This window comes from Zalophus californianus, chromosome 10 (genome assembly GCF_009762305.2).
Source record: "Zalophus californianus isolate mZalCal1 chromosome 10, mZalCal1.pri.v2, whole genome shotgun sequence".
In the NCBI taxonomy this organism is placed as follows: Eukaryota; Metazoa; Chordata; class Mammalia; order Carnivora; family Otariidae; genus Zalophus; species Zalophus californianus.
Window position 1 is genome coordinate 3,220,506 of NC_045604.1, and position 72,089 is coordinate 3,292,594.

The 72,089-nt window shown below is 41.6% G+C and overlaps 1 protein-coding gene and 2 pseudogenes across 2 annotated transcripts; all 3 read left to right on the forward strand.

Annotated features, from left to right (window-relative positions):
- Positions 1-28,061: 28,061 nt before the first annotated feature.
- On the forward strand, positions 28,062-31,572 carry LOC113932426 (T-cell surface glycoprotein CD1a-like). Its single transcript, XM_027611577.2, has 6 exons — positions 28,062-28,225; positions 28,816-29,082; positions 29,778-30,056; positions 30,246-30,524; positions 30,855-30,945; positions 31,090-31,572. The coding sequence occupies exons 1-6, from the start codon at positions 28,165-28,167 to the stop codon at positions 31,133-31,135; spliced, it is 1,023 nt and encodes a 340-aa protein (XP_027467378.1). The 5' UTR covers positions 28,062-28,164; the 3' UTR covers positions 31,136-31,572.
- Positions 31,573-40,609: 9,037 nt separating this feature from the next.
- LOC113932674 lies at positions 40,610-46,698 on the forward strand (annotated as a pseudogene). Its single transcript, XR_003523104.1, has 5 exons — positions 40,610-40,884; positions 42,045-42,323; positions 42,661-42,751; positions 42,897-42,984; positions 46,618-46,698. The product of XR_003523104.1 is annotated as a T-cell surface glycoprotein CD1a-like (transcript).
- A 24,294-nt stretch (positions 46,699-70,992) lies between these two features.
- LOC113932427 overlaps positions 70,993-72,089 on the forward strand; it is a 3,186-nt pseudogene continuing 2,089 nt past the window's right edge.

The following is a 72,089-nucleotide window of genomic DNA, read 5'->3' on the forward strand; positions in this document are numbered from 1 at the left end:
GGGAGGGGTTTCTCCACAGACACCATGTAAGCATGGGAACTTGGGCTTGTGGATGTCCGTATTCCCCTAGGCGTCACTGGGAGCGAGTTACTGAACAGTTACTGGCATCTTGAAGTGTCCCTATGAAAGAAATAGGTGATTTTGTGTATAGGATTATATTTTTTGTTTGTTTGCTCATAAAACCCTGATGGGTTCAGGCCCCTCCTGTGTCCTGCCTCACACTTTCTTAGCCCAGCTGTTGCGAACAAACTGCAGCTGCCCTACTTATCTCCTGCATTTTGGCGCTAAGACTTTTTCTCACGATGTGGTTGGGACACCTGTGAGAAGTGGCTTATCACTTGTGGATGTTCAGAACTGCAAACGTGGGGGAATTAACACCCCACAGGGTAATCCTGGACTGTTAGGGGGAGGGGGTCTGGCTATGTGCTGCCCTCACATCCCTCAAGTGCACCATCGAGGATCAGGGCTTCAGGTGACCACTGTGAAAACACGCCATTGTACTGGCTTTCTCTCATTTCCCGGTCTATCTTCCCAGGGTCCTGCTGCTAATGCCTGGTTTTGTGTCTTAACCTATAAAGCTCCCCACATCAGTACGCTTTACTTTGACTTTCTCTCCTTCCCTGTTGTAGAGTCTGCTTTCTGGAAGGACTGTAGTACCTTGATGAAGAATATACTCCGCACCTAGTAGTCTCCCTCATGGTTCTTTTAAAGACAGCAAACATTCCCATCCCCATTACCACAGATTAGTTTTGATTTTGTCTTTGAATTTCTTGTCGCTAGAACCATGCAGTACGTCCTCCTCTGTGTCTGTCTTCTTCCATGCAGGATTAGTTCTCTGAGGCTTATCCATGTTATGCCATGGAGTGGTGGCTCATTATTTTTCATTGCTGTGTAGTATGCCATCATGTAAATATACCACAATTTATCCATTCTACTGTGCACGGACATTTGAATTGTTTCCAGATTTTAGCTATTTTGAATAAAGCTGCTTTGAACATTTTTGTATATGTCTTTTTGTGAACATGAACACTCATTTCTCTTGGGACTGTATGTGGAAATGGAATGGCTGGGTCACAGGTCACACATAGTTTTTGCATTTGATAGATACCAGTAAACAGGTTTCCATGGTGATCCACCTTCCACCTTCCCCACATCCTCACTTATAATTGGTATTACCCTTTTAATTTTAGCCATTCTGGTGGGGATGTAGTGTATCCAACTGTTGTTTTTGTTCATATTTCCCTGTCGACTAATGGTACTTAACCAATTTTCATATGCTTATTAGCCATTTAGATACTGTCTTTGGTGAAGTACCAGTTTATGTTTTTAGCTATTTGTGTGTGTATTGAGGGGAGGGGTCAGTCTTTTTGTTATTGATTTGAAGTTCTTTATAATTTCTGTATACAAGTCCTTTGTTGGATATATGATTTTGAATATTTCCTACCAGGTTCTGGATTACTTTCCACCCTTATAAAGTCATATTTGGATGAGGAGGATTTCTTTTTAACAGGATAGAGTTTGTGGATGTTTTTCTTTATGACTATAGTTATCTAATCCTGTAAATTATCACTCCAGTCCTGAGGTCACAAGATATTCTCCTTAATCTGTAATTCTCAAATTTAAGTGGAATCATCTGGAAGGCATTTTAAAGCACAAATTGTTGGGGAATGCCTCCAGAGTTTCTAATTCTTTAGGTTGGGAAAGAGGTCTAAGAATTTTCATTTCTTACAGTTTCCAGATGATGCTGATTCTGCTGGTCTGGGAATCATCTTTGAAAACCACTGTAGTATTTCACCTTTGAGAAGCTTAACTATTTTACTTTTTACATTTAAATCTGCAATATACCTGGACCTGATTTTTGTGTCTGGTGTGAAATATGGATAACATTTTATTTTTAGCAATGTTAGTCACTTGACTAATACCACTGATAATGTAGCACCAATTACATTGGGTCTGTATATATGGATCTGTTTCTGAACTCTTGTTCCATTCCCGTGTTCTATAAATCTATCCTTATGCCAATGAAATATAATAAAGTAATCTTAATTATTTTAGATTCATAAGAAATCTTAATACAAGAGTAGCTCTTCCTTTTTCCTCTTTTTTCAAGTGCATCTAGTGGAAGAAGAGGAAAAATGTGTTTCTTTTTGTATTTGATAAAAAAACAGAATAATTTATACACTTTAGAGCATAGATGTTCATTTAAACATAAATACCAGGGCAACAATTATTACTAAGAAGACAATACAGAGTTACAGGCTTTGGGGAGTTTAGATGTTACTTTCAGAGCCAGAGCAATAGTCTCTGAGGTCTAAAAATCAATAACACCCCTATTAAAAACACACACACACACACACATTTAATGGGATGCTTGGGTGGCTCGGTTTAGTGTGGAGTCTTGGTTTTGGCTCAAGTTGTGATCTTGTGGTCATGGGTTCAAGCCCCACATCAGGCTCTGCACTGAGCATGAAGTCTGCTCTGGATTCTCTCTCCCTCTACTTCCTGCTCTTTCTCTATCTCAAATAAATAAATAAAATCTTAAAAAAAAACACATTTGAAAGTGAAGATTTTTTTATTGTTATGTTAATCACCATACATCATTAGTTTTTGATGTAGTGTTCCACGATTCATTGTTTGTGCATAACACCCAGTGCTCCACGCAGTACGTGCCCTATTTAATACCCATCACCAGGCTAAGCCATCCCCCCACCCCCCTCCCCTCTAGAACCCTCAGTTTGTTTTTCAGAGTCCATCGTCTCTCATGGTTCGTCTCCCCCTCCAGTTTCCCCACCTTCATTCTTCCCCTCCTGCTATCTTCTTTTCTTTTTTTAAAACATATATTGCATTATTTCTTTCAGAGGTACACATCTGTGATTCAACAGTCTTTCACAATTCACAGTGCTCACCATAGCACATACCCTCCCCAATGTCTATCACCCAGCCACCCCATCCCTCCCACCCCCCACCACTCCAGCAACCCTCAGTTTGTTTCCTGAGATTAAAAATTCCTCATATCAGTGAGGTCATATGATACATGTCTTTCTCTGATTGACTTATTTCACTCAGCATAACACCCTCCAGTTCCATCCACGTCGTTGCAAATGGCAAGATCTCATTCCTTTTGATGGCTGCTGCATAATATTCCATCGTATCTATATACCACCTTTTCGTTATCCATTCATCTGTCAATGGACATCTGGGATCTTTCCACAGTTTGGCTATTGTGGACATTGTTGCTATAAACATCGGGTGCACGTACCCCTTCGGATCCCTACATTTCTATCTTTGGGGTAAATACCCAGTAGTGCAATTCCTGGATTGTATGGTAGCTCTATTTTCAACTGTTTGAAGAACCTCCATACTGTTTTCCAGAGTGGTTGCACCAGCCTGCATTCCCACCAACAGTGTAGGAGGGTTCCCCTTTCTCCGCATCCCCGCCAACAACTGTCGTTTCCTGACTTGTTGATTTTAGCCATTCTGACTGGTGTGAGGTGGTATCTCATGGAGGTTTTGATTTGGATTTCCCTGATGCCGAGCGATGTTGAGCATTTTTTCATGTGTCTGTTGGCAATTTGGATGTCTTCTTTGGAAAAATGTCTGTTCATGTCTTCTGCCCATTACTTGATTGGATTATTTGTTCTTTGGGTGTTGAGTTTGATAAGTTCTTTATAGATTTTGGATACTAGCCCTTTATCTGATATGTCATTTGAAAATATCTTCCATTCTGTCGGTTGTCCTTTGGTTTTGTGGACTGTTTCTTTTGCTGTGCAAAAGCTTTTTATCTTGATGAAATACCAATAGTTCATTTTTGCCCTTGCTTCTCTTGCCTTTGGCGATGTTTCTAGGAAGCTGTTGCGACTGAGGTTGAAGAGGTTGCCACCTGTGTTCTCCTTTAGGATTTTGATGGACTCCTGTCGCACGTTTAGGTCTTTCAACGATTTGGAGTCTGTTTTTGTGTGTGTTGTAAGGAAATGGTCCACTTTCATTCTTCTGCATGTGGCTGTCCAATTTTCCCAACACCATTTGTTGAAGAGACTTTTTTCCATTGGACGTTCTTTCCTGCTTTGTCAAAGATGAGTTGACCATAGAGTTGAGGGTCCATTTCAGGGCTCTCGATTCTGTTCCATTGATCTATGTGTCTGTTTTTGTGCCAGTACCATACTATCTTGATGATGACAGCTCTGTAATAGAGCTGGAAGTCCGGAATTGTGATGCCACCAGCTCTGCTTTTCTGTGTCAACATTCCTCTGGCTATTCGGGGTCTCTTCTGGCTCCATACAAATTTTAGGATTATTTGTTCCATTTCTTTGAAAAAAGTGGATGGTATTTTGATGGGGATTGCATTGAATGTGTCGATTGCTCTAGGTAGCATTGACATCTTCACAATGTTTGTTCTTCCAATCCATGAGCATGGAACGTTTTTCCATTTCTTTGTGTCTTCTTCAATTTCTTTCATGAGTATTTTATAGTTTTCTGAGTACAGATCCTTTGCCTCTTTGGTTAGATTTATTCCTAGGTATCTTATGGTTTTGGGTGCAATTGAAAATGGGATTGACTCCTTCATTTGTCTCTCTTCTGTCTTATTGTTGGTGTATAGGAATGCCACTGATTTCTGTGCATTGATTTTATATCCTGCTACTTTACTGAATTCCTGTACGAGTTCTAGCAGTTTTGGGGTGGAGTCTTTTGGGTTTTCCCCATAAAGTATCATATCATCTGCAAACAGTAAGAGTTTGACTTCTTCTTGGCCAATTTGGATGACTTTGATTTCTTTTTGTTCTCTGATTGCTGTGGCTAGGACTTCTAATACTATGTTGAATAGCAGTGGTGAGAGTGGACATCCCTGCCCCATTCCTGACCTTAGGGGGAATGCTCTCAGCTTTTCGCATTGAGAATAATATTCGCTGTAGATTTTTCATAGATGGCTTTTATGATATTGAGGTATGTACCCTATCGCTATACTCTGAAGAGTTTTGATCAAGAAAGGATGCTGTACTTTGTCAAATGCTTTTTCTGCATCTATTGAGAGGATCATATGATTCTTGTTCTTTCTTTTGTTAATGTATGGTATCACGTTGATTGATTTGCGGATGTTGAACCAAACTTGCAGCCCAGGGATAAATCCCACTTGGTCCTGGTGAATAATCCTTTTAATGTACTGTTGGATCCTATTGGCTAGTATTTTGGTGAGAATTTTTGCATCCATGTTCATCAAGGATATTGGTCTGTAATTCTCCTTTTTGATGAGGTCTTTGCCTGGTTTCGGGATCAAGGTAATGGTGGCCTCATAAAATGAATTTGGAAGTTTTCCTTCCATTTCTATTTTTTGGAACAGTTTGAGGAGAATAGGTATAAATTCTTCTTTAAATGTCTGATAGAATTCCCCTGGGAAGCCATCTGGCCCTGGGCTTTTGTTTGTTGGGAGATTTTTGATGACTGCTTCAATTTCCTTAGTGGTAATAGGTCTGCTCAGGTTTTCTGTTTCTTCCTGGTTCAGTTTTGGTGGTTGATACATCTCTAGGAATGCACCCATTTCTTCCAGGTTATCTAATTTGCTGGCATAGAGTTGCTCATAATATGTTCTTATATTTGTTTGTATTTCTTTGGTGTTGGTTGTGATCTCTCCTCTTTCATTCATGATTTTGTTGATTTGGGTCATTTCTCTTTTCTTTTGGATAAGTCTGGCCAGGAGTTTATCAATCTTGTTAATTCTTTCAAAGAACCAGCTCCTAGTTTTGTTGATCTGTTCTACTGTTCTTTTGGTTTCTATTTCATTGATTTCTGCTCTGATCTTTATTATTTCTCTTCTCCTGTTGGGTTTAGGCTTTATTTGCTGTTTTTTCTCCAGCTCCTTTAGGTGTAGGGTTAGGTTGTGTATTTGAGACCTTTCTTGTTTCTTGAGAAAGGCTTGTATTGCTATATACTTTCCTCTCAGGACTGCCTTTGCTGTATCCCAAAGATTTTGAACACTTGTGTTTTCATTTTCATTGGTTTCCATGAATTTTTTTAAATTCTTCTTTAATTTCCTGGTTGACTCATGCATTCTTTTGTAGGATGTTCTTTAGCCTCCATGTATTTGAGTTCTTTCCGACATTCCTCTTGTGATTGAGTTCTAGTTTCCAAGCATTGTGGTCTGAAAATATGCAGGGAATAATCCCAATCTTTTGGTATTGGTTGAGACCTGATTTGTGACCTAGGATGTGATCAATTCTGGAGAATGTTCCATGGGCACTAGAGAAGAATGTGTATTCTGTTGCTTTGGGATGAAATGTTCTGACTATGTCTGTGAAGTCCATTTGGTCCAATATCTCATTTAAAGTCTTTATTTCCTTGTTGATCTTTTGCTTAGATGATCTGTCCATTTCAGTCAGGGCGGGGTGTTAAAGTCCCCCACTATTATTATATTGTTGTCAATGTGTTTCTTTGCTTTTGTTATTAATTGCCGGTATAATTGGCTGCTCCCATGTTAGGGGCCTAGATATTTACAATTGTTAGATCTTCTTGTTGGATAGACCCTTTAAGTAGGATATAGTGTCCTTCCTCATCTCTTATTACAGTCTTTGCTTTAAAATCTAATTTGTCTGATATAAGGATTGTCACCCCAGCTTTCTTTTGGTGTCCATTAGCATGGTAAATAGTTTTCCACCCCTCACTTTCAATCTGGGGGTGTCTTTCGGTCTAAAATGAGTCTCTTACAGACAGCATATGGATGGGTCTTGTTTTTTAATCCAATCTGATAGCCTGTGTCTTTTGATTCGGGCATTTAGCCCATTTACATTCAGGGTAACTATTGAAAGATAGGAATTTAGTGGCATTGTATTGCCTGTAAGGTGACCGTTACTGTATATTGTCTGTGTTCCTTTCGTCTATGTTGCTTTTAGGGTCTCTCTTTGCCTAGAGGATCCCTTTCAATATTTCTTGTAGAGCTGGTTTTGTGTTTGCAAATTCCTTTAGTTTTTGTTTGTTCTGGAAGCTTTTTATCTCTCCTTCTATTTTCAATGACAGTCTAGCTGGATATAGTATTCTTGGCTGCATATTTTTTCTCATTTAATGCTCTGAATATATCATGCCAGTTTCCTAGCCTGCCAGGTCTCTGTGGATAGGTCTGTTGCCAATCTAATGTTTCTACCATTGTAGGTTACATATCTCTTCTCCCGAGCTGCTTTCAGGATTTTCTCTTTGTCTCTGAAACTCGTAAGTTTTACTATTAGATGTCTGGGTGTTGACCTATTTTTATTGATTTTGAGAGGGGTTCTCTGTGTCTCCTGGATTTTAATGCGTGTTTCCTTCCCCAAATTAGAGAAGTTCTCTGCTATAATTTGGTCCAATATACCTTCTGCTCCCTCTCTCTTTCTTCTTCTTCTGGGATCCCAATTATTCTAATGTTTTGTCTTATCATATCGCTTATCTCTCGAATTCTGCCCTCGTGATCCTGTAGTTGTTTCTCTCTCTTTTTCTCAGCCTCTGTATTTTCCATCATTTGGTCTTCTATATATCACTGATTCTCTCTTCTGCCTCATTTATCCTAGCAGTTAGTGCCCCCATTTTTGATTGCACCTCATTAACAGCCTTTTTGATTTCAATTTGGTTAGATTTTAGTTCTTTTATTTCTACAGAAAGGGTTTCTCTAATAACTTCCATGCTTTTTCAAACCCAGCTAGTATCTTTAAAATCATGATTTTGAACTCTAGGTCTGTCATCGTAGTAATGTCCGTATTGAGTAGGTCCCTGGCAGATGGTACTACCTCTTGTTCTTTTTGTTGAGGTGATTTTTCCATCTTGTCATTTTGTCCAGTGGGGAATAGTTGAATGAGAGAACAAAATGCTAACAGGTTAATATCGTCCCCAGAGAATATACTCTAAACAAATCATAAAAGACCTTCCAGAAAGTGGTCGCTTTTCTGTTCAGAGAGTTGTTGCTACTCTTTTCTTTGATCTCCTGTTGAGTTCTTAGGTGTTCAGAATGGTTTGATCCCTATCCAGCTGAATTCCTGAGACCAGACGACATCCAGGTCTCCTAGTCTTCCGCCATCTTGCTCTGCCCCCTTTTTTGAAGATTTTATTTATTTCTTTTGACAGAGAGAGACACACACAGAGAGGGAACACAAGCAGTGGGAGTGGGAGAGGGAGAAGCAGGCTCTCTGCTGAGCAGGGAGTCCAATGTGGGGCTCAATCCCAGGACCCTGGGAACATGACCTGATCCAAAGGCAGATGCTTAACTACTGAGCCACCCAGGCACCCTGATCTCTCCTCTTTCATTTCTGATTTTATTTACTTGGATCCTTTCTCTTTTCTTTTTGGTAAATCTGGCTAGGGGTTTATCAATGTTATTAATTTTTTTGAAGAACCAGTTCTTAGTTTCATGATATGTTCTACTATTTTGTTTTTGTTTCTATATCATTTATTTCTGCTCTAATCATTATTATTTTCATTCCTCTGCTGACATTAGGCTTTCATTGTTGTTCCTTTTGTAGCTCCTTTAGGTGTAAGTTTAGGTTGTATCTTTGAGACTTTTCTTGCTTTTTGAGGTAGGCTTGTAGTGCAATGCACTTCCCTCTTAGGACTGCCTTCACTGCATCCCAAAGGTTTTGCTTGTCATTTTTCATTTTCACTTGCTTCCACGAAATTTTTTATTTGTTCTTTAATTTCCTGGTTAACCCATTCATTCCTTAGTAGGATGTTCTTTAGCCTCCATGTTTTTGTGGTCTTTCCCAATTTTTTCTTGTGGTGGACTTGAAGCTTCATAATGTTGTGGTCTGAAATGGATGGTATGATCTTGATCTTTTTCTACTTGTTGATGCCTGATTTGTGACCCAGTATGTGATCTATTCTGGAGAATGCCCCATGTGTATTTGAAAATAATGTGTATTCTGCTGCTTCAATATGAAATATTCTGAATATATCTGTTAAGTTCATCTGATCCAGTGTGCCAATCAAACCCATTGTTTCCTTGTTGATTTTCTCCTTAGATAATCTGTTTATTGCTCTAAGTGGGTGTTAACGTCCCCTACTAGTACTGTATTATTATCAGTGAGTTTCCTTATGTTTATTATTAATTGATTTATATATTTGATTGCTCCCAATTTGGGGGCATATATATGCCAATGTTTGATCTTCTTTTATTATTTTTTTATTTATTTATCTTAGAGCTAGGGAGAGAGAGAGAGAGAGAGAGAGAATGGAGGAGGGAGGTGCAGAGGGAGAGGTAAACAGAGAATTTCAAACAGACTCCCTGCTGATCCTGGAGCCAGATGCAAGGCCCTGAGATCATGACCTGAACCATAATCAGGAGTCAGATGCTCAACTGACTGAGCCACGCCAGTGTCCCTACTATTCTTAGATCTTCCTGATGGATAGATCCCTGAATTGTAATATAATCTCCTTCATCTCTTGTCACTGTCTTTTTTTTTAATCTAGTTTCTCTAAATAAGTATGGCTACTCCATGATAGATCGTTCTTCATCCCCTCACGTTCAATCTGCAAGTGTCTTTAGGTCTAAAATGAATTTGTTGCAGGTAGCACATAGATGTGCCTTGTTTTTTAAATCCATTCTGATACCCTCTATCTTTTGATTGGTGCATTTTGTCCATTTACATTCAGAGTGATTATCGATAGATATGAATTTAGTGCAATTGTGTTACTTGAGGAGTTGTTGTTTCTGTTGATGTTCTGTTGTCCTTTCTAGTCTGATGTTTTTGGTCTTTCTTTTTTTTTCTCATTCCAAGAGTTTCCCTTAATACTTCTTGCAGGGCTGGTTTAGTGGTCATGAGCTCCTTTAATTTTTGTTTGTCTGGGAAACTCTTTATCTCTCTTATTCTGAGTGACAGCCTCATAAGATAAAATATTCTTGGCTGCATATGTTCCCTGTTCAGCATGCTGAATATATCCTGCCACTTCTTTCTGGACAGCCAAGTTTCTGAGGACAGATTTGCTGCTCTGTTTTCCCTCGTAGTTTAAGGTCTTTGTCTCCCCCCTTGCTGCTTTCAGGTTTCTTTCCTTGTCCTTGTATTTTGTGAATTTGACTATGATATGCTTTGGTGATGGTTGGCTTTTGTTTTAATGGGAGTTCTCTGTGCTTCCTAGATTTTGATATCTGTGTCCCTCCCCAGATTAAGGAAGTGTTCAGCTATAATTTGCTTGAATAAACCTTCTGCTCCCTTTTCTCTTTCTGCATCTTCTGGGACTCCAATGACATGGATGTTAGTTATTACATTTTAATAAATTGTTGAGTTCCCTAAGTCTACCTTCATGGTCCATTACCTTTCTTTCCCTCTTCTTTCAGCTTCATTATTTCCCATAATTTTATCTTCTATATCACTGGTTCATGCTTCTGCTTCACCCGTCCTTGTTTTTATGGCATCTATTGGATTTGCATCTCAGATATAGTATTTTTAATATCAGCCTGATTAGATTTTAGTTCATTTATCTTTGCAGTAAGGGATTCTCTGTGTCTTCTATGCTTTCTTCAAGCCCAGCTAGGATCCTTATAATTGTTGTTTTAAATTCTAGTTCAGACATATTACTTATATCTGTATTGATTAAATTCCTGGCCATGAGTTCTACTTCCAGTTCTTTCCATTGATGTGAATTTCTCCATCTTGTCATTTTGTCCAGAAAAGAAGAGAAAAGAAGAGAAAGAAAAAGAAAAAAAAGAAAAGAAAACTAGATCCTGGTGTGTTTTAGTCTGCTTGTTAAAAGAAAAGAGATCCAAAAATTAAAAAAAAAAGAAATGAGAGTGAAAAAATAATATATATAAATAAAATTTAAAAACATTAAAAAAGAATTTAAAAAATAAGAAAAAATTAAAAAATATGATGAAAAAATAAAAAAAATAAAAGTTAAAAGGAAATTATTTTCCCTAGAACTAAAGGTTGCATTACTCCATGATTGGTAAGTAGACTTGGTGTAAAGAAGTTGTTTGTGCTCGTCTTCTGGGGAAAGGGGCCTGTTATGCTGATTCTCAGGTGGATTTACCCCAGTGGAGATTTGCCACCAGGGTGCCAGGGGATGGGGCTTGGTGTAATTGGCCTCAGCCTCCACGAGGTGGCGTTGTTTTGCTCCCTGATCATAATCAGCTCTGATGGGTGGGATGAAAATGGCTGCACCCCACTCTCTAGCCCTGGAGCTGACAGTTTGTAGCCCCACTCTTCAGTGAGTCCTCCCAGAAGGGCATTCCATAACACCTCTTTTGCCCCCAGTTTCCATCAGAACTCTGATTCATCCTGCCTGTGTCCAAGCTGTTTTATCTCAGGCACTCAACTGGGTTCCAAAACTTTTAATTTTAGGGACTCCTGCCACATGGAATTGCACTATTCCTCTGGGTGAGGGTTTCCTGTGCTTTTGCCATTTGCTGGCCTGTGCCAGGAATGCAGTCCCATGACCATGCCGTGGTTTAGAGTTCATGGCAAGGTGGAGCAGAGAGCCAGCACCCAGGCTTGCTGCTTTCAGCTGGAGTCCCTGCTCTTATTTCTGGAAACAGTGCAGCTCATTGGTGCCACCTGTTCTTGCAACCCAGGGCATCCTCAGACCATGTTGTCCACTCCTAGGTCTCTATTCCACTTCCCCAGCTGAGCACCTTTAAGCCGGGCATGCCTCTGAGGGTGGTGGACTTCTAAAAATTCAGATTTTGAGCTCTAGTGCTTATGATTCTTTGCTGTCATATCTGTAAGCAAGGCTCCCTCCCCACCACAGCACCCATAGTTATATCTCCTCCAAATCATCTCTCCACACCTCCTACCTTCCAGAAGGTGGTCACTTTTCCACTTACAGAATTACAGTTTTGTACTCTCAGAACTCAGATTGATTTCTTGGGTGATCAAAATGATTTGATAATTATGCAGCTGTGTTCAGGGGATGAGACAAGCTTAGGGTTCCCCTATTCTTCTGCCATCTTAAATGCCCTACCAAACATTTAAAGAAGAGTTAGTGATATACTTCTCAAACTGATCCAAAAAATAGAAATGGAAGGAAAACTTCCAAACTCCTTCTAAAAGCCAGCATTACCTTCATTCCAAAACCAGAGGAAAAACCTCATAAAAAGGAGAATTACAGGCCAACATGCCTGATGAACATGGGTGCAAAAATTCTCAACAAAATAATTGCGAATTGAATATAACAGTACATTAAAAGAATCATTCACCACGATCAAGTGGGATTTATTCCTGGGCAGCAAGCGTGGCTCAATTTCACAAATCAATCAACATGTTACACCACATTAATAAAAGAAAGGATGAAAACCACATGGTTCTCTCAATAGATGCAGAAAAAGCATTTGACAAAGTACAATATCCATTCATGATACCAATCTTCAACAAAGTAGTGATAGAGAGAACAAACCCAACATATTAAAGAACATATATGAAATAACCCACAGCTATTATAATCCTCAGTGGTGAAAAACTGAGAGCTTTTCCTCTATGGTCAGGAACAAGACAGAAAAAAAGAATGAGAGCAAGGAAAGAAAAAAAAGAAAGGAAAGAAAAGAAAGAAAGAAAGAAAGAAAGAAAGAAAGAAAGAAAGAAAGAAAGAAAGAAAGAAAAAGAAAGAAAGAAAGAAAGAAAGAAGAAAAGAAAGAAAGAAAGAAAGAAAGAAAGAAAGAAAAGAAAGAAAGAAAGAAAGAAAGAAAGAAAGAAAGAAAGAAAAAGAAAGAAAAAGAAAGAAAGAAAGAAAGAAAGAAAGAAAGAAAGAAAGAAAGAAAGAAAGAAAGAAAGAAAGAAATGAAGAAAACAAACAAAGGGCATCCAAATTGGCCAGGAAGAAGTCAAACTTTTACTACTTGCAGATGACATGATACCTTATGTAGAAAACCTGCAAGACTCCACCAAAAAATCGCTAGAACTGATAACACAAATTCTGTAAATTCACAGGGTGTAAAATCAATGTACACAAATCTGTTGCATATCTATACACCAATACTGAAGCAGCAAAAAGGGAAATCAAGGAATTGATCTCAATTACAATTGCACCAAAAACCTTAAATACCCAGGAATAAAGCTAACTGAAGAGGTAAAACATCTGTACTCTGAAAACTATAGAACACCTATGAAAAAAATTGAAGAGGACACAAAGAAATGGAAAAACATTGTATGCTCATGGATTAGAAGAAAAAACATTGTTAAAATGTCTATAGTGCTCAAAGCAATCTACACATTTAATGCAATCCTTACCAAAATACCACCAATATTTTTCACAGAGCTAGAACAAACAATCCTAAAATTTATATGGGACCACAAAAGACCCTAAATAGCCAAAGCAATCCTGAAGTAGAAAAGAGAAGCTGGAAGAATCACAATTCCAGACTTCAAGCTATATTACAAGGAAAGTTGTAGTCATTAAGACAGTGTGGTACTGGCACAAAACCAGACAAATAAATCAATGGAACAGGACAGAAAATCCAGAAATGAACCTACAACTATATGGTTAACTAATCTTTGATAAAGGAGGAAAGAATATCCAAAGGATAAAAAAAAAGCAAAACACTGTCTTCAACCCATGGCGTAGGGAAAATTGGACAACAACATGCCAAATAATGAAATTGGACCACTTTCTTGCACCACAAACAAGAATAAATTCAAAATGGGTAAAAGACCAAAAAATGAGGGGGGCGGAGCAAGATGGCGGAGGAGTAGGAGACCTGGATTTTGTCTGGTCTCAGGAATTCAGCTGAATAGGGATCAAACCATTCTGAACACCTACGAACTCCACAGAGATCAGAGAAGAAGAGAGTAGCAACAACTCTCTGAACAGAGAAGCGACCACTTACTGGAAGGTAGGACGGGCGGAGAGGTGAATCCGAGGCGATATTTGGGAGGATAGACGGCGGGGGAGGGGGCCTCCGTCGGCCGCTTCTGGCAAGTGCTAGAGCCGCGGAGCACAAAATCGGAACTTTTAGAAGTCGGCTCCGCGGAGGGACGTCGCTCCAGTGGCTAAGCGGGGGGTGGAACCCTCGCGGGACAGTGTGGTCTCAGGACCCTCAGGGTCACAGAAAGACCGGGGGTGCCTGAGTGCAGCAGAGCTCCCAGGTATCGGAGCGGGGAAGCCGGCTGCAGAGACGGAGCCGAGGCGCGGGCTCTCAGCTCGGGGTGGCCATAAACTGTGATCCACGGCCAGTTGGGCCCCTGCTCCTCCAGCAGGGACCCAACAAGCAGCGGAGCCGGGGAGACTCCCCTTCCTCCCCGGGGAGGAGTGACACGGGAGAGCACCGCAGGGATCTGCTGGGTTTGGAGACTCCACACGGGGTCGGGTGCCAGAGATAGCAACGCTCGGTCACAGGCCGGGTGAGCGCGGAGTGTGGCCGGAGACGGGGGACACAGGAGTGACTGCTGTTCTCTGGGGGTGCACTGAGGAGCGGGTCCCGAGTTCTCAGCTCTTCCGGGCAGAGAGTGGGAGGCCACCATTTTCACCCTGGTCCTCCAAAGCTGTACCGAGTGCTTGCAGGGAACAAAAGCTCCTGAGAGCAAACCCAAGCAGCTTGCTTAGCCCGGACTCACAAGGGTGGGGCAATTCAGCCTCCGGCAAAGACATTTGGGAACCAAGGCAACAGACCCCTCTCCCAGAAGATCAGCACGAACAGCCAGCAAGCCAAGACCAAGTTTACCGATCAAGGAGAACGGGAGAACTCCATCGCTAGGGGAATACTGCACATAGAATTCATGGCTTTTTTACCATGATTCATTAGTTTTTCAAAGTTAATTCTTTTAACTGTTTTTTGTTTCTTCTTTTGAATTTTTCTTTTTCCCTTTTTCAACCTACAGCTTATCAATCCCCTTTTTAAAAAAAACATTTTTTATTTTTCATTTTTAGAGTCATATTTTATCCCTTCATAGCAGTTACCCTTATTTTTGGCATATATATATAAGTTGTTCTCTCTTTAAAATTTTGAGATACAGTTACTTCTAACAGATCAAAATATACCCTAAATCACTAGTGTATGGTTTTGTTCTAGTCTCCTGCCTGATCACAGTCTCTCCCATTTTTTTTCTTTTCTTTTTTCTTTTTTTAAATCTTCTTTCTTCTTTCAAACAACTTATCAATTCCGTTTATAAAACCTTTTATAAGTTTCATCTTTACAGTCATCTTCCATCCCTTCATTGTATCAACCCTTATTTTGTACATATATGTCTTTCTTCCTTTAAAATTTTAGGAGGCACTTTCTTCTAACAGACCAAAATACACCCAAAATCTAGTGTGTGGCACTGATCTATGCACTAGCCTGATCATATTTGATCATATTCTGTTTTTTTAGTTTTGTTTTGTTTTGTTCTGTTTTTGTTTGTTTTTATCTTTATCTTTTTCTTTTTTTTTCTTTTTTTTCTCTTTCTTTTTTCTTTCTTTCCCTTTCTTTTCCCCTGGTTTCAGGTCTTTTCTGATTTGTATAGAGTATATTTGCTGGGGACATTGTTAACCTGTTAGCATTTTGTTCTCTCATTTATCTGTTCTCCTTTGGACAAAATGACAAGACGAAAAAAATCACCTCAGCAAAAAGAACAAGAGGTAGTACCCTCTGCCAGGGACCTACTCAGTACGGACATTAGTACGATATCGGACCTAGAGTTCAGAATCATGACTTTAAAGATACTAGCTGGGCTTGAAAAAAGCGTGGAAGTTATTAGAGAAACCCTTTCTGGAGGAATAAAAGAACTAAAATCTAACCCAGTCGAAATCAAAAAGGCTATTAATGAGGTGCAATAAAAAATGGGGGCACTAACTGCTAGGATAAATGAGGCAGAAGAGAGAATCAGCGATATATAAAAGACCAAATGATGGAAAATACAGAGGCTGAGAAAAAGAGAGAGAAACAACTACAGGATCACGAGGGCAGAATTCGAGAGATAAGCGATACGATAAGACGAAACAACATTAGAATAATTGGGATCCCAGAAGAAGAAGAAAGAGAGAGAGGGGCAGAAGGTATATTGGAGCAAATTATAGCAGAGAACTTCCCTAAAATGGGGAAGGAAACAGGCATCAAAATCCAGGACACACAGAGAACCCCTCTCAAAATCAGTAAAAATAGGTCAACACCCAGACATCTAATAGTAAAATTTACGAGTCTCAGAGACAAAGAGAAAATCCTGAAAGCAGCTCGGGAGAAGAGATATGTAGTAGAAACATTAGATTGGCAACAGACCTATCCACAGACACCTGGCAGGCCAGAAAGGACTGGCATGATATCTTTAGAGCACTAAACGAGAAATATATGCAGCCAAGAATACTATATCCAGCAAGGCTGTCATTGAAAATAGAAGGAGAGGTAAAAAGCTTCCAGGACAAACAAAAACTAAAGGAATTTGCAAACACGAAACCAGCCCTCCAAGAAATATTGAAAGGGGTCCTCTAAGCAAAGAGAGAGCCTAAAAGCAGCATAGACCAGAAAGGAACACAGACAATATGCAGTCACAGTAACCTTACAGGCAATACAATGGCACTAAATTCCTATCTTTCAATAGTTACCCTGAATGTCAATGGGCTAAATGCCCCAATCAAAAGACACAGGCTATCAGATTGGATTAAAAAACAAGACCCATCCATATGCTGTCTGTAAGAGACTCATTTTAGACCGAAAGACACACCCAGATTGAAAGTGAGGGGGTGGAAAACCATTTACCATGCTAAAGGACACCAAAAGAAAGCTGGGGTGGCAATCCTTATATCAGACAAATTAGATTTTAAAACAAAGACTGTAATAAGAGATGAGGAAGGACACTATATCCTACTTAAAGGGTCTATCCAACAAGAAGATCTAACAGTTGTAAATATCTATGCCCCTAACATGGGAGCAGCCACTTTTATAAGGCAATTAATAACAAAAGCAAAGAAACACATTGACAACAATACAATAATAGTGGGGGACTTTAACACCCCCCCGACTGAAATGGACAGATCATCTAAGCAAAAGATCAACAAGGAAATAAAGTCTTTAAATGACACACTGGACCAAATGGACTTCACAGACATATTCAGAACATTCCATCCCAAAGCAACGGAATACACATTCTTCTCTAGTGCCCATGGAACATTCTCCAGAATTGATCACATCCTAGGTCACAAATCAGGTCTCAACCGATACCAAAAGTTTGGGATTATTCCCTGCATATTTTCAGACCACAATGCTTTGAAACTAGAACTCAATCACAAGAGGAAAGTCAGAAAGAACTCAAATTCATGGAGGCTAAAGAGCATCCTACTAAAGAATGAATGGGTCAACCAGGAAATTAAAGAAGAGTTAAAAAAATTCATGGAAACCAATGAAAATGAAAACACAACTGTTCAAAATCTTTGGGATACAGTAAAGGCAGTCCTGAGAGGAAAGTATATAACAATACAATCCTTTCTCAAGAAACAAGAAAGGTCTCAAATACACAACCTAAACTTACACCTAAAGGAGCTGGAGAAAGAACAGCAAATAAAGCCTAAACCCAGCAGGAGAAGAGAAATAATAAAGATCAGAGCAGAAATCAATGAAATAGAAACCAAAAGAACAGTAGAACAGATCAACGAAACTAGGACCTGGTTCTTTGAAAGAATTAACAAGATTGATAAACCCCTGGCCAGACTTATCCAAAAGAAAAGAGAAATGACCCAAATCAACAAAATCATGAATGAAAGAGGAGAGATCACAACCAACACCAAAGAAATACTAACAATTATAAGAACATATTATGAGCAACTCTATGCCAGCAAATTAGATAACCTGGAAGAAATGGGTGCATTCCTAGAGATGTATCAACTATCAAAACTGAACCAGGAAGAAATAAGAAAACTTGAACAGACCTATAACCACTAAGGAAATTGAAGCAGTCATCAAAAATCTCCCAAGAAACAAAAGCCCAGGGCCAGATGGCTTCCCAGAGGAATTCTGTCAGACATTTAAAGAAGAATTAATACCTATTCTCCTGAAACTGTTCCAAAAAATAGAAATGGAAGGAAAACTTCGAAACTCATTTTATGAGGCCACCATACCTTGATCCCCAAACCAGACAAAGACCCCATCCAAAAGGAGATTTACAGACCACTATCCTTGATGAACATGGATGCAAAAATTCTCACCAAAATACTAGCCAATAGGGTCCAACAGTACATTAAAAGGATTATTCACCACGACCAAGTGGGATTTATCCCTGGGCTGCAAGGCTGGTTCAACATCCTCAAATCAATCAACGTGATACAATACATTAACAAAAGAAAGAACAAGAATCATATGATCCTCTCAATAGATGCAGGAAAGCATTTGACAAAGCACAGCATCCTTTCTTGATCAAAACTCTTCAGAGTATAGGGATAGAAGGTACATACCTCAATATCATAAAAGCCATCTATGAAAAACCTACAGCCAATATCATTCTCAATGGGGAAAAGCTGAGAGCTTTTCCCCTAAGGTCAGGAACCCGGCAGGGCTGTCCACTCTCACCACTGCTCTTCAACGTAGTATTAGAAGTCCTAGCCACAGCAATCAGACAACAAAAAGAAATCAAAGGCATCCAAATCGGCAAAGAAGAAGTCAAACTCTCACTCTTTGCAGATGATATGATACTGTATGTGGAAAACCCAAAAGACTCCACCCCAAAACTGCTAGAACTCATACAGGAATTCAGTAAAGTAGCAGGATAAAGAATCAATGCACAGAAATCAGTGGTATTCCTATTCACTAAGAACAAGATAGAAGAGAGACAAATCAAGGAGTCGATCCCATTTACAATTGCACCCAGAACCATAAGATACCCATGAATAAATTTAACCAGAGAGGCAAAGGATCTGTACTCAGAAAACTATAAAATACTCATGAAAGAAATTGAAGAAGACACAAAGAAATGGAAAAACGTTTCATGCTCATGGATAGGAAGAACAAACATTGTGAAGATGTCAATGCTACCCGGAGCAATCGACACATTCAATGCAATCCCCATCAAAATACCATCCACTTTTTTCAAAGAAATGGAACAAATAATCCTAAAATTTGTATGGAATCAGAAGAGACCCCGGATAGCCACAGGAATATTGAAAAAGAAAAGCAAAGCTGGTGGCATCACAATTCCGGACTTCCAGCTCTATTACAAAGCTGTCATCATCAAGACAGTATGGTACTGGCACAAAAACCGACACATAGATCAATGAAACAGAATAGAGAGCCCAGAAATGGACCCTCAACTCTATGGTCAACTCATCTTTGACAAAGCAGCAAAGAACGTCCAATGGAAAAAAGACAGTCTCTTCAACAAATGGTGTTGGGAAAACTGGACAGCCACATGCAGAAGAATGAAAGTGGACCATTTCCTTACACCACACACAAAAATAGACTCCAAATGGTTGAAAGACCTAAACGTGAGACAGGAGTCCATCAAAATCCTAAAGGAGAACACATGCAGCAACCTCTTCGACCTCAGCCACAGCAACTTCTTCCTAGAAACATCACCAAAGGCAAGGGAAGCAAGGGCAAAAATGAACTATTGGTATTTCATCAAGATAAAAAGCTTTTGCACAGCAAAAGAAACAGTCCACAAAACCAAAAGACAACCGACAGAATGGGAGAAAATATTTGGAAATGACATATCAGATAAAGGGCTAGGATCCAAAATCTATAAAGAACTTACCAAACTCAACACCCAAAGAACAAATAATCCAATCAAGTAATGGGCAGAAGACATGAACAGACATTTTTCCAAAGAAGACATCCAAATGGCCAACAGACACATGAGAAAGTGCTCAACACAGCTTGGCATCAGGGAAATCCAAGTCAAAACTTCTATGAGATACCATCTCACACCAGTCAGAATGGCTAGAATTAACAAGTCAGGAAACGACAGATTTTGGCGGGGTTGTGGAGAAAGGGGAACCCTCCTACACTGTTGGTGGGAATGCAAGCTGGTGCAACTACTCTGGAAAACAGTATGGAGGTTCCTCAAACAGTTGAAAATAGAGCTACCATACGACCCAGCAATTGCACTACTGGGTATTTACCCCAAAGATACAAATGTAGGGATCCGAAGGGGTACGTGCACCCCAATGTTTGTAGCAGCAATGTCCACAATAGCCAAACCGTGGAAAGAGCCAAGATGTCCATCGACAGATGAATGGATAAAGAAGAGGTGGTATATATACACAATGGAATATTATGCAGCCATCAAAAGGAGTGAGATCTTGCCATTTGCAACGACATGGATGGAACTGGAGGGTGTTATGCTGAGTGAAATAAGTCAATCAGAGAAAGAAATGTATCATATGACCTCGCTGATATGAGGAATTCTTAACCTCAGGAAACAAACTGAGGGTTGCTGGAATGGTGGGGGGTGGGAGGGATGGGGTGGCTGGGTGACACACATTGGGGAGGGTATGTGCTATGGTGAGTGCTGTGAATGTGCAAGACTGTTGAATCACAGATCGGTACTTCTGAAACAAATAATGCAATATATGTTAAGAAAAAAAAAAGAAGAAGAAAATAGCAGGAGGGGAAGAATGAAGAGGAGTAAGTCGGAGGGCAGAAGAACCATGAGAGACGATGGACTCTGAAAAACAAACTGATTTTCTAGAGGGGAGGGGGTTGGGGGGATGGGTTAGCCTGGTGATGGGTATTAAAGAGGGCACGTTTAGCGTGGAGCACTGGATATTATGCACAAACAATGAATCATGGAACACTACATCAAAAACTAATGATGTATGGTGATTAACATAACAATAAAAAATAAAAAAAAAGACCAAAAAATGAGACAGGAAACAATCAAAATCCTAGAGAATACAGGCAGTAACCTCTTTAATATTGGCCTTAGCAACTTCTTACTATACACATCTCTGAAGGTAAGGGAAAGAAAAGTGAAAATGAACTACTGGGACTTCATCAAGATAAAAAAGCTTCTGCATAGCGAAGGAAACAACAAAACTAAATGGCACCCTTTGGAATGGAAGATATTTGCAAATGACATATCTGATAAAGGGTTCGTATCCAAATCTGTAAAGAACTGATCAAACTCAACATCCAAAAACCAAATAATCCAGTTAAGAAATGCACAGGGGGCACCTGGGTGTCCCAGTAGGTTGGGCATCTGGTTCTTCCTTTCAGCTCCAGTCGTAATCTTGTAGGTCATGGTATCGAACCCTATGTTGGACTCCATGCTCAGTGGGGAGTCTCGTTATGATTCTCTCTTCTGCCCCTTCCCCCACCTTGCTGGTGCTCTCTCCCTCTAAAATAAATAAGTAAATCTTAAAAAAATGGGCAGAAGACATAAATAGACATTAGATATCTATCCAAGAGATTTAAAAATAGTGATTCAAAGGACATATGTATCCAGGTGTTTATAGTATCATCATCAACAATAGCCAAATTATGGAAGCAGCCCAAATGTCCATTGACTGATGAATGGATAAAGAAGATGTGGTGTGTATACACAATGGAATAGTATTCAGCCATAAAAAGAATGAAATCTTGCCATTTGCAATGATGTGGATGGAACTAGAGTGTATTATGCTAAGCAAAATAAATCAGAGAAAGCAGAATAACATTTCATTCATATGTGAATTTTAGAAACAAAACAGATGAACATAGGGAGAAAAAGAGAGAGGCAAGCCATAAAACAGGCTCTTAACTATAGAGAACAAACTGAAGGTTGATGGAGAGAGGTGCCTGGGGGATGGGCAGGGAATGGGTATTAAGGAGGGCACTTGTTGTGATGAGCACTGGGTGTTATATAAAAGTGATGAGCCATTAAATTCTAATCCGAAACTAATATTACAGGGTATGTTAACTAACTGGAATTTAAATAAAATCTTGAAAAAAAGAAAAAAAAAAGGAGAGGGTCCGAATGTGAGGTGGTAGCTGTGTTAACTGGCTTGGTTGTGAGCATCAAGTCACCCTGAGGAAGGCATTAGTTTTGTAAGCCCAGTGGCCTGTTATGCAATGGAGTTTCAGCTTTCCCAGAAGTGTCCTTCCAATTGAATCAGATAGACACCTCCTTGCACATCTAAAAGATGATCAAGAGTTATTCTCTTATCAAAGAAAACTTTGGCTAGAGATTTTAAGGAACTTTGTTGTCCTGCTATTGCTTTAGCAGCAGATTTTGTAATAATTTTAAGAATTAAGGAGAAGTGTTTGATCACAGCCTCATTTAAATTTATTTTAGTTTTTAGTTTTAGTTTTAGCCAGTTTGACCTCACATTATTTATTTTTAAAGCTACATTTCCCATAAACCTTCTACAATTATCTTTTCTTATATTCTATTTTGTCCTATGTTTTTCTTTAAAGAATTAACCTTGTTTTAGGACAAAATTAATTTCTTTATCTCAAAAAAAAAAGCATCTCCATTCCTTACACCTTTTCTGACTGTAAACACATCCTACTTTTCTGGTATATGAGGATATTTCCCATATGATTTCTAGTAGCTTTCATTACACATATTACTTAAAATTCTTAACCCTCATGAACTTTCTTTTCTATGAAAAACTAATAAGTGAGCCATTGTGAACTGTTTGTTCTAGCAGCATTTTTTAAACTTGAAAATTTATGAAGACATTTAAAATTTCTAGAAACGTGTGTCACCTGAATTCTGTAATTAACATTGACATACCCAAGTATTTAGTTTTTCTGTACTAAGCCTAATGTAGGGAAGCCTGTGTTTAGTAATGCATGCTCCAGGATTTTGTCTTATCTGGAAATGATCTAAACATTTAATGTCTTGAACTTAACTCAATTGTTTGACTTAGCAAAACTTGATTTTTAAATTATCAAAAATTTTGGAGCTATTTGGAAGTCTATCTACAAACCTTTAATCTTTTTCACAACCATTTAATTTAATTGTTCTTAACAATTATGTACAGATTACCCACAAAACTCATGAGGCATTAGAGGAAGTCAGCCAACATATATGTTTTGTTATTGTTGTTACAAGATAAGGTACCCTTATTCAGTTAGCAAAACAGGTAGAAATGTTATATTTAATGTTGAGAACTCTAAAAACATGTTTGTTTTAATTAAACCATCAATCTCAAACTAGCTTTTATATTAAATATTTTCCCATTCACACAAACTTGAACAACATTTGAGTCTGCTTCTATCTTTTTGAGTTTTAGAATGCCCAATCCTCACAACTGTTTGCGTTCAAGCCCAGTAAATAGCTCTTTCACAAATTAATTTTAGCAATGCCTTCCCGAGGCAGAAATGTATTTACAACACAGTATAAACAGATATGAACATACAAGAAGAACTTACAGCTTCTGTTTTTAAATTACTGACATCAAAAAGTGCAAAGTTCACTAATTATAAAAGTTGCATTTGAAGTATTGTTTTTTTGTTTGTTTTGGGCAGATGGAATAAATGAACATGATTTGACTAGATGCTAAAGATTTTTTTAAAAAGTATTTGTGGGAAAGACACTTAAGATTTGTATTTGTCCTTGGCAATTCAGGTTTTACTTCTTTTTTAAAAATTTTTTAAAAAGATTTCATTGATTTATTTAAAGACAGAATGAGCACAAGTGGGGGGGAGGGGCAGAGGGAGAATCTCAAGCTGACTCCAACCTGAGCTCAAAGCTATACATAGGGCTTAATTTCATGACCCTGAGATCATGATAAGAGCCAAAGTCAAGAGTCATTTTAACACACTGAGCCACTCAATTACCTGGGCAAGTCACCTTTTAAAAGGGCTTTCCCCTCTCATTTGTAGTTGGTAAGGATTATCTCCTTGAAATTTGCATTTGAAAGGAATTCCTGGAGAAGACCAGGCAGAACTCCGTATATTTACAATTGAAAGACACGGAAAATAAATTCAAGTCCTTTCTAGAAGGTCTTTTGATCTTTTAAGGCCAGAATGGTTAGAATACATATAGGATTTTCAGATAAAAGAGGATTGTTAGTTTTTGAATTCCTTTTGGAACCACACTTCTGGCCCCATAAAGACTAGATGTGTAAAACAAGAACAGCTGTTTTTAGTTTCTCAAAGAATTTCCCAATTGCCTGAAAGATATCAAAGGACTTGACACATCCATCCACGTATGAGAAAGTCTTCTTTTCCTCTGGGTACCTTTAGCTGAGGAGAGGAGGCCTAAAACATTTTCTATCAAGCTCTGAATATCAGCTTTTAATTTGGCCCAATTTTCTATTATGGAGTTATTAAATTTTTTAAAACTATTTTATCAGGATGTAGCTGGGACAAACGGTAAAGAATTCTGGCAGTACAACCTTATGGACCCAAGAGGCATCCACAAAGATACCACTTTTACCAGATCTAGAGCCACCCCCCAAGATCACCAAAGAAAGAACCAACAACCTGCATATCCCAGGCAGCAGAAAGCCACAAACCATGTTCTTAGAATGTCAAAGGAGATGAGCAAGAAGGAAATAGTTATTTCAGAAAAGCATTAGTAGTCAATGGGTTTGGATTTGGAAAGGAAGGACTAGCGTGAACTTTTATTTCCCTGACTACTGGGCTCAGGAAGTAATCTATTTAAAACAATTCTGGAGGACCCTCTCTAGGTTGAAGAACTATTTTGCTGTGGCCCTTTGTTCAGTCTTTGACCAAGGAGTGGAAGATTTCTGAGGAGGATCACCTGTAACCTCAGGAGGTTTTGTTAGAAAGGGAGCAGCGTCTTCAGAGTGGAGACTGAGATGGAAACGAGACAGTGAGTCCCCAGGCGAGGAAGGGTAGAGGGGCATTAGGAGCTATATCAGCCTTTCTCTTTTCTCTTAGGCACCTGTTGTATTTTAGATTTTTTATCAGCTTTTTTTGTAACGAATCTTTCAGTGAGACTATTTTGGAATCTTGATGCTTCTTGGAATTTTCTGCATGCCAATTAATATCGGCGTCCATTTCTGTTTATTGAATTTGGGAACCCTTACTTTCAAGTGCACTTCCTTTATGAACAACGGTCTAAGTGGAATGTTCCCCATAGGGGCCACTGTAACTCTAGGTTATTTTTAATAATTTCTTTTTAATCTTGCTCCATGAGTACAACTTCCAGGACTCTACTTCTTAGACATGGACTGAGTGGCTGCCCCAGAAGATGGCACACTTGGCTGTTTAGAATTTAAGAACACCCATTAAATAAGCTTCTGGGTTTCCTGGAGCTGCAGTAATACCTACAAGGGACAGTTTGTGGGACTGGGCTGTGCATATGTTACAGTGTACCTTGTTGCTCAGAAGTTTTCTTGAGGTTGGCAGGTGACCTAGTGTCAATCTAACCAGTTTGGTGACCGACTTATCCTATCCCAGGGGGCTTCTGGAGGTGGCAAGGGCTCTAACAGCCTTTCAGTGTTTGATGTGCACCCACCAACTTTGGGGCTGTTTGACCTCTGAGATCCCACTAGTAACAGCCTTTATTTATACAGACTGATTGGCTCTGATGGAAAGAAAAATTTACTGACACTGACTGGTTAAGGTCACATTTCTCGTGGGGTTAAATTCGTTAGATTGGGTATGAAGCCCAGTGTGGGAACTCACTTCATGACATCATTTTGGACTTACAATTTTATAACAGGAAGTGCCTCATGGTGACCTGTCTTCATTCTCTTGCCCCTCCACCAGCAGAGCTGCTCTTGGTACCTAACTCACTAGCCTGCCTGGGACAGAGAGTGGGGCACTAGCTCTGTTCTGGTCCAATCTCATCCTCAGCCAAGTGCTTTGTTTTTCAGTTTGGGGATTGGGCCTTCTAAGGGTTCCCACCTTTCCCTCAGCAGATGGAACCTCTTATTCTGGCACAGGGTGTGGTACTCTCCTTCCTCAACTGGTCCTTCCCCCCAGCTGCAGTGTGGCTTCACCTGTGCCCTGAGGCAATTCCCTGCCTTCTCACCCTGGGTTAAGGATTCTTCCTGTGTGGGAGATGGTGGCCTTCCTGACCTTCTCAGGCAGCAACTGATCTCAGTCCACAGGCTTGCACTAGGAGAAAACAGTTCTCTGGTCTGTATCCTGGATTCCAGCTTGTCAGGAACCCCTGGTGAGGTCAAGGGAAAAAAGGCCTGGAGATACAGAGAATTTCCTGAGTCTCTTGACTCTTGGGGGCTCCAGGTACTCATGCTAACCTTCAGTCATTTGTTAACAATTTTAGCTGCCTTATAGAGCATCTGTCCCAAGAAAGCAAGGGTTTGCATACCCTATAACCTCAGAGAAGTCTGTCTTTCCCTAGATTTTGGGTTAACAATTTTCCCTGATCCTTCAGCTCTGATGGATTCAAGAGACATGATTTTGATTATCCTGCTTTTCAAAATCTTAACTATGGGAGTGACTCTTTCTATATTCCAATCTACCCTTTCCAAAAAAATACTATCTTTCTAACATTAGCTTGAGATTACTTCTGTTTACTTGTTAGCCAAGAAATAATAAGACAAATAGCTCAAACACATTTATCCAGATGATATAAAGCACAAACACATTTTGAAGAGCCTTTAAACACTTAAGAACACCATGAAAGAGGAAGGTCATCATGTCTGGGAGAGGCCAGGTCATAGTAAGACAAGCATGGAACATTCAAGCAGGAACAGTAAGAAGGAAATCTGGATACATGATTCTAGAACACTCTACTAACCCCACTTCCTATAAATTCTCATGGTTTTGTATGACAAGGATAGGAGATTTACAGTGGGAATCTCTGTGTAAACTTCCTGATCATTAGCATATTTCTTTATTCTCACGATAAAATGTGTAGGATTCTCATTTCATCAAGTAGGATTACAACTAACACTTTGTGATGCTTAAAAAATTTTTGTGTTGAAGATCTCCATAATAATTAAGAGTAATTGGATCCCAGAACTGAATTATTCAATCATTCAGAAATAATCATTGAGCACCTACCACTTGCCAGGCCCTTTGTTAGATGTGGGGATCACGAGGGGGTAGAAACAACTGAGGCCAAACAGTGAGTCAAGATTCTGAGTGGGCAAACATCAGCAAGCATCACTTCTTTAGAATATATTGTTTCCAGCAGACATGTGTTTGTCTAGAGTCTGCAGATTATAATAAAACTGAGCACACCAAAATGCATAGTTCTTTATGGTTTTTCTTCCCAAATAGACTAAAACCTCCTTGCATAAAGTGATTGCTCTGTGAACACTCTATTTTCATGAGTGTAGCATGGTGCTTGGATCAAGGCAGGTGCTAAGTGACTGGTGAAAGAATATATATTAATGCAGGTCTGACTGAAGGGGGTATTCTTCAGATGTTTCAATGTCTTGTGGTCTCTGTGATGGCTACTGGCCCCTCCCTAAGAATAATGGCAGACTGGTCATTGCTGATACTGTTACATAGGAAATCATGAGGGAATCTGGACAAGCAAATAGAGCAACTGTTAAAAAGAAACCCAGAGGCCTAAAATGGCACCTTGGGCCAGACCATGTCCCCAAATCTTGCCTAGTCCCTAACTTAACTACGGTTCCCACCTTCCCAGAAATGTTCACCTGTCAGTGAAGAATTCTCTGGTCAGCACCAGTGAGGTATTCTGTCATGTGGGTCCTCTCCACCCCCAAGGAGGGGAGGTCATCTGCATGGTAAGATCCCCTGTTCTCCCAATTAAGGGAAGGTGACCTTCCCTGAAACACTCCTTTCTCTTGTTTTGCCAAGTTCCTTCCTATACAAACTTCTCATTTGCACCACTCCTCAGAGCTCCCCTCTATCTGCCAGATGGATGCTGCCCCATTCTTGAATCACTTAATAAAACCAACTAGATCTTCAAATTTACCTGGTTGATTTTGTTTTTTAACACAAGTGGTGAGAAGCAAGAGATGTGCATGAACTGTGGTGGGGGTGAGATAGGAATGTAAATAAATGGAGGGAGTCACAAGGGCAGGAGGGACAGAGTGACAACAGCATCCAGGGCTGGGTTTTGGGAAGCCATGTGTTTTCATGGGTTACTGTCTGGGTGAGAAGGAAAGGCACAAGAGGTAGGGTCACTTTTCCATGCAGCACAGGACTCATTCTGTAGCAACTGAATTAGGGAATGTGGAGATGGATGGAAGCTGGTGACAGGAAGAAGCTGGAAGCCAGAGAGGAGAGTCCGACCAGGAGGGGAAGTGAGAGTCTGAGTAGGTGTCCAGGGTTGAGGGAGGAGCACATATGCATTGTCGCAGAGACCCAGGGAAGCCTTCTGTGTGGAGAAGGAAGTCAGAAGAGAGGTGCTGTGTGTGGGGTAGGTTTGCTAGAACAGACATCAAAGACCTACTTTCTAAGAGAGAGAAAGAACATCTGCAAGTACAATGCTGTTCCTGCAACTTGTGTTGCTGGTGGTTCTCCTCCCAGGTGGTGACAGTGAAGATGGTGAGAACTCTGGCCCTGCCCTGTGGGTGCATGTGTGTGTGTGATGTGTGTACACATGCCTATGTGTCTCTATGTGTGCAAGTATGTATGAGTTTGTGTATTTGTGTATAGGTGTGCAACTCTGTGTGTGTCTATGTATGTGCAGACACACAGAGTTGTGTGTGGTGTGTACCTGTGGGTGTGTGTCTGTATGTCTGTGTTTGCATATGTACATATGTGTGTCTCTGTGTCTGTATACATGTGTGTATTTGTATCTGTGTATGTTTGTGTAAGAGTGTGTAAAATTTTGTTACTTTGTAAATGTGTTTGTTTGTGAGTGTATGTGACCATTTGTGGAGTGGGTCCCCACCATATAGCTGGGGAGGGAGAGTGTCAGCCTGGTTCCTTCCTGAGCATCCCTGACCCCAGTGCCCTGTGCTCTTCTGAAGGATGGGTACAAAGTTCAGGGCTCTGGGGCAGCACATGTCTCCTGAGACAACTATGGCTTCCTGTCCTCCAGATGTTGGTTCCTGTCCCTGGCACCTTCTTCTCCATTCTCTTTCCTTCCCAATGATTCCCTCTTCCTCAGTCTGTCTGTCCTTTCCCCACAGCCTTCCAGGAGCCGATCGCCTTCCAAATTATCCTGACCATATCTTTTTACAACCATTCCTGGACACAAAATCTGGGTTCAGCTTGGCTGGATGAGCTGCAGACTCATGGCTGGGACAACAAGACTGGTGCTCTCATTTTCCTTTGGCCTTGGTCCAGGGGCAACTGGAACACTGAGCAGCTGATGAAAGTGGAAAAGTTATTGTACACATACTCCATTGGATTTCGTCAGGTGTTTCAAGACCATGTCAGACACTGGCAGCTTGAATGTAAGTTCAGTTCCCTCAGGGAAGGAGGGATGGAGGTGGCAAGTGTGTGTGTGTCTCCTTGAGTTCCTTCTTCCTCTAGGAAAGAGCCTCCACTAGCTTCTGAAACTCAGGTTTCCCTATCATAAATCTGAATCACAACCTCTGGGCAGGGGGTAGAAGCCAGACCCGGATTCTTGAAAAGCTTCATATCTTCTGCTACTTCCCACTCCTCTCATTGACCACAGGCTGTGCTCTCCTGTCTCCCCCTAGTGTCTCCCATGGCCATCACTTTCCCTGGCCTCCAACCAGGCACCCTCTTTTCCCTCACTCTGTGACTGACTCCTTGAACTGTACTTTTCTCCCCATTCAATCCCATCAACAAATTCTGTCTATGCTTTCCCTGTACCGCACTGCAGTCCCTTCACCCTAGATTGTTTTTTATCCCCAGCTCTCGTGCTGTGCCCTTCCCTATTCTCTGCCCACATCATTCATGTCTCTCCTCCAACATTTTTTCCTTCCTCTATCATTCACCTCTTCCTCTGCCTCCAGTGACCACCACTTCCTCTTTGTGTGAGCCTCCCATCAAACCAAACTGTGCTCCATTCCCTCCAATCCCCAGAACTTTCACCTCTGCTTCTGCCCTCCAGGGATTCCACTAATCTCATTTCATCTCCTTCACTCCCCTTGTCCTATAACTCTCAACTTCTCTTCCCCAGATCCCTTCCAGGTACAGCTCGCAGAAGGCTGTAAGCTACACACTGGGGAAGCATCAGTAGGATTTGTGCGGATTGCTTATCAAGGGGCAGATCTCATGAGCTTCCAGAACATGACATGGTGGCCATCTCCAAAGGGAGGAAGTAGGGCTCATCATGTCTGCAAACTATTCAATCAGTACCATGTGACGAATGAGGAAATACACACACTCTTTACTGACTCCTGCCCCCAGTTCCTCTTGAGTCTTCTTGATGCAGGGAAGGAAGATATCCAGCGACAAGGTCAGTCCTGCTCCCTCCCTCCATGAATTCTCTACTCTGCATTCATAAATTTACACCATTCCTTCAAAGAAGGAGCCAAGAGGGAGATGGGGGTTGGTGACAGGTTTGAAGAGGTAAAAAGATGTGTCTATCTAAAGTGATGTGAAGATCTACCTTCTCAGTCTGTGAATACCTGTCTTGTGTCTGCAGAGAGGCCAGAGGCCTGGCTGTCCACTGGCCCCAGTCCCGGTCCCGGCCGTCTGCTGCTGGTGTGCCACGTCTCTGGCTTCCACCCAAAGCCTGTGTGGGTGATGTGGATGCGAGGTGAGAAGGAGCAACAGGGCACCCAGCGAGGTGACGTCCTGCCCCTTGCTGATGGGACGTGGTATCTTCAGACATCCTTGGATGTGAAAGCCAGTGGGGCAGCTGGCCTGTCATGCCGAGTGAGACATAGCAGTCTAGGAGGCCAGGACATGGTCCTCCACTGGGGTGAGAAGGAACTGGGACCCACCTGGGAAAGGAGGTGGTTGGTCTTAGAGCAGAGTGTGAGAGCCAGATGAAAATTTGGGTTGCTAGGGATTCCAGACCAAAAATGACTAAAATCAGTAAACCAAGGAATGGAGAACTAAGGGTGGGAGCCCTCTAGATGTTGGAGGATGGAGGGGTTGGGTGAAGGGTCCATCTCAGGAGGAATGGGAGAAGTGAAAGGAGGAAGGGCGGTTGGTGAGGCAGAGGATGATAGGAGCAGAGTGGACCAGGGAGGTGCAGTTCAACTTGGGTTGGATGGGAAATGACACCCTTTGTGCACCAAACCCACAGAGCAGCCCCACTCCATGGGCTTGGTCTTCCTGGCAGTAATAGTGCCCCTGGTGCTTCTGGCAGGTCTGGCATTGTGGCTCTGGAAGCGCTGGTGAGTCTCTGGAGCCACCTTCCTCCTCTTTCCCATGCATCTCCCTACCTTTCAGTCTGTCCTCAGCCCTCCTGCTCCTACTGCTCTTCCCTCCTGCAGTCCTCACCTCTGCTTGCTGCAGAGTGACTCCTCTGTTCCTCCCAGGAAAACACACTGGAGACCTCAGTGCACTGGCTTCCCTTTGGAGTGAGATCCCAGCAGCCCAGGCTCCAGGATTTATCTAAACCCAGCTCAGCGGTGATGTCCTTGCAACTCTCTACGTGCAATTTTGTCTTTCACTTCTGCTTAATTATCTGTTGTCACTATAAGTTCAGTGTAATTTAGTGGGATTTGTTGTTGTGACCTGATTCTGGGACTTTAAAATTCAAAATTTAACTCTGGTGGAATAAAGTCCCAGAACCTCCACGGGACATCAGGCATCAAATGTCAGTTCCTCGAGAGCCTTCCCTGATTTACTAGTGGAAGCAGTCTCTGCTTGGTGAAAATTTCCTCAATTTTTAGTTGCACTTTGGCAAATCTATTTCTGACCCCACCCCGTATTGTCCCCTGTGAAGTCCCTTTTCTCCTTTTAATACTTAGACCTGTTGAGATCAAAGTCCATGTTTTTTTTTTTTTTTTTTAACTTTTTGGTACGGTGTCTAACCTACATGGAATATGTCCTCAATAAAAATCTGTGTTGAATATATGCCACATTTATAGCTTTTTCTGTTTCTTTTACTTCCTGACATGTTTGTAGTAGTTGAGATGTTTGATGCTTTTCTTGTTAAAAGTCTTTTTTTTTTGGCCGAGGGACTTCACATTCTCATAGTTCCTTGTGTCAATTCTGAGACTGAGGAGAAACACAGTTTTACCTGTGACCATTCGAGTTATTTAACTGTAGACATCTATTGGAGTGGACCTGTTGCTCCAAGTATTCTGAATAAAAAGAGGAAGGCAGGATGCTTGCTGTTTGTGAGGCTCAGGGATAGCCACAGAGTTGTCACACTGGGGCTTGTTAGAAATATAGGGTCTTGGTCTCAGCTGAGAGTCACTGAATCACAATTTGCATTTTAGCAAAACCAGCAAGGGATTCACAGAGGCATAAAATATGAGAGGCACTGATATAGGTGATACCTGGGAGGTATCAGGGCAAGTGTGTCCCTGAACAGAAAAGAGATGGTCCAGGAAAGAAAACAAGAGTGCTATGGTCAGGAAGGAATGGGGATCCAACAAGGACCATGCATTCAGTGCTTCCTGGCATTCATGGCTACTGTGTTATAGTCACTGAAGGCACAGATATTGAGCCATTGTTTCTGGGGGAAATCTGGGGTTGGGTTTCTGAGAGCCTCTGCTTACAATACTTTCCAACTGGTGAGTACACAGCCTGGATTCATGTGTGTTTCTGTGTAAAGACAGCTTCTTTTTTTTTAAATTTTACTTTATTATGTTATGTTAGTCACCGCACAATACATCATTAGTTTTTGATGTAGTGATCCATAATTCATTGTTTTCATATAACACCCAGTGCTCCACACAGAACGTGCCCTCCTTAATACCCATCACCTGGCTAAACCATCCCCCCACCCGCCTCCCCTCTAGAACCCTCAGTTTGTTTCTCAGAGTCCATAGTCTCTCATGGTTCATCTCTCTCTCCAATTAAAGACAGCTTCTTAATATATATGTATTTCCAAATAATTCATCGTGTGGCATATTTCCCTATCCTGAAATACTAGCTCAGAAGTGTAACATTTCCCAGCTTGGGTACTGTGATCATCAGTGTCTTTGGTTTTAGCCCCACAGCTATTGCCTGTGGTGCTTTTAGAAACAAATAGACAAGAAACAGTCATCATCTCATAAATCCACAAGTATAATTTCTTTCTCCCCTTTTCTGTGGGGTTACCCTAGTGTCCTAGATGTTACTTTAGCGCTCTCTGGCTCCATATAGATGTCATGAATGTCTTATTTCTTTTCCTGGATTTACTGCATTGATAATTCATCACCTCTCACCTCATGGCCCACACCTCTGCATAGGGAGCCTGAGTGAGCCTTACCTGCACAAGTGTTTTGTCATGAGGCACATCTGACCCTCTTGTGCTTAGGACACCAGTCAGCCCTGAAGCTCTGGGCTTCAGGGCCTTTTTAAACACTGAAATCACCAGGAAAGAGCATGTAATTCAGAAAATGTGACACCAAATGGGCCATGAGCAAGACAAGTGTTTACAGTGTGTGATTTAACACGGGAAGGCTGAGGGGCACATGGCTCAGCCTCACCAGTCAACACATAAAGTGGGTGACACATTTCAGGTCTCTCTCCTTGCCTCTTTGAAGAGCGGTGAGCACATGTGTCTGGGGGCTACAAATCAACATCAGCAGGTAGGCCAATCAGCACAGACAGACTCCATGAATAATGAAGACAGACCCTTTGTGACTGATGACCCCCATTCAGAGGGAATGGAAACATCCATGGCTATACTTCAGTTACTCTTGGTTTCATTAATTAACTCAGCAAACCATTCTCAAGCCTGGCCATGTAGCTGGGACATCTTGAATGTCAAGTAGTAGGGGAGGGAAAGGTCTTCTATGTCCCCAGAGATTGAACACTTTGCTTTCCTGATTTGTTTACCTTTGTTTGTTTCTATTTTCTTTTTTCTTTTTAATTTTTTATTGTTATGTTAATCACCATACATTACATCATTAGTTTTTGATGTAGTGTTCCATGATTCATTGTTTGTGCATAAGACCCAGTGCTCCACGCAGAATGTGCCCTCTTTAATACCCATCACCAGGCTAACCCATCCCCCCATGCCCCTCCCCTCTAGAACCCTCAGTTTGTTTTTCAGAGTCCATCGTCTCTAATGGTTCATCTCCCCCTCTGACTTACTCCCCTTCATTCTTCCCCTCCTGCTATCTTCTTCTTCTTCTTCTTTTTTCCTAACATATATTGCATTATTTGTTTCAGAAGTACAGATCTGTGATTCAACAGTCTTGTACAATTCACAGCGCTCACCATAGCACATGCCCTCCCCAATGTCTATCACCCAGCCACCCAATCCCTCCCACCCCCCCCACTCCAGCAACACTCAGTTTGTTTCCTGAGATTAAGAATTCCTCATATCAGTGAGGTCATATGATACATGTCTTTCTCTGATTGACTTATTTCACTCAGCATAACACCCTCCAGTTCCATCCACGTCGTTGCAAATGGCAAGATCTCATTCCTTTTGATGGCTGCATAATATTCCATCGTGTATATATACCACCTCTTCTTTATCCATTCATCTGTCGATGGACATCTTGGCTCTTTCCACAGTTTGGCTATTGTGGACATTGCTGCTATAAACATCGGGGTGCACCTACCCCTTCGGATCCCTACATTTGTATCTTTGGGGTAAATACCCAGTAGTGCAATTGCTGGGTCGTATGGTAGCTCTATTTTCAACTGTTTGAGGAACCTCCATACTGTTTTCCAGAGTGGTTGCACCAGCTTGCATTCCCACCAACAGTGTAGGAGGGTTCCCCTTTCTTTGCATCCCTGCCAACAACTGTCATTTCCTGACTTGTTAATTTTAGCCATTCTGACTGGTGTGAGGTGGTATCTCATTGAGGTTTTGATTTGGATTTCCCTGATGCTGAGCAATGTTGAGCACTTTTTCATGTGTCTGTTGAGTTTGTTAAGTTCTTTATAGATTTTGGATACTAGCCCTTTATCTGATATGTCATTTGCAAATATTTTCTCCCATTCTGTCGGTTGTCTTTTGGTTTTGTGGACTGTTTCTTTTGCTGTGCAAAAGCTTTTTATCTTGATGAAGTCCCAATAGTTCATTTTTGCCCTTGCTTCTCTTGCCTTTGGCAATGTTTCTAGGAAGAAGTTGCTGTGACTGAGGTCGGAGAGGTTGCTGCCTGTGTTCTCCTATAGGATTTTGATGGACTCCTGTCTCACATTGAGGTCTTTCAACCATTTGGAGTCTATTTTTGTGTGTGGTGTAAGGAAGTGGTCCAGTTTCATTCTTCTGCATGTGGCTGTCCAATTTTCCCAACACCATTTGTTGAAGAGACTGTCTTTTTTCCATTGGACATTCTTTCCTGCTTTGTCGAAGATTAATTGACCATAGAGTTGAGGGTCCATTTCTGGGCTCTCGATTCTGTTCCATTGATCTATGTGTCTGTTTTTGTGCCAGTACCATACTGTCTTGATGATGACAACTTTGTAATAGAGCTGGAAGTCCGGAATTGTGATGCCGCCAGCTCTGCTTTTCTTTGTCAACATTCCTCTGGCTATTCGGGGTCTCTTCTGGTTCCATACAAATTTCAGGATTATTTGTTCCATTTCTTTGACAAAAGTGGAGGTATTTTGATGGGGATTGCATTGAATGTGTCGATTGCTCTAGAAAGAATTGACATCTTCATAATGTTTGTTCTTCCAATCCATGAGCATGGAACGTTTTTCCATTTCTTTGAGTCTTCCTCAATTTCTTTCATGAGTATTTTATAGTTTTCTGAGTACAGATCCTTTGCCTCTTTGGTTAGATTTATTCCTAGGTATCTTATGGTTTTGGGTGCAATTGTAAATGGGATTGACTCCCTTAATTAGTCTCTCTTCTGTCTTGTTGTTGGTGTATAGGAATGCCACTGATTTCTGTGCATTGATTTTATATCCTGCTACTTTACTGAATTCCTGTATGAGTTCTAGCAGTTTTGGGCTGGAGTCTTCTGAGTTTTCCACATACAGTATCATATCTGCAAAGAGTGAGAGTTTCACTTCCTCTTTGCCGATTTTGATGCCTTTGATTTCTTTTTGTTGTCTGATTCCTGTGGCTAGGACTTCTAACACTATGTTGAATAGCAGTGGTGATAGTGGATATACCTGCCGCGTTCCTGACCTTAGGGGGAAAGCTCTCAGTTTTCCCCCATTGAGAATGATATTTGCTGTAGGTTTTTCATAGATGGCTTTTATGATATTGAGGTATGTACCTTCTATCCCTATACTCTGAAGAGTTTTGATCAAGAAAGGATACTGTACTTTGTCAAATGCTTTTTCTGCATCTATTGAGAGGATCATATGATTCTTGTTCTTCCTTTGTTAATGTATTGTATCATGTTGATTGATTTGCGGATGTTGAACAAACCTTGCAGCCCAAGGATAAATCCCACTTGGTCGTGGTGAATAATCCTTTTAATGTACTGTTGGATCCTATTGGCTAGTATTTTGGTGAGAATTTTTGCATCCATGTTCATCAAGGATATTGGTCTGTAGTTCTTTTTGATGGGGTCTTTGTCTGGTTTTGGGATCAAGGTAATGGTGGCCTCATAAAATGAATTTGGAAGTTTTCCTTCCGTTTCTCTCTTTTGGAACAGTTTGAGGAGAATAGGTATAAATTCTTCATTAAATGTTTGGTAGAATTCCCCTGGGAAGCCATCTGGCCCTGGGCTTTTGTTTGTTGGGAGATTTTTGATGACTGCTTCAATTTCCTTAGTGGTTATAGGTCTGTTCAGGTTTTCTATTTCTTCCTGGTTCAATTTTGGTAGTTGATACATCTCTAGGAATGCACCCATTTCTTCCAGGTTATCTAATTTGCTGGCATAGAGTTGCTCATAATATGTTCTTATAATTGTTTGTATTTCTTTGGTGTTGGTTGTGATCTCTCCTCTTTCATTCATGATTTTGTCGATTTGGGTCATTTCTCTTTTCTTTTGGATAAGTCTGGCCAGGGGTTTATCAGTCTTCTTAATTCTTTCCAAGAACCAGGTCCTAGTTTCGTTGATCTGTTCTACTGTTCTTTTGGTTTCTATTTCATTGATTTCTGCTCTGATCTTTATTATTTCTCTTCTCCTGTTGGGTTTAGGCTGTATTTGCTGTTTTTTTCTAGCTCCTTTAGGTGTAGGGTTAGGTTGTGTATTTGAGACCTTTCTTGTTTCTTGAGAAAGGCTTGTATTGCTATATACTTTCCTCTCAGGACTGCCTTTGCTGTATCCCAAAGATTTTGAACAGTTGTGTTTTCATTTTCATTGGTTTCCATGAATTTTTTTTAATTCCTCTTTAATTTCCTGGTTGACCCATTCATTTTTAGTAGGATGCTCTTTAGCCTCCATGTATTTGAGTTCTCTCTGATTTTCCTCTTGTGATTGAGTTCTAGTTTCAAAGCATTGTGGTCTGAAAATATGCAGGGAATAATCCCAAACTTTTGGTATCGGTTGAGACCTGATTTGTGACCTAGGATGTGATCAGTTCTGGAGAATGTTCCATGGGCACTAGAGAAGAATGTGTATTCCGTTGCTTTGGGATGGAATGTTCTGAATATGTCTGTGAAGTCCATTTGGTCCAGTGTGTCATTTAAAGACTTTATTTCTTTGTTGATCTTTTGCTTAGATGATCTGTCCATTTCAGTGAGGGGGGTGTTAAAGTCCCCCACTATTATTGTATTGTTGTCAATGTGTTTCTTTGTTTTTGTTATTAATTGCCTTATATAATTTGCTGCTCCCATGTTAGGGGCATAGATATTTACAACTGTTAGATCTTCTTGTTGGATAGACCCTTTAAGTAGGATATAGTGTCCTTCTTCATCTCTTATTACAGTCTTTGGTTTAAAATCTAATTTGTCTGATATAAGAATTGCCACCCCAGCTTTCTTTTGGTGTCCTTTAGCACGGTAAATGGTTTTCCACCCCTTCACTTTCAATCTGGGGGTGTCTTTCGGTCTAAAATGAGTCTCTTGCAGACAGGATATGGATGGGTTTTGTTTTTTAATCCAATCTGATAGCCTGTGTCTTTTGATTGGGGCATTTAGCCCATTGACATTCAGGGTAACTTTTGAAAGATAGGAATTTAGTGCCATTGTATTGCCTGTAAGGTGACAGTTACTCTATATTGTCTGTGTTCCTTTCTGGTCTATGCTGCTTTTAGGCTCTCTCTTTGCTTAGAGGACCCCTTTCAATATTTCTTGGAGGGCTGGTTTCGTGTTTGCAAATTCCTTTAGTTTTTGTTTGTCCTGGAAGCTTTTTATCTCTCCTTCTATTTTCAATGAGAGCCTAGCTGGATATAGTATTCTTGGCTGCATATTTTTCTCGTTTAGTGCTCTGAAGATATCATGGCAGTCCTTTCTGGCCTGCCAGGTCTCTGTGGATAGGTCTGTTGCCAGTCTAATGTTTCTACCATTATAGGTTACATATCTCTTCTCCCGAGCTTCTTTCAAGATTTTCTCTTTGTCTCTGAGACTCATAAGTTTTACTATTCGATGTCAGGGTGTTGACCTATTTTTATTGATTTTGAGAGGGGTTCTCTGTGCCTCCTGGATTTTAATGCCTGTTTCCTTCCCCACATTAGGGAAGTTCTCTGCTATAATTTGCTCCAATATACCTTCTGCCCATCTCTCTCTTTCTTCTTCTTCTGGGATCCCGATTATTCTATTGTTGTTTTGTCTTATCGTATCGCTTATCTCTCAAATTCTGCCCTCGTGATCCTGTAGTTGTTTCTCTCTCTTTTTCTCAGCCTCTTTTTTTTCCATCATTTTGTCTTCTATATTGCTGATTCTCTCTTCTGCCTCATTTATCCTAGCAGTTAGTGCCCCCATTTTTGATTGCACCTCATTAATAGCCTTTTTGATTTCGACTTGGTTAGATTTTAGTTCTTTTATTTCTCCAGAAAGGTTTCTCAAATAACTTCCATGCTTTTTTCAAGCCAAGTTAGTATCTTTAAAATCATGATTCTGAAGTCTAGGTCCGACATCACACTAATGTCCCTATTGGATAGGTCTTTGGCAAACGGTACTACCACTTTTTCTTTTTGTTGAGGTGATTTTTTTCGTCTTGTCATTTTGTCCAGAGGAGAATAGATGAATGAGAGAACAAAATGCTAACAGGTTAACAACGACCCCAGAAAATATACTCTAAACAAATCAGAGAAAACCTTAAACCAGGGGAAAAGAAAGGGAAAGAAAGAAAAAAGAAAGAGGGAAAAAAAAGATAAAGATAAAAACAAGCAAAAACAGAAACAAACAAAAAAAACCAGAATATGATCAAATATGATCAGGCTGGTGTATAGATGAGTGCCACACACTAGATTTTGGGTGTATTTTGGTCTGTTAGAAGAAAGTGCCTCCTAAAATTATAAAGAAAGAAAGACTTATATATGTACCAAATAAGGGTTGATATGATGAAGGGATGGAATATGACTGTAAAGATGAAAATTATAAAAAATTTTAAAAAATGAATTGATAAGAAGGTGTTTTTAAAAAAATAAAGAAGAGGATTAAAAAAAGGAAAGAAAGAAAGAAAAAAAGGGGGGAGAGAATGTGATCAGGGAGGAGATTGGAAAAAAGCCATACACTAGAGATTTAGGGTATACTTTGATATGTTAGAAGAAACTGTATCTCAAAATTTTAAAGAGAGAACAACTGATATATATATGCCAAAAATAAGGGTAAGTACTATGAAGGGATAGAATATGACTCTAAAAATGAAAAATAAAAATGTTTTTTAGAAAAAGGGATTAATAAGATGGTGAAAAAGGGAAAAAGAAAAATTTCAAAAAAAAAGTTAAAAAATTAACTTTGAAAGACTAATGAATCATGGTAAAAAAGCCATGAATTCTATGTGCAGTATTCCCCTAGCGCTGGAGTTCTCCCGTTCTCCTTGATCGGTAAACTTGGTCTTGGCTTGCTGGCTGTTTGTGCTGATCTTCTGGGGGAGGGGCCTGTTGTCATGGTTCCCAAATGTCTTTGCCGGAGGCGGAATTGCCCCGCCCTTGCGGGTCCGGGCTAAGTAATCTGCTCGGGTTTGCTCTGGGGAGCTTTTGTTCCCTGCAAGCTTTCGGTACAGCTTTGGAGGATGAGAGTGAAAATGAAGGCCTCCCAATCTCCGCCAGGGAGGAGCCAAGAATTCGGGGCCCCGCTCCTCAGTGCTCCCCCAGAGAAGAGCAATCACTCCTGTCTCCCCGGTCTCCAGTCGCACTCCGTGCTCACCCGGCCTGTGACCGAGCATTTCTATCTCTGGCACCCGACCCCGTGTGGAGTCTCCAAACCCAGCAGATCCCCATGGTGCGCTCTCGCGCCACTCCTCCCGGGGGAGGAAAGGGAGTCTCCCCGGATCTGCTGCTTGTTGGGTTCCTGCTGGTGGAGCAGTGGCCCAACTGTCACCGATCACGGTTTATGGCCACCCCGAGCTGAGAGCCCACGCCTCGGCTCCGTCTCTGCAGCCAGCTTCCGCGATCCGATACCTGGGAGCTCTGCCGCACTCAGGCACCCCCGGTCTTTCTGTGACCACGAGGGTCCTGAGACCACACTGTCCCATGAGGGTTCCACCTCCCACTTAGCCACTGGAGTGATGTCCCTCAGCGGAGCCGACTTCTAAAAGTTCCGATTTTGTGCTCCGCGGCTCTAGCACTTGCCAGAAGCGGCCGACGGAGGCCCCCTCCCCCGCCGTCTATCCTCCCGAATATCGCCTCGGATTCACTTCTCCATGCGTCCTACCTTCCAGAGAGTGGTCGCTTTTCTGTTCAGAGAGTTGTTGCTATTCTTTTCTTTGATCTCCTGTTGAGTTCGTAGGTGTTCAGAATGGTTTGATCCCTATCCTGCTGAATTCCTGAGACCAGACGAAATCCAGGTCTCCTACTTCTCCGCCATCTTGCTCCGCCCCTCACCCTTCTTTCTGTTACTGTTCCAGAGGCAAAGATCTCACAGGATCTGGAGCAATGACGTTTCCAGAAGATCCATCACACATTCCTTTTTTCCTAACCATATCCTTTTACAACCGTTCCTGGACACAAAAATCTGGGTTCAGCTTGGCTGGATGAGCTGCAGACTCATGGCTGGGACAACAAGACTGATGCTTTCATTTTCATTTGGCCTTTGTCTAAAGGCAACTGGAGCAAGGAGGAGCTGATGAAATTGGAAAAGTTTTTCTATGTATACTCCATTGGATTTTGTCAGGTGTTTCAAGACCATGTCAGACATTGGCAGCTTGAATGTGAGTTAGTTCCCTCAGGGAAGGAGCGATGGAGGTGGCAGATGTGTGTAGGTCTCCTTGAATTCCTTCTTCCTCTAGGAAAGAGCCTCCATTGGCTTCTGAAACTTACATCTCGCCCATCATGAATCTGAATCACAACCTCTGGGCAAGGGGTAGAAGCCAGACCCTGATTCTTGAAAAGCATCACATCTTCTACTTAGCACTCCTCTCATTGACCACAGGCTGTGCTCTCCTGTCTCCCACTAGCATCTCCCATGACCACCACTTTCCCTGGCCTAAAACCAGGCACACTCTGTTCCCCCACTCTGTGACTGACTCCTTGAACTGTGCCTTTCTTCCCCTTTAGTCCCATCAGCAAATTCTGTCTATGCTTTCCCTGTACCGCACTGCACTCCCTTCACCCTAGATTGTTTTTATCCCCAGCTCTCCTGCTGAGCCCTTCCCTCTTGTCTGCCCACACCCTTCATGTCTCTCTTCCAACGTTTGTTCCTTCCTCAATCATCACCTCTTCCTCTGCACCTAGTGACCACCACTTCCTCTTTGTTTGAGCCTCCCTTCAAACCAAACTGTAGTCCATTCACTCTAATCCCCTGAACTTTCCCCTCTGATTCAGGCCTACATGGGTTCCACTCCTCTCATTTAATCTCCTTCACTCCCCCTGTCCTGTAACTCACAACTTCTCTTCCCCAGATCCATTTCAGGTACAACTGGCAGAAGGCTGTGAGCTACACTTTGGGGAAGCATCAGTAGGATTCATGCAGATTGCTTATCAAGGGGCAGATCTCATGAGCTTCCAGAACATGACATGGTGGTCATCTCCAAAGGGAAGAAGTAGGGCTTGAGAGGTCTGTAAACTATTCAATCAGTACCCTGTAATCAATGAAGGAATACACACACTCTTCAGGGACACCTGTCCCCAGTTTCTTCTTGATGCAGGGAAGGAAGATATCCAGTGACAAGGTCAGTCCTGCTCTCTCCTGCCATGAATTCTTTACTCTGCACTCATAAATTTGTACCATTCCCTCAAATTCAGGGCAAGAAGGAGTCAAGAGGGAGAGAGGATGATGGTTACTGGTTTCTAGAGGTGGAAAGCTGTGTCTGTCTAAAGTGATGTGAAGATCTACTCTCTCAATCTGTGAATACTTGTCTTGTCTTTGCAGTGAGGCCAGAGGCCTGGCTGTCCACCGGCCCCAGTCCTGGTCTTGGCCGTCTGCTGCTGGTGTGTCATGTCTCTGGCTTCTACCCAAAGCCTGTGTGGGTGATGTGGATGCGGGGTGAGCAGGAGCAACAGGGCACCCAGCAAGGCAATGTCCTGCCCAGTGCTGATGGGACATGGTATATTCAGATCTTCTTGGATGTGAAAGCCAGTGACGCAACTGGCCTGTCATGCCTGGTGAGGCACAGCAGTCTAGGAGGCCAGGACATTGTTCTCTCCTGGGGTGAGAAAGAGCCGAGGCCCACCTGGGAAAGGGGGCAGGTGGTGCTAGAGCAGAGTGTGAGAGCCAGATGAAAAATTTGGGGTTTGAGGGATTCCTGACCAAAAATGACTAAAATCAGTAAACCAAGGAATGGAGAACTAAGGGTAGGGGCCCTCTAGATGTGGGAGGATGCAGAGGGTTGGGTGTAGGCCCTATCTCTGAGGAGGATAGGGGAAGTGAAAGGCGGAAGGACCGTTGGTTGGTGAGACAGAGGGTGGCAGGAGCAAGGGGGACTGGGGAGGTACAGTTCAACCTGTGGTGGATGAGAAATGACACCCTCTGTGCACCAAACCCACAGAGCAGCCCCACTCCATGGGCTTGGTTCTCCTGGTGGTGTTGGTGCCCCTGGTGCTTCTGGCAGGCCTGGCGTTGTGGCTCTGGAAGCGCTGGTGAGTCTCTGGAGCCACCTTCCTGCTCTTTCCTACATGTCTCCCCATCTTTCAGTCTGTCCTCAGCCCTCCTGTTCAGTGCTCTTCCTTCCTGCAGTCCTCACCTCCACCTGCTGCAGAGTGACTCCTCCTCTGTTCCTCCCAGGAACTGGAGGACCTCAGTGCACTGGCTTCCATTTGGAGCGACATCCCAGCGGCTCAGGCTACAGTACTTACCTAAACCCAGCTCAGCGGTGATGTCCTTGCAACTCTCTGTGTGCATCTTTTGTCTTTCATTTTTGCTTAATAATCAGTTGTCAATATAAGCTAAGTGTAATTTAGTGGGATTTGTTGTTGTGACCTGATTCTGAGACTTTAAAATTCAAAATTTATCTCTGTATGGAATGAAGTCGCAGAACCTCCATGGGACATCAGACATCCAATGGCATTTCCTCCAGAGTCTTCCCTGATTCACTAGTGGAAGAAGTCTCTGCCTGGTGAGAATTCCCACAACTTTTATTTGCACTTTGGTAAATCTATTTCTGAGCCCCACCTATGGTTGTCCCCAGTGAGGCCGCTTTTCTCCTTCTAGTGCTTAGGCCCATTGAGATCAAAGTCCATATTTTTTAACTATTTGTATCCTTGGTAAGGTGTCTCACCTGCATGGAATAAAAACCTGTATTGAATTTTTGTCAAATTTATAGGTTTTCTTCTTTTCCTTCCTGAAATGTTTGTAGTAGTTAAGATGTTTGATGCTCTTCTTGTTAAAAATCTTCTCATTTGGCTGATGGACTTCACACTTTCATGGTTCCTTGTGTCATCTCTGAGACTCTGAGGAGAAACACAGTTTTACCTGTAACCACTCCAGTTATTTACTGCAGACACCTATTGGAGTGGACCTGTTGCTCCAAGTATTCTGAATAAAAAGAGGAAGACAGGATGCTTGCTGTTTGTGAGGCTGAGGGACAACAGCAGAGTTGTCACCTTAGGGCTTGTTAGAAATATAGGGTCTTGGTCTCAGGTGAGACCCACTGAATCACAATTTGCATTTTAGCAAAATCAGCTAGGGATTGTCAGGTACATAAAATGTGAGAGGCACTGGTACAGGTGATGCCTGAGAGGTATCAGTGCAAGTGTGTCTGTGAATGGAAAAGAGATGGTCCAGGAAAGAGAACAAGAGTGTTGTGCTCAGGAAGGAATGGGGATCCAACAAGGAGCGTGCATACAGTGCCTCCTGGCATTCATGGCTGCTGTGTTACAGTCACTGAGGGATGGACACTAAGACATTGTTCCTGGGAGGGATATGAAGTTGGGTTCCTAGGAGCCTTTGCTTACAACACTTGGTAACAGATGAATACACAGCCTGGATTCATATGTATTTCTGATTAAAAACAACTTCTTTCATATATATATATATATATATATATATATATATATATATATTCCAAATAATTCACTGTATGCCATATTCCCAATGCTGAAATATTATCTCAGAAATGTAACATTTCCCAGCTTGGGTACTGTGATCACCAGTGTCTTTGGTTTTAGCCCCACAGCTGTGCTGCCCATGATGCTTTAAGAAACAAACAAGAAACAGTCATCATCTCATGAATCCACAAATATAGATTCTTTCACCCTTTTTCTGTGGTGTTATCCTAGTGTCCTAGATACTACTTTAGCATTCTCTGGAATGGCTCTGTATAGATGTCATGAATGTCTTATTCATTTTCCTGGATTTATTGCATTGATAATTCATTACCTCTGACCTTATGGCCCACACCTCTGCATAGGAGCCTGAGTGAGGCTTACCTACACAGGTGTTTTGTCATGAGGCATATCCCACCTTCTTGTGCTTAGGAACACCATTTAGCCCTGCAGCTCTGGGCTTCAGGGTCTTTTTAACACTGAAATCACCAAGAAAGAGCATGTAATTTAAGAAATATGACACCAAATGGACCATGAAAAGACAAGTGTTTACAGTGTGAGAATTAATATGGGAAGGCAGAAGGGCATCTGATTTAGTCTCACCAGGCAACACATAAGGTGGATGACACATTCCAGGCATCTCTCCCTGCCTCTACAAATACTGGTGAGTGCATGTGTCTGGGGGTTACAAATCAATGTCAGCAGGTAGGCCAATCAGCACAGAGAGATTCCATGGATAATGAAGATAGGCCTTTTGTGACCAGTGACCTCCATGGCAGTAGGGGTGGAGACATCCATGATTAGACCTCACTCTTGGTTTCATTAATTAACTCAACAAACCATTTTCAAGCTCTGGCCATGCAGCTGGGACATTTTGAATGTCAAGTAGTAGGGAGTGAAAATTCTTCTGTGTCTTCGGAGCTTGAACGTTTTGCTTTCCTGATTTGTTCACTTTTTTCGTTGTGTTTCTAGTTTCTTAGTACAGGAGCTTATGTGGGTTTATCTAGGGGTTAAGAATTTAGTTCTAATTTGTTTAGGGGCCGAGGGAGGAGAACAGAGCAGGAGAATGTTCAAAGGGATCATGTGCAGGCTCCCAGTCCTGCACATGTGAATATTTCTGGAAAATAACATTGAAATGGGAGAGGTGGTAAAGGTGAAAATATGGGAAGGGGAAGAGCAAATCATGGAACTTCTGTGACCTTCCCACCTGGATCAAACTGCTTGGCTGTTTCTCTCCCAGTCCACCTTGTTGCCCTCCCATGGCCACCATATGGATTTTGATTGGTTGACTCCACCCTCATGTGTAGCTCTGGGCTCTGATCAGCCTGAGGCCACCAAGAGAAAACATCTTTGACAATGAGACAGGCTGAAGGATGGACAAGTAACCTGTTTTTCAGGCCAATCATCAGACAGATGCTACTCATCCTCACCCAGAGAGAGGGCTCAGGGCCAGGTACCTGCACCAGGTGGCACAGGTTCCACGAAGTCTGATTCTTCTGGCCAATGGAGGGGAAAGAGATGCTCTCTCCTGTCCGGGCTGGTAAGGTGCAGAGTATAAAGATGGAAAAAAGTACCATCCATTTTTCACCACCAGAGAAGCAAGCCTGAGGATGAAATTTCCATGCAAGGAGGCAGAGAAATTTTATATGTGAAATTTGCTAAGAGCATAGATCCAAAGTATTCTCGCCAAAGAAAGATAAAGAAAAGAAAAGGGAAAAAAAGGAGAGAAGAGAAAAGTAAAGAAAAGAAAAGTAAAGGGTCAGGGAGAAGGAGCTAATTTGGCTAAGTAGTAGGAGGACCCCAAGCTTGCCTCAACCCTAGAACACAGCTAGGTAAATATCAAATCATTCTGAATACCCCAGATATCTATCTGAGGACTGACAGAACAACCTGCACAACTACAGGGAGGCAAGAGGCCACATCATGGAAATTAGGAGGTGGGGAGTCATGCTTTTGGGGAGATACAATTATGGGTTCTGTGGAGGGGAGGGAGCCCTGGCTTTGTACAGAGGAGGAAGAGAGAGTGAGAGAGAGTGGGAGAACCCAGAGTATCACACAAGGAAAACACATCCCCATAACCATTGACTGGGAAAACAAAAGGGGTTGATTTCTGTGAAATTTTCAATCAGTGGGGCTCAAAGACTAGAGTTTTAGAGGTCCGAACCATGGCCATTGTGGAGCCCAGTGGGCACTGCTGTGATCTTGTGGAGAAGGAGAGCAGAAATCTGGGGACAAACAGCATGATCTGAGGATCCCCTGGGACACATGGGATAGAGTGAGTCTCCCCTTTTTGGGTTCATCTAGGAGAGGTGGCATTGCCTCTCTGGGGACAAAAGAGCTGGAGGGCAACATTATCCTCTGCCACCCCAGATTATTGGCACTGAGACACTTGTTGCATGTGGCTAACCTGGACACTGGTTATTTGCTGCACTTTACTACAAGCTCCATGCCCTGTGCTTCAGTGCGACCGCCCTTCTGGGACAAACCTGCACCAGTCCCAGTGTGGCGAGACACTCCCCCAGACTACCAGCATGGGTACCTGACATGCCAGGTCCCTAATGTTTGGAGGTTTAAAACTCAGCAAGCCTGCCTGGGTTAGCGCACAGGGACACTGTGTTGCTTGGTGGGCAGAAGGTTAGGGCACAGATAAGGTGAAGGCAGGGATCTGAGGGACACCTGGAACACACAAGGGGAGATTGTTCGCTCTTCTGGGAGGGCTTCCCTGAGAGCAGCAGCAGAATCCTTTCTTTAGGAATGAGGGAGGGGGTTGGTGCCATTTCCCTGCCCTGTCAATCAGCATTTTTCACAGGCAGAGCTGGAACAAACAAACCTAAAATTTGTATGGAACTAGAAAAGACTTGGAATAGCCAAAGCAATTTTGTAAAAGAAAAGCAAAGCTTGAGGCATCACAATTCTGGAATTCAAGCTATATCACAAAGCTCTAGTTATCAAGATGGTATGGTACTGGCAGAAAAGCAGACACATAGAACAATGGAACATAATTGAGAGCCCAGAAATGGACCCACGACTCTATGGTCAACTAATCTTTGAGAAAGCAGGAAAGAATATTCAATGGAAAAAAGAATGTCTCTTCGAGAGATGGTGTTGGGAAAACTGGTCAGCAACATGCAAAAGAATGAAACTACCACTTTCTTACACCATACTCAAAAATAAATTCAAAATGAATGAAAGACCTAAATCTGAGATAGGAAACCCTGAAAATCCTAGAGGAGGACACAGGCAGCAACCTCTTTAATATGGGCTGTAGAAATTTCTCACTAGATAGGTCTCCTGAGACAAGGGAAAGAATAGAAAAATAAACTATTGGGACGTCATCAAGGTAAAAACCTCCTTCACAGTGAAAGAAACAATCAACAAAACTAAAAGACAGCCTACAGAATGGAAGAAGATATTTGAAAAACGACATGTTTGATAAAGGGTTAGTATCCAAAATCTATAAAGAACTTATCAAAATCAACACCCATAAAACTAATAATCTAGTTAAGAAATGGGCAGAAGACATGAACAGACTTTTTTTCTGAAGAAGACATGCAGATGGCCAGCAGACACCTAAAAAGATGCTCAACATCACTGATCATCAGGGAAATACAAATGAAAACTACGATGAGATACCATCTCACACCTGTCAGAATGGCTAAAATTAACAGCACAGGAAACACCAGATGTTGGTGAGGATGCAGAGAAAGGGGGACATTCTTACACTGTTGATGGGAATGAAAACTGGTGTAGCCACTCTGGAAAACAGTATGGATATTCTTCAAAAAGATAAAAATAGAACTACCCTATGCAGCAATTGCACTATGAGGTATTTACCCAAAAATACAAAATACTGATTCAAAGGGACACATGCACCCCAATGTTCATAACAGCATTTATCGACAATAGCCAAATACTGGAAAGAGCTCAAATGTCTGTTGACTGATGATTGGATAAAAAAAGATTTGATATATATATATACACACACACACACACACACACACACACACACATACATACATACAATGGAAGATAATTCATTATATAAAGAATGAAATCTTGCCATTTACAAAGATGTGGATGAAGCTAGAGTATATTCTGAGCAGGGAAATAAGTCAATAAGAGAAAGACAAATACCATATGATTTCACTCATATGTGAATTTAAGAAACAAAAGAGGTGAACATTGTGGGGAAAAAGAGAGAGAGACAAACCATAAAAGAGACTCTTAAAGATAGAGAACAAACTGAGGATGGATGGAGGGAGGTGTGTGGGGGATGGTTTAGATGGGTGATGGGCATTAAGGAGGGAACTTGTGTTGAGCACTAGGTCTTATATGTAGGTGATGAGTAACTGAATTCTTACCTGAAACTAATATTACACAGTATGTTAACTAACTGGAATTTAAATAAAAATGTTTTAAAAAGAAAAAAAAGGAAAGAAGAGGGTTAGGATGTGAAGTGGTGGTCATGTTAACTGGCTTGGTTGTGAGCATCGTGTCACCATGTGCACATACACCAAAACATCAAGTGGTTACTTCATTTTATGTGATTTTTTTATATTAAAAGTATTTTTATTTTCTATTTTAATTGGGATTTCTCTTTTATTCTTTTACATGGGCTTAGCTCTTTAACTCAGAAAATTTATATTTTTGAAAGCACAAATGCATATGTGATATTTTTATTGGTTTTTGTCCAAATAAAAGATAGTGAAGTTTTTTTTCTGCAAGCACTGGCATCTTCCTTCTCCTCATTATTCTCTGAGAGAGGCAAGGCAGCATTACACAGGAGGAAGAATTTAGGGCCATGCGTCAAAGACTTGCTTTCCAACTGCTATGGGCAAACCATTTCAACTCTCTGAGCCTCAGTCTTCCCTGCAGGGGATATTAAACCAGATACTGGGGAGTCTCCTGACCTTCTAGCTTTAAGAGTCTATGATTTTAGAAAGCAAGGAGATGTTTCTGAGAAAGGATGAAGGAAATAAGTTAAAAGATGAGGGAAGCAAGCAGATACAGACTGTAGGAAAAACAAAGTTAGGGTTTGAAAAACAAGAGTCTGGATATGTACAGTAGTCAACCTGCTCCTAGTTAAACATCAGCAATGCTAAGTTAACTTTCCTGGGCTTTTTCTCTTTTCTCCTATGCCTCTGCTGGGATAAGAGCAAATGGGCACTACAGTACATTCGAGAAAGGCTGGAGCAGGACCAGGATGATCATTAGCATAATTAGCCCACACGCCATCCAGATGTGAAGGGAGCTTTCCCCCCTTACATGACAACTTGACCCTGAAGTCTAAAGGGTTAAAAGGGATCTTTACTCTCTGTGGGCTGCTCCCAATAGTCTTAATTCAAAAGTATACCGCTGTTTAGTTTATCCAGAATCATCTCTTAAATACCTAGCGATATGCTTCATCAAGCATTTCAACATGATGACAAAGCACCGAAGATACTCTGATAGGTAAAGCTTAGAAAAATTTCTTGGTTCTAAATCAAGTCTTATATTTTTCAAAATATATCTCTGGGCTTTTCTTAACTATCCAGAGAGGAGACCTAGAGAAAGAATATTCTTGTCGAGCATACTAAATAGAATTCACAACCTCATCTACAGCCTCATCTCCCATGGCTGGGAAGATCCTGTCACTTAGATTCACTCATCTCTCCAACAAACCAAGCCCTGAACTCTTGTGGGAGGAGGCAGGTGAGTAAATAGCAATTATAGCACTTGGTGAAGGGGGGGGTGGTACAAGGTGCTGAGGGAATGCATCCGAAGATGTTACAAGTGACCTATGAGGGTGGCTTGGACCAGGATGGTGGCAGTGGAAAGGGAGAGAAGTAGATAGACTTAAGATCCATGTTGGAGGAAAAACTGACAAGAGAGGGTAATGCATTCCATAAGAAACATAGAAGAAAGGGTGTGTTTCTAGTTTGAGTAAGTGTGTGAGCATTGACACCTGTTTACTGCGATGGAATATCAGGAATTCAGTTTTGAACATGTTGTCTGATAAGCTGTAACTCCTAAATTGAGCTATAACTCCTCCAAGGGATACGTGCATTTTATTTTATTTCTTTTCCAGTGGTAACTTTCTTTTTCTTTCTTTCTTTCTCTTTCTTTCTTTTTCTTTCTTTCTTTCTTTCTTTCTTTCTTTCTTTCTTTCTTTCTTTCTTTCTTTCTTTCTTTCTTTCTTTCTTTCTTTCTTTCTTTCTTTCTTTCTTTCTTTCTTTCTTTTCTCTCTCTTTCTTTCTCTCTTTCTCTCTTTCTTTCTCTCTTTCTTTCTCTCTCTCTCTCTCTTTCTTTCTTTCTTTCTTTCTTTCTTTCTTTCTTTCTTTCTTTCTTTCTTTCTTTCTTTTCTTTCTTTCTTTCTTCTCTTTTTAAATTTTATTATGTTATGTTAGTCACCATACAATACATCACTAGTTTTTGATGTAGTGATCCACGATCCATTGTTTGCGTATAACACCCCGTGCTCCCTGCAGTATGTACCCTCCTTAATACTCATCACCGGGCTAACCCATCCCCCCACCCCCCTCCCCTCTAAAACCCTCAGATTGTTTCTCAGAGTCCATAGTCTCTCATGGTTCATCTCTCCCTCTAATTCCCCCTCCTCATTTTTCCCTTCCTTCTCCTAATGTCCTCCAAGCTATTCCTTATGTTCCACAAATAAGTGAAACCATATGTTAACTGACTTTCTCTGCTTGACTTATTTCACTTAGCATAATCTCCTCTAGTCCCATCCATGTTGATGTAAAAATTGGGTATTCATCATTTCTGATGGTTGAGTAATATTCCATTGTATATATGGACCACATCTTCTTTATCCATTCATCTGTTGAAGGGCATCTCGGCTCCTTCCACAGTTTGGTTATTGTGGACATTGCTGCTCTGAACATTGGGGTGCATGTGGCCCTTCTTTTCACTACCTTTGTGTCTTTGGGGTAAATACCCAGGAGTGCAATTGCTGGGTCATAGGGTAGCTCTATTTTTAATTTTTTGAGGAACATCCACACTGTTTTCCAAAGTGGCTGGACCAACTTGCATTCCTACCAACAGTGTAAGAGGGTTCCCCTTTCTCCACAACCTCTCCAACATTTGTTGTTTCTTGCCTTGTCCGTTTTTGCCATTCTAACTTGTGTAAGGTGGTATCTCAATGTGGTTTTGATTTGAATTTCCCTGATGGCTAATGATGATGAATATTTTTTCATGTGTCTGTTAGCCATTTGTATGTCTTCTTCAGAGAAGTGTCTTTTCATATCTTCTGCCCACTTTTTGACTTGATTATTTGTTTTTTGGGTGTTGAGTTTGAGAAATTCTTTATACATCTTGGATACCAGCCCTTTATCTGTAGTGTCATTTGCAAATGTCTTCTCCCATTCTGTGGGTTGCCTCTTTGTTTTGTTGATTGTTTCCTTTGCTATGCAGAAACTTTTTATCTTGATGAAGTCCCAAAAGTTAATTTTTGCTTTTGTTTCACTAGCTTTTGGAGATATATCTTGAAAGAAGTTGCTGTGGCCGATGTCAAAGAGGTTACTGCCTATGTTCTCCTCTAGGATTTTGATGGATTCCTGTCTCACATTGAGGTCTTTCACCAATTTGAGTTTATCTTTGTGAATGGTGTTAGAGAATGGTCGAGTTTCATTCTTCTGCATGTGGCTGTCCAATTTGCCCAGCACTGTTTATTGAAGAGACTGTCTATTTTCCATTGCATGTTTTTTCCTGCTTTGTCAAAGATTATTTGACCATAGAATTGAGGGTCCATATCTGGGTTCTCTATTCTGTTCCATTGGTCTATATGTCTGTTTTTGTGCCAGTACCATGCTGTCTTGGTGATCACAGCTTTTTAATATAGCTTGAAATCCAGTAACGTGATGCCCCTAGCTTTGTTTTTCTTTTTCAACATTTCCTTGGTGATTCGGAATCTTTTCTGATTCCATACAAATTTTAGGATTGTTTGTTCCAGCACTTTGAAAAATGTCATTGGAATTTTGATCGGGATGGCATTGAAGGTATAAATTACTCAGGGCAGCATAGACATTTTAACAATGTTTATTCTTCTGATCCATAAGCATGGAATATTTTCCATCTTTTTGTGTCTTCTTCAATTTCCTTCATGAGTGTTCTGTAGTTCCTAGAGTATAGATCCTTTACCTCTTTGGTTAGGTTTATTCCGAGGTATCTTATGGTTTTTGGTGTTATAAATGGAATCGTTTCTCTAATTTCTCTTTGTACAGTTGTGTTGTTAGTGTATAAGAAAGCAACGGATTTCTGTGCATTGATTTTGTATCCTGCCACATTATTGAATTGCTGTATGAGTTCTAGTAATTTGGGGATGGAGTCTTTTGGGTTTTCCACATAAAGTATCATGTCGTCTGCGAAAAGAGAGAGTTTGACTTCTTCTTTGCCAATTTGAATACCTTTTATTTCTTTTTGTTGTCTGATTGCTGTTGCTAGGACTTCTAGTACTATGTTGAATGATAGTGGCAAGAGTGGGCATCCTTGATGTGTTCCTCATCTTAAGGGAAAGGCTCTCAGCTTTTCCCCATTGAGGATGATATTTGCTGTGGGATTTTTATAGATGGATTTTATGACCTTGAGGAATGTTCCCTCTATCCCTATACTCTGAAGAGTTTTAATCAGGAAAGGATGTTGTATTTTGTCAAATGCTTTTTCTGCATCAATTGAGAGGACCATATGGTTCTTCTCCCTCCTCTTATTAATGTGTTCTATCACATTAATTGATTTGTGAATGTTGAACCACCCTTGCATCTGGGGATAAATCCCACTTGGTCGTGGTGGATGATCATTTTAATGTATTGTTGGATCCTATTAGCTAGGATTTTGTTATCCATATTCATCAGGGATATCGGTCTGAAATTCTCCTTTTTGATGGGATCTTTGCCTGGTTGGGGTTAAGGTAATGCTGGCCTCATAAGATGAGTTTGGAAGTTTTCCTTCTGTTTCTACTTTTTGAAACAGCTTCAGTAGAATAGGTATTATTTCTTCTTTGAATGTTTGGTAGAATTCTCCAAGGAATCCATCAGGCCCTGGCTCTTGTTTTTTGGGAGGTTTTTGATCACTGCTTCAATCTCGTTACTGGTTATTGGCCTATTCACGTTGTCAATTTCTTCCTGTTTCAGTCTTGGCAGCTTATAGGTTTCCAGGAAGGCCTCCATTTCATCCAGATTATTCAGTTTATTGGAATATAGTTGTTGATAATAATTTCTAATAATTGTTTCTATTTCCTTGGTGTTAGTCATGATCTCTCACCTTTCATTCATAATTTTATTAATTTGGGTCCTTTCTCTTTTCTTTTGGATAAGTCTGGCCAATGGTTTATCGATCTTATTAATTTTTTCAAAGAACCAACTTCTAATTTCGTTGATCTGATCTACTGTGTTTCTGGTTTCTAGGTCATTGATTTCTGCTTTAATTTTAATTATTTCTCTTCTAATGCATGGCTTAGGCTTTGTTTCTTTTTCTCTAGTTCTTCAAGGTGTAGAGTTAGTTGGTGAATTTGGGATTCTTCTATTTTTTTGAGTGAGGTTGGGATGGCTATGTATTTCCCCCTTAGGACCGCCTTTACAGTATCCCAGAGGTTTTGGACCGATGTGTTTTCATTCTCGTTGATTTCTATGAATTGTTTAAGTTCTTCTTTGATTTCCTGGTTGACCCAAACATTCTTGAGCAGAGTGGTCTTTAGCTTCCAAGTGTTTCAATTTTTGCCAAATTTTTTCTTGTGATTGAGTTCCAGTTTTAAAGCATTGTGGTCTGAGAATATGCAGGGAATAATCTCAATCTTTTGGTATTGGTTGAGACCTGATTTGTGACCCAGTATGTGGTCTATTCTGGAGAAAGTTACATGTGTGCTTGAGAAAAATGAGTATTCTGTTGTTTTAGAGTGGAATGTTCTGTATATATCTATGAGGTCCATATGGTCCAGTGTGTCATTCAAAGCTCTTATTTCTTTGTTGATTTTCTGCTTAGATGATCTGTCCATTGCTGAGAGTGGAGTATTGAGGTCTCCTACAATTAACATATTGTTATCAATATGACTCTTTATTTTGGTTAACAGTTGGCTTATGTAGGTGGCTGCTCCCTTGTTGGGGGCATAGATATTTACAATTGTTAGATCTTCTTGTTGGATATAGACCCTTAAAGAATGAATAGTGTCCTTCTGTGTCTCTAATTACAGACTTTAGCTTAAAATCTAATTTGTCTGATATAAGAACTGTTACCCCAGCTTTCTTTTGAGGTCCACTGGCATGGAAGATGGATCTCCATCCCTTCACTTTCAGTCTGGATGTATCTTTAGGTTCAAAATGAATCTCTTGTAGACAGCATATGGATGGGTCCTGTCTTTTTATCCAATCTGCAACCCTGTGCCGTTTTATGGGAGCATTTAGGCCATTCATATTGAGAGTGATTATTGAAAGATATGAATTAATTGTCATCATGTTGCCTGTGAAGACGTTGTTTTTATAGATTGTCCCTGGAAATTTCTGTTCTCTATCACCCTTGGGGTCTTTCTCCTTTTATAGAATCCCCCTTAAATATTTCTTGCAGGGCCGACTTAGTGGTCACATATTCTTTCAGTTTCTGCCAGTCTTGGAAGCTCTGCGTCTCTCCATCCATTCTAAATGACAGCCTTGCCGGATAAAGTATTCTTGGGTGCATGTTCTTCTCGTTTAGTACCCTGAATATGTCTTGCCAGGCCTTTCTGGCTTGCCAGGTCTCTGTGGATAGGTCTGAGATTATTCTGATGTTCCTCCCTCTGTATGTAAGGAATCTCTTCCCCCTAACTGCCCTTAAGTTGGTTTCCTTGGTTCTAAGATTTGCAAGTTTTACTATTACATGCCAGTGTGTTGGCCTGTTTTCCTTGATCTTGGGGGGGGGGTCTTCTCTGCTTCTAGAACACGAATGTTTGTTTCATTCCCCAGATTGTGGAAGTTTTCAGCTACGATTTGCTCAAATACATCTTCTAGTCCTCTCTCTTTCTCTCTCTCCACTCCCTCCATGATTCCAATAATTCTGACATTGGAATGCTTCATGGTGTCACTTATTTTCTGATTCTATTTTCATGGATTCTGAGTTGTTTTTCCCTGGCCTCCTCTTTTCCTTTTTTATCTTTTATATTGTCTTCCAGGTCACTTATTTGTTCTTCTGCCTCACTTACTCTAGCTGTTAGAATATCTAGATTGGAATGGATCTCACTGATAGCATTTTAAAATTCTGCCAATTCAGCTTTCATTTCTGCCCTTAGAGACTCTGTGTTGCCATTAATTGATTTCTCCATTCTAGCCATTTTCTTCACAATTGCTAGCCTGAATTCCATCTCCAACATCTTGGTTATATCTGCATCCATTTGTAAATCTGCAGCATAAGTCATAATCTCTGAGTCTTTCTTATTTTGGGGGTTCCTCCTCCTAGTCATTCTATTGATGGTTGTTTGAGGGAATGTATAGAATCCAAATTAGTGACCAGAACCCAAGCAAGATGCACCTGTTTTCTTGGGACCTTAGGGTTGCTGGCCTCTGGTTTTCCCAGCCTGTGTTCTGGGGGAGGGGCCTGCCACGCTGTTATTCAGGCAACCTTGTTTGGGCAGAGTTGCCCTGCCCCCCCTGTGGCAGGGGATGGGCTCAGCGGGAATCAGTTTTTGGGGCTTTTGTTCTCTGGCAGCTTGCCCTGGTGACTTTCCGCATCTCTTCCAGGAGTCAGAGCAGAAGAGTCCATTTCCAACCCTCTGCCTCAGAGCAGAGATTGGAGTCTGTTCTTCAGTGAGCTCTCTAGGCCACACTGTCTCCGCTTCTGTCTGTGCTACTATAAACTGCAGCGTCCTGGGTGTGCGCCCCTCCACAGCGCCCCCAGTCCTGCCTCCAGGTCGGGGCACATCTCTGCCCTTTGTGCTTCTAAAACTGCCAGCAGCTCCCAGTTCGCGGGTGGGACCCCGCTGCTCTGGGTTTCCACCCCGGGGGCTGCCCTAAAGTCCTTTCCCTGGTGCTACGGTCTGCAAGTCTGTGCCCCATCCCCAGTGCACGAGGCTGTTGCTCACCGGCAGGGTAGGATCCCCACGGCCAGGCACCCTCCCGCTGCCGTTTATCCTCCGATATCTGCTCACGGAATCAGGGCTCCCTGCTTCATACCTCAAAACCAACCACCTACGATATTCTGCTTGTAGAGATCCAGATCTTTTTACATCTCAGGCTGGTTTCGTGGGTGCTCAAAGTGGTCTGGTAGATATCCAGCTCAATTCCAGGGACCTGTTAAAATAGGGTCCCCTACTCCTCCGCCATCTTTCCTTCTCCTCATGATTTTTTTTAAACAGTTTCTTACCTAGCAATTAAGTATTCAAACATGTGATGAATGCTACATAAGAGATTAATTTTCATGATTTGCTTCAGTAGAAGTTTTCTTGACCAATTCTGCATTTTCCTTCCAAAATTCTCCATACCCTAACTGGAGGTACTGCAGGTAAGGACATTTGTATTCAGGTGCAGCTCCCTGCATGCCCCATGTGCACCAGGCTCCCATGGTTCTTCAGGCTGTCCTCTCTGAGAAGTTGTTGGAAGACTTTCCTCAGGAAGACCTTCATTCATGTCACGTTACAGGCTCTGCTGCACCTGTTAGAGCCCTCGAGGGTCCACATGTCCTGTGGTGTCTCCCAACCTTCGTCTCTGAGAGGCTGGAAAGCTGCACACTATCTATAGGTCCAAAGTTCCTTTATCATCATACTCCAGTGATGCCAAAAACAGCAGCAATAACAAAACCAAAGCATCAGAAAAGTGAAGGCAGACACACAGACCCACAGAAGGGACTGGATCCCCAGTAACCCTGGGCTCCCCAGTTCCATCAGCTAATATATTCTTTATGTGGTTTCAGCGCAAGGTGGATTTCTGGCCTTGAAGCTTCCCTTTGATGGCTGTGGACGTGGCCCCAGGGGAACACCAGGCTAATGTCTCTCTTTTTGCAACATTCTTCCTCACTTCCCTTTTGTTTTCCCTCAATTCTTGAAAATAATCTTTATTCCTTTTCTTGCCTATTTGCTTTATTCTTCATGTGTCCTTATCTTGTGACACTCTTACCCTGTCTTGCCTGTTAACCCTGACATCTGGAGCAACCGCTGTCCTGGGTATTTTCATGGATTTCTAACAACACTGGTCAGGAATTGAGGTGCTGGGTCCTCTGCTGGCTAAGTGACTGGCAAATATTTATACTCCAGGGTTTTCCTAAAGATGGAAGTTCAAGCAGCTTCAGCATGTAATAAACCAGGAAGTGTTATGGCAATGACAGTTAAATATTGAAAATGCAAGAAATTTTCCATGGACTTCTTCCTGACACAATATGTTCATTCATTCATTCATTCTTCACTTATTCAGCTTTTCCTATTTGTGTGGTAAACATAGTCTATGAGCGTGGTTTCAACAGGTATGAGTAGCAGCTCTGTGTCCAGATCTTTAAGACAGCAGGAATAATCTCTTCCTCCAAGCTGTTCCTTTTTTCATGTCTACATTAAATCACCCAGAATCAAACTTCAGAACTCTTCAATAAAAAAATTCAACCACATATATATGAATATCTAATTGGCTTTATCAGATGATCCATGAATCAGGAGACTCCCCATCTGACACACAGGGGAGCTCTCAGAGGAGTTGTACAAAATGGAAAGGTTTGTAGAGGGAGTTGGGGCCAGGGAGTTAGTAGCAAAAGAGCATTGTTCCAGGAGTCAGGCCTGTTTTTTGGGGGGGAGGGGGCAGAAAGCAAAGGGTTTTATCACACACATGACATCATCTGCCTGTAGGGGATAGAGAGGACCCAGGTGACAGACTCACCTGTGCTGCTGGAAAGAAAAAGTGCCTGCTTGACTGGTTAAGGCCAAATTTCTGGGGGAGGTTGAAACTGTACTTAGATTGGGTATGAAGCTCCAGTGTGAAACCCCAGTGTGGGAACTGGGTCTACGTGACACCATTTTGGGCCTGTGATTTTCTTTTTCTAAGAGGAATAGCCTCAGGGGGAAGTATCTTCAGACTCTTGCCCCTCCACCAGCAGAGCTGCTGGCTAACCTGCTTGGGACAGAGCGTGGAGCACTAGCTCTGTTCTGGTCCAGTGTCATCCTCATCCATGTTCTTTGTTTTTCAGTTTTGGGATTGGGCCTTCTAAGGGTTCCCATCTTTCCCTTGGCAGATGCAACCTCTTAGTCTAGGACAGGAGGTTGTGTTATTCTCCTTCCTCCACTGGCCCTTCCCCCCAGCTGCAGTGTGGCTTCACCTGTGCCCTGAGGCAGTGGGGGTCCCTGCCCTACCCACACCTCATGAAGGCTTCTTTTTGTGTGGGAGATGGTGGCCTTCCTGACCTTCTCAGGCAGCAGCTGCTCTCCGGCCTCAGGCTTGCACTAGGAGAGAGAAGTTCTCTGGTCTGTATCTTAGACTCCAGTCTGTTAGGAGCCCCTGATGAGGTTGATGGAAAAAAGCCTAGAGATACAATGAATTTCCTGAGTCTGTGACTCTCAGGGGCTCCAGGTACCCATTCTAGGCTTCAGTCATTCCTTAACAATTTTACCTGAATTCTTCTTTCTGACTGTAGAGCGTCTGGTATCTGTCCCAGGTAAGCAAGAGTTTGCACACTGTGACGTGACCTGATCAGGTGGAGGACTGTGGCTCAGGTGGTGACAGAATTAACCAAAAACAGAGCAAAGGACTTAGAAGTTTATTGAATTCACTGCAAGGGAGCAGCAGGCAGGACAGGAGGTCTGAGACTGTCTGCCAGGAGGCAGTGGTGGGGGCTGTAGTTAAGGGGGAAGATGAGCAGATATGGGAACTTAAGGAATTTTTTTTTTTGGTACCTGTGTCCGGGTGTAAGTAACCCACTGGTCGGCTGGGGCCTAAGGATATTTTGAGGTGAGTTGTCTAATGGACCTGTTTGTATTCAGCCGGGGGCAGGGGGTCACTGTGGGCCCTTCCTCCTGACTCAGGTTTCTTTGCTCAAGTTGGTTGACTACAAGTGGCCTCTACATTCCCCTAACACATTGACAGTGACAAATCTTTGCCATTTGGGTGGAGGTCTCATCTTCAGATGCTTTTTCCTGCTGAATGAAGGGTGTAGAGAGTTCCCTACCAAACTTCTCAGTCTGTCAGGGCTTCTGTGCAGTGTAGACCAGAGCATGGTATTATACTAATATGCTGATAGGCTATTTGAATGACATTCCTTGGTGGTCAGGTCCATGGGATTAGGAGGAGGGGATTCCCTGATGGTATGGGCTGGAAAACTTATTGAACTATATCATTCTTGTATGGAACTGTTGGATTCTAGGAGAGCAATTTTAACAAAGAGACTAAATAGAGGGGGACCAATAACTAAGAGTATGAGTATTGAGGCCAGGGTCCCTAAGAAGGAAAGAATCCAGGAGAGCCATGACCAGGTTTCTTCCCAGGAAAACCATCCTTATGTTACAAAGTCCTGGAGGGAGATAGCCAATGAAGGTTAGGATGAGAATGACAAGGATAATCCCCAAAGAGGTGATGATTGTAATGTGAGAGCAGGACATCAAGGTGGAGGCAGTTCCAGGTGTGTTATGATTTCTAATCAGGTAAATTCTGAGAGGTCACCCTGAAGGAAAATGTTGAGAATGAAGTCTTGGAATTGGGAAGGAAAACTCCTGACAATTTGAGGAGGAAAGTATTTAGGGAGTTTTTTAAAAAATATAATATCATAAAGTGATTGAATGTGAGAGAGTGGAGATTGGCAATGGACCAGATTCGTGGGCCCCTAGGCCTCTGTGTGTGCATCCCCCAAAACTCCTTTGAGAACAGGTGTAGATCTCCAATTGGCCCACAGCTGTACTTTGTAGAGGGCTCAGAGAACAAAAACGCCAGCAGGGGGCAGTCAATCTCAAAAAGACAAAGATTAGTTTGTACATTTCTCATTATGTTCCTTTAGAGAAATTGAGTTGGGCAATCAGGTAAAACAGGAAAGGAGTGGGTAAAGGTATTGTTACCCTCTCCCCCCAAGAAATTAAAGGGGAAGTGAAACGTCCACTCTTTGGGTACCCATCTATGTGGGTTAGGAAGGTCTAGGACTGAAAGGTAACACTGAGTATTTGATAACAGAGGAATAAGTAACTCCCGTATATAGTAGAAATTCCATTGTGTCTCATGCCTCATCCAACATTACCCAAGGCTCTGCTGTAGTGATGGAGAATATGTGAGCCTGCACAGCCTTTGGGCCCTGTCAGTCAAAAGGAAAGGAGATCATCCTCCCTTGTTCCTTTGGGCTCCTCATAATCAAGGTACAGAGCTAAGGGTAGCAGCATGTTGCCTGGAGTGTCCTTGGTCTGAGGCCAGCGATTACCTGGTACAGCCTGGGCTTGGGCTTTGGGACTGGGATGACCCTCTTGCTCATGGGAAGGAGGGGCAGTCCCATTTTCAATGCCCTGGTTGTTTTCATGACAAACAAAGCCCTGGCAGAGGGGGCATTAGACACTCCTGGGCCAGAAACCCTGATTGGCAACAACATACACAGGCTTGGGTACTCCTGGGACACAGCAAGGCTTAGTGGCTTTGTACCTTTAATGGCTGTTGCCCCTGGGTAGATCCAGAGAAGGGCAAGAAGCTGGCAATAGCTGTAGCCATATACTGGGCCTGCCCTTTGTCTCTCTGTTCCCTTTTAGCACTCAGGGCTACCTCTCAATTATTAAAGACCTTGAGCCGTATGCAAAAATGTGGGGACAGGGTTCTGAGGTCTCTGATGGAGCTTCTGAAACTTTTGTCTGATATCAGGGGAGGCCTGGCTGATAAGGTGCATTGTTATATTGTCGTACCCTCCTGGCCCTCAAGATCTAGGGTGGTGTACTTTCTCGGGTCCAAGCTGAAGAAGAATGAAATTAGACAGGATTTTCATTTGGGCCTTGGGTTATTTCTTCAGGGTGTGCATAAATCAGTTTTTGAGACTGCTTTTGCATACTCTCAATTAAGCAAGGTATCCTGTAATCCCAAATAATTCCAATAGGGTTTCCTGCCTGATAATGCCATCTAGGATTGGCTTTTGGGACCACCTATACCTACTCCAGAGCACAGTCATGGGTATGGGTGTGGGACTCATCAGCCCAGTTTTGAGCCAAAAACCAGATACAGTTTTTTTTCCTCATTCGTGCAGCACATGATAAAGATGATGTAAAAGTCCTGCCAGGTGAGATCAAAAACAATTATGAGGCTTTTGAATTCCTTAGTGAAGTGGGAAGGATTTTGGCTAAAGGAGCCAAGTTTTCTTTCTATCTGAGACAGATCAGACATTGGAAAGGGAATAGGGACCCTAATGGTCCTGGCATCCCCTTTCGCTACCTCATGGAGAAGCATGACATTTTGTGGAGAAACAGAAGTCGGGTCCTTAGGCTCATAGTGCCAGACTAGGTATAAGATGGGGAGAAGGGGCCTCGGTAGCATGGTGGCATGGTGGCATGGTGGCAGCAATAGCAGGTGCACCCTAGGGCGTAAGGAGGATCCAGAGGAGCCTCTGGGTGTTCAGAAGAAGTGGTAGGATGATGGGGTGGAATTATAGGGGTCTTCTAGAGTGTGCACAGCCTCAGATGGGCCATGAAATTGAGCAAGACACATTCTACAGTTTTTGTGAAGGCCAGAGTTTGGGATAATGCCATGAAGGCTTCCATATTTGAGACCTCCAATCACTTGAGGGTATTTCTGGCATAAGGTTTAAGCTGGAATATAGTATTATAAGAAAGAGTTCCATGGAGTGGCCTTTTGTCTTGAGCTGGGAGTTTGTACTGAGCCCAGGAAACATTACATAAAAAGATGAGATGTTGTTTCCATAGGACTTAGGGGTCAAATTTGATTCAGTTTTTAAAAATGCAGCCCAAGGGTGAGCCTGAAGGAATAGAGGGAGCTTGTGCCATAGTTGGGAAGACCATCAGCTGATTTTCAAAGGGCCATCATGCCACAGGGAATGGAGCCCCAACTCCTGATTGTGATTTCAGTCAGGACATTCCACTGACCTCAGAAAGGCCCTGACTGTATAAGGAGTGACTGACTCTACTATGGAGTCCCCCCAAGAAGAGTTTCATGGCAAGTAGCAATGGCTATTCTTGGTGGGAACCAAAAAATCCCTCACCCTTTGGGCAAGGGAGGTCTGGCTGGTTCCTCCTGGGGCTTCATATCTTTACCAAGGAGTAAACTTGGCCAGAGGTCATCAATTCTCCAAGGAGTACTAGAATTTGTCCACTGATGGAAAGTCCCAAGAAATTACAGGAGAATCTGGGCAGGTCCCAGGGCCAGTCAAATCTCCACAGTAGTGCCACCAAATCTGGGAGGCCAATGACCAACCTGGTGGAGGCCAGTGACACAGGTACTGGAAGAATTCACCAAAGACTGAACAAAGAAGACAGAACTTTATTGAATACAATGTCAGGGAGCTCTGGGCAGGACAGCAAAAGAGTGACTGTCTGGGAAGATGCAGTAATGGGGGGCTGTAGTTGAGAGGGGAGGTGAGTAAGTATAAGAAACATATGGAATTTTCATTTTTTGGTACCTGTGTCTGGGTATAAATAACCCTTTGGTCAGCTAGGGCTTATGGATATTTTGAGGTGGGTCACCTAATGGGCCTGTTTTTATTCACCCAGGGGGTAGGGGTGCACTCTGGGCCCTTCTACCTTATTCAGATTTCCATTGCTCAGGTTGGTTGCCTACAAATGGCCTCTACACATACCCTGTTTCCTGGGAGGAGTTTGTCCTTCTCTAGATTTTAGCTTCAGCTTTCTGATGCATTCAAAAAAAGTGATTTTGATTATCCAGTTTTTCATAATCTAAGTAGGGGAGTAGATCCTCTGCTTTTTATGTTCCAATCTTGGCTTTCTAAAAAATTATTTCTTTCCTCTCATTAGACTGAGAATATTTCTGTTTACTGATCAACCAAGAAATAACAAGACAAATAGCCCAAACACATTTATGCAGATGATATAAAGCACAAATTTTTAAAAAATTTTTTATTGTTATGTTAATCACCATACATTACATCATTAGCTTTTGATGTAGTGTTCCATGATTCCTTGTTTGTGCATAACACCCAGTACTCCACGCAGAACGTGCCCTCTTTAATACCCATCACCAGGCTAACCCACCCCCCCACCCCCTCCCCTCTGGAACCCTCAGTTTGTTTTTCAGAGTCCATCGTCTCTAATGGTTCATCTCCCCCTCCGACTTACTCCCCTTCATTCTTCCCCTCCTGCTATCTTCTTCTTCTTTTTTTTCCTTAACATATATTGCATTATTTGTTTCAGAGGTACAGATCTGTGATTCAACAGTCTTGCATAATTCACAGTGCTCACCATAGCACATACCCTCCCCAATGTCTATCACCCAGCCACCCCATCCCTCCCAACCCCCACCACTCCAGCAACCCTCAGTTTGTTTCCTGAGATTAAGAATTCCTCATATCAGTGAGGTCATATGATACATGTCTTTCTATGATTGACTTATTTCACTCAGCATAACACCCTCCAGTTCCATCCACGTCGTTGCAAATGGCAAGATCTCCTTCTTTTTGATGGCTGCATAATATTGCATCGTGTATATATACCACCTCTTCTTTATCCATTTATCTGTCGATGGACATCTTGACTCTTTCCACAGTTTGGCTATTGTGGACATTGCTGCTATAAACATTGGGATGCACGTACCCTTTCGGATCCCTACATTTGTATCTTTGTGGTAAATACCCAGTAGTGCAATTGCTGGATCGTATGGTAGCTCTATTTTCAACTAGCACAAACAAATATTTAAGAGCCTTTAACAGTTATGAACACCATGGAAGTAGAAGGTCAGCATGTCCACAGAGGCCAACTCTGTAAGACAAGCATGGAACATTCCAGCAGGAACAGTAAGAATACTGTTCTGGATACATGATTCCAGAACACTCTATTAACTCTACTTGCTACAAATTTTCACTCTTTTTTTTTTTATTACAGGCAATGGGGGATTTGCAGTAGGACCCTCTGTGTGAACTTCATGATTATTAGCAGATGCTTGTATTGTATAGAAAACAGTGTAAGATTCTATTTCATCAAAACTGGTTACGACTAGTGTTTTCTGAAGCTTTATGGACATAAATGGACATAGATGTCCATAATTTTTAAGAATAATTGGATGCCTGAACCAAATTATTCAATCATTGAAAAATAATCATTGAGCACTTACCACTTTCCAGGCCCTCATTTGGAAGTTGGGTATCCATTTTAAGAGGGATGTATATCTAACGCCTGAATGCAACCAATGAAGTCATGATTCTGAGTGGGCAAACATCAGATAAAGGTCCCTCTTAGAAAATATTATTTCAAGTAATTTATGTTATTAGGTACAGCCTGTACATTATAATAAAACTCAGTACACCAAGTTTTAGGGAAGATGGTGCCGTAGGAGGGCCCTAAGATCACCTCTTTGAACTAGATAACACCCACATCAGTGTAAATAACCCAGAAAATGACACAAAGACTGGCAGAACTAACTCTCCACAACTAAATGTAGAGAAGAGGCTGCATTGAACAGGCAGAATGGGTGGAATTGGGGTAGGGAGCTAAAGGGATGCACATGATGTCCACAGGTGGAAGGGACACAGCAGCCACAGAGAAGGGATAGAAACAAATTCACATCAGGGAGCACACTTCGGAAAGATGAATTCCCATAATATTTGGTTTTGCAAATCATGATTTTTGGAGTTCTTGCCATCCATAGGGCTTAAAACCTGGAACATAAAAAAATCAGCAGGCTCAGCTCTGGGAGAGCTAGCAGGTTCAGGAGGAAACTGAGTCCCCATATGCTTAAAGAAACACCATAATAAAACAGAACCAAAGAGTTACAGCATAGAAGCCAAAGTTTAAAGTATGCCTAGGGCATATCGGAGGGAGTGTAATTTTCTTCTCTCAGAGCATGCCCTATAAGGACAGAGATTGTTGGGGTTAGACTCCTCCAGGAATAAAGGAGCTGTCACGTGCGATTTCCCTCCATCTTCCCTGAGTGTAAGCACATAGACGATTGTGGAAACCCATGGAGAGCCAACACTCACCAACTCCTTTGGTATCAACATGCCACACACCCATGTTCCCTTGCAGGCATACTCCCTCCAGTCAGACCTTATGCTCCAGTTCCCCTCCCACAGCATACCTGTGCAAACCTTGTTAACAATGTATATCCTGCCTCATGACAGTTCTGTGGATCTGCCCCCTCCAATTCAGACTGTCTGCATCTCAATGGGTGCAGGCCAGTACAACAGCCAAGCTGTGGAAACTTTGCTAACACCATGCTACCCACCTCCAGGCTCTTCTGAGGTTCTGCCCACTTCAATAGGATCTTGGCAGGAGCCCATCCAAAGTGGTGTCATGAGTCTGATCATGCCCAAGCATTCCTGACAGAGGCCACTCTACTATACAACAAATCTTGCCCTGGGGAGAGGGAAAGATAACTACACAGAACATTCTGACCGAGGCTCTAGAAGTGGGCTGGGGTGGACATCTGTTCTGATGCAGGGCCCTTCCATTAATGAAAGCTTCTCAGGGGACAACACAGGGAATGGGCCCTGCAGATCATTGCTAGTCATCTCTGGGAAACACTTATTATGACATAAAAAGGACAAGAAGGCTGCTGAATGGCCCACTAAGAAGACAGGGACCAAACCCAAACCACACAAGCAGGGACAGCCATTGCAGATTACTGGACTAAAGGAAAGAGTGGATCAGCTTCCACAGCAGACATGCAACACACATAGGAGATACCCCTGAGGTGTCAAGCTCTGGTGAACAGAGGACTCTGCACGGCAGGACATGACAGAACTTCTTCATCAGGCCACAACTTTCAAGTGCAGGAGATGTAGCTAACTTTCCTAACATAGAAAGAGAACAGAGACTTAAACAAAATGAGGACACAGAAGAATATGTTCCAAATGAAAGAACAGGACACAGTCTGAGAGCTAAGCAAAAAGGAGATAAGTAATATGCCTGATAGACAATTTGAAGTAAATGTCATAAAGTTACTCTCTAGACTTGAGAAAAGAGTAGAGGATTTCAGTGAGATCCTCAACAATGAGATAGAAAAGATAAAAAAAAAAAAATCAGTGATGAAGAACTAAATAACTGAAATTAAAAATACACTAGATGGAATGCATAAGAGAATAGAGGAACAGATCAGTGACCTGGAGGACAGGGTATAGGAAGCAATCGAGTTGAAGAGGAGAGAGAGGGAAAAATATGCAAAAGGGAATTAGACTTAGGGAACTCAGCAACACCATCAAGCATAAAAATATTTGCATTATACATCTCAGAAAGAGAAGAGAGAAAAGGGTGCAAAAAATTTTATTTGAAGAAATAATAGCTGAAAACTTCCCCAAACAGGTGAAGGAAACAGAAATCAAAAATCAAGAGGCACAATGAGCCCCCAACAAAATCAATGCAAGGAGGTCCACAGCATAATACATATTAATTAAAATGGCACAAAGTAGTAGTGATGAGGGAGAATTTTAAAACCAGCAAAAGAAAAGAAGAAAGTTATATGAAAAGGAAACCCATAAAGCTATCAGCTGATTTTTCAGCAGAAATTTTGTAGACCAGAAGAAATATGGCATGATAAATTCAAAGTACTAAAAGGAAAATGTCCCTAGCAAAGAATACTCTACCCAGCAGCAAGGCTATCATTCAGAATAGAAGGAGAGATAATAGTTTCCCAGAAAAACTAATGTGAAGAGAATTACTGAACACTAACCCAACGCTACAAGATATGTTAGAGGGAAGTCTGAGTGGGAAAGAAAGGAAAGGGAAGACCAAAAGAAAGGAAGCAGAAAGGCAATAAAAACAAGGATATCCATAAAAATCAGTCAAGGGACTCATAAAATAAAAGGATGCAAAGTATGACACAATATTTCAAAAACTTGGGGGTGGGGAGGAGTAAGATTGATTTCAGACTTAGTGACCTTAACTTAATATTGACTGCTATAGACAGAAGCTCTTATATACAAAGTGAATGATAACAACAATTCAAAAATTAGTAATACATATGCAAAAATCAAGAGAAAAGAACCCAAGTATGTCACTAAAGAAAGCCAATTAACCATGGGAGAATAGAGAACTACAAAAACAACCATAAAACAAGTAACAAAAAGACAGTAAGTATATTCCAAACAATAATTACATTGAATGTAAATGGACTAAATGCTTCAATCAAAAGACATAGGGTGAAGGGATGGATATAAAAGCAAGACATGTATATGTTGCCTACAAGGGACTCATTTCAGATGTAAAGACTCATGCAGATTCAAAGTGAAGGGATGGAAAATCATTTACCAAGCAAATGGATGTGAAATGAAAGCCAAGGTAGCAATACTTGTATTGGACAGGATAGACATTAACAGAAAGACTGTGACAAGAGGAAAAGAAGTACACTATATAATAATAAGGGGAACAATCCAACAAGAAGATATAATAAAGGTAAATATTTATGCAACCAACATGGGAGCACCCAAATACATAAAGCAGCTAATAACAAACATAAAGGAAATAATCAGTAGTAATGCAATAATAGTAGGGAACTTTAACACCCCACTTACGTGGATGGATCCAAGCAGAAAATCAAAAAGGAAACAGTGGCTTTTGAATGACACATTGGACTAGGTAGATCTAAATGATACATTCAGAACATTCCATCCCAAAACACCTGAATACACAAGCTTTTCAAGAGCACATGGATCATTCTCAAGAATAGATCTGATATTAGTCCACAAAACAAGTTTCATTGATTTCAAAAAGATCAATGTCATACCATGCATCTTTTATGACCACAACACTATGAAACTAGAAAGAAACCACAAGCAAAATCTGGAAAGAGCACAAATACATGGAAGTTAAATCATATGCTACTAAACCTTGAATGGGTCAACCATGAAATCAAAGAGGAAATAAAAAAAAAAGCCACGGACACAAACAAGAATGAAACACAATGGTCCAAAATCTTTGCTATGCAGCAAAAGCTGTTCTAAGAGGTACATTTAAAGCAATATAGGCACACCTCAAGAACAAGAACAATCTCAAATAAACAGCTGAACCATAAAACTAAAGGAGCTAGGAAAAGAAGAACAAATAAAACCCAAAATAGTAGGAGAAGGGAAATAATAAAAATTAGACCGGAAATAAATGATATAGAAACAAGAAAAAACCCCAAAAAACGGATCAATGAAACCAGGAGTAAGTTCTTAGAAAAGATCAACAAAATTGATAAAAATTTAGCCACTCTTCAAAAGAAAAAGGAGGGGGGAACTCAAATAAACAAAACCAGAAATGAAAGAGGAGAAATAACAACTTACATCATAGAAATACAAAGGATTGTAAGAGAATATTATAAAAAATTACATGCCAAGAAATTGGACAACCTACAGGAAATGGACAGATTCCCAGAAACATATAGCCTCCCAAAACTGAAATGGGAAAAAATAGAAAATTTGAACTGGCTGATTACCAGCAATGAAATTGAATCAGTAATGAAAAAACTCCCCAAAATCAGAAGTCCTGGACCAGAAGGCTTCAAAGGTGGATTTTACCAAACATTTAAAGAAGAGTTAATAACAATTCTTCTCAAACTATTAAAATTAAAAGTGGAAGGAGTGCTTCTAGATTTATTCCATGAAGCCAGCAAATACTGGTACAAATACTCTGATACTAAAAGCAAATAAAGACAATACATAAAAAGAGAACTCAGGCCAGTAATTCTGATGAAAAGATGTAAAAATCCATAACAAAATATTAGCAAACCATATCCAACAATACATTAAAAAAATCATTCATCACAATCAAGTGGAATTTATTCCTGAGATGCAAGTGTGATTCAATATTCATACATCAATCAACATGATATATGACAACAAGAGAACCACAATGAGATATCACCTCACACCTGTCACCTTGGTTAATTTACAAAAGAAGAAAAAAAACCACAAGAAATAAATATTGAGGAAGAGGTCAAGAAAAAAGACACACTGCTGGTAGGAATGTAAATTGTCCAGCCACTGGGGAAAAGACTATGGAGGATCTTCAAAAAATCAAAAAAAGAATTACGGTATGATCCAGCGGATTTTACTACTGGATATTTTTTGCATTATTGGGTATTTACCCAAAGAATGTGAAAACACTAAAATGAAAAGAAACTAGCATCCCAATGTTTACTGCAGCATCATTTACTAAGTAGCCAACATATAGAAACAATGCAAGTGTCCACAGTTAGATGAATAAAAAGAAAAGATGTGGTATGTACATACAATGGAATATTACTAAGACATAAAAATAACAGATCTCTCCATTTGCAACAACATGGATGGAGCTAGAGAGCATAATGGTAAGTGATATAAGTCAGTCAGACAGAGACAAATACCATATGCTCTCATTCATATGTGGAATTTATGAAACAAAACAAAGGAACAAAGGAAAAAGTGACAAAGGAAAAAATAGACTCTTATCTACAGAGAACACATTGCTGGTTCCCAGAGGGGAGGTGGGTGGGGATGGGGGAAATAGGTGAGGGGGATTAGCAATGCATTATGTTCATGAACACTGATAATGTATAGAATTGTTCAATCACTATATTGTACACCATAAACCAATATAACACTATGTTCACTATAGTGGAATTAAAAAAAATAACCAAAGATAAACTAACTCAGCACACCAAAATGTATATTTTTGGTTTATGTGTTTTTCCAAGTAGACTCCTTGAATAAACTCCTTGAAGAAAATGATTGCACTGTGAACTCTGTATTTTCATCAGTGTAACACGATGTGCTTAGATCCAGGCAGGTGCTAAGTGACTGTCTGGTAAGTGAAATTATATTAATGCAAGTCAGACTGAGGGGGTATTCTTCAGATGTTTCAATGTCTTGTGGTGTCTGTGATGGCCACTGGTTGTCGCCTAAGAATAATCGGGGACTGGTGGTTCCTGATACTGTTATGCAGGCAATCATGGGGGAATCTGGACAAGCAAATAGAGCAACTGTGAAAAAGGAACGCTTGGGACCAAAATGGTGCCTAGGGCCAGATCAAGTCCCTAAACCTTGCTTAATCCATAACCTAAGTGCAGTTTCCACTTCCCCCAGAATATGTTCACGTGTAGTGAGGAACTCTCTGGTCAGCACCAGTGAGGTATTCTGTCACATGGGCCCTCTCCACCCCCAGGGAGGGGAGGTCATCTGCAAATTAAAACCCCCTGCTCTCCCAATTCAGGAAGGTGACCTTCCCTGAAACATGACTTACTTTTTCTTTTGCTATCAGTTTCTTTCCTACAAAAACCTCCCATTTTTACCACTTCTAGGAGCTCCCCTCTACCTTGTCAGATGGGATGCTGCCTCATTCTTGAATCACTCAGTAAAATCAATTAGCTTTCAAATATACCTGGCTGATTTTGTTTTTTAACACAAGCAGTGAGCAGTGAGAAATGTGAATGAGCTGGGGTGGGAGTGAGATAAGGAAGGAAATACATGGGGGGTGTCACAGGGGCAGGAGGGACAGCGTGACAGCAGGGTCCAGAGCTGGGTGCTGGGAGCCATGTGTTTTCATGGGTTACTGTCTGGATGAGAAGGAAAAGCACAAGAGGTGGGGTGACTATTTCATGCCACACAGGACTGGTTCTGTTGCAACTGAATTAGAGGATGGGGAGCAGAATGGAAGCTGGTGACAGGGAGAAGCTGGAAGCCAGAAGGAGAGTCAGACCGGGGGGGAAGTGAGAGTCTGAGTAGGTGTCCAGGGTTGAGGGAGGAGCACATTTGCATTGTCGCAGAGACTCAGGGAAGGCTGGTGTGTGGAGAAGGAAGTCAGAAGAGAGGTGCTGTGTGTGGGGTAGGTTTGTTAGAACAGCCGTCAAAGACCGACTTTGTAAGAGAAAGAAAGAACATCTGCAAATACAATGCTGTTCCTGCAACTTCTGTTGCTGGTGGTTCTCCTTCCAGGTGGTGACAGTGAAGAAGGTGAGAACTCTGGCCCTGCCCAGTTGGTGCACATGTGAGTGCGAATATGTGTGTGTGTGTGTGTTTGTGCCAATCTTTGTGTGATGTGTGTACATGTGCTTGTGTGTCTGCATGTGCGCATGTGTGTGTAAGTATGTATGAGTTTGTGTGTATGTGGTGCAGGTGCCTTGTGTGCATCTCTGTGTGTGTCTGTGTTTGTGCAAGTCTGTGTATGTCATGTGTGTACATGTGCTTGTCTGTATGTATGTGTCTGTTTTAATATGTGTATGAGTTTGTACATGTGCATGTGTGTATGTGTATCTCTGTTTTTGTATACTTGTGTGCATATGCATGTGTATGTTCGCTTGTGTTAGAACGTGTAAATTTCCGTAAGTTTGTAGGATTGTGTATGCATATTTGTGCTCATATGCATCTGTGCACTTGTGGTATGTGTGTTCATGTGTATATTTATGTCTGCACTGGTGATGTGGGTTCCCCAGCACACACCTGGGGAGGGAGAGTGTCAGCCTGGTTCCCTCTTGGCGTCCTCGACTGCAGGGCTGTGTGCTTTTCTGAGGGTTGGGTACAAAGCGCAGGGCTCTGGGGCAGCACATGTCTCCTGGGACAACTAAGACTTCCCTGTCCTCTAGATTTTGGTTCCCAACCCTGGCACCTCCTTCTCCATTCTGTCTACTTCTCAATGCCCTCCTCTTCCAGTCTATCTGTTCTTTCCCACAGACTTCCAGTTGCCGATCTCCATCCGAATGATCCTGACCTCATCCTTTTACAACGATTCCTGGACACAAAGTCAAGGCTCGGTTTGGCTGGATGAGCTGCAGACTCATGGCTGGCACGGCAAAACTGGTGCTTTCACTTACCTGCAGCCTTGGTCCAAGGGCAATTTCAGCAAAAAGGAGCTGGAGAAACAGAAAAAGTTCTTGTGTATATTCCCCACTGGATTTCCTCCAATATTTCATAA

Bases quoted from the DNA above. Each gene is read 5' to 3' on its own strand.
- LOC113932426 (XM_027611577.2), top strand. From the start codon at position 28,165: ATGCTGTTCCTGCAACTTGTGTTGCTGGTGGTTCTCCTCCCAGGTGGT. The intron at 28,226-28,815 runs GTGAGAACTCTG...CTTTCCCCACAG, and splicing joins AGGTGGTGACAGTGAAGATG to CCTTCCAGGAGCCGATCGCC. The intron at 30,946-31,089 runs GTGAGTCTCTGG...TGTTCCTCCCAG, and splicing joins TTGTGGCTCTGGAAGCGCTG to GAAAACACACTGGAGACCTC.